Below are 72,089 nucleotides of genomic sequence, written 5' to 3' on the forward strand. Positions count from 1 at the left end.
CGAAAGTTAATACAATCGCTAAACAAAATACGAAAGAAAAAACAAATGGCTTCGAGGAAAAAGGAGAGAAGTTTTTAGGCCATTGTGCTTATTAATTGGGAAATTATTAATTAGCAAGTTGAAACAAATTATGTTTGATGCAATGTATCCATCTTTTAAACCCTGATATTATTATAATATTCAATGGCACAAAATCTTTTTATTAGCCTTTTTTTTATAAAATTGAATATAAATAATAATAATATAAATAATATTTTTTATTGGTATTATAATAAATTCACCCTCAAATGTTACATATTTTGTTAATTTAGTTCTGATTTAATAAATTTGGCCCACGATATTACGCTTTTTGTCAATGTTTTCACAGAATATATAAACATTAAGGAAAAAATCTGTTCTTATACCAATCAAATTATATATAATTTATGGAAAATATTAACGTCATGATTAATTATCTTGAATTGCTCATTTTTAAAATTAATGGCAATTAAATTGGTCTAATTTTTTTGACAAGGACTAATTTATTTAATATCGAAATTGAGAGGGGTTGAAGATGCATGTTTTTACCAAGATACCTTATTTTCATTAAAAAAACTAGATTATGTCAAGGTTAAAATATGCCATAAGTCTCTTTACTCTTTAGAATTTAGTTTTTATACTTTTATTTTCAGAAACTTTATTTTTCTACTTTTTAGATTCTAAATTTCATGTATAGCTGTTAACACTACTAGATTCTTTTTATTAAATCTAAATTTATTATAACGTCATTTTTTAGTTGCATGATTATCAAGTGAATATTTTTTTTTATTTTGAAATGTCACACCAACAAATTTAACAGTATTAATAGTTGGGCATGAATTTTAAAATTTGAAAAGTAGGAGGGCTAAATTCCTAGAATAAAAGTAGAAAGAGTAAATTTCAAGTTTTCTAAAAGTACAGGGACTTATGATAAATTTTAACCTTTTTAAATTATAAGCAAAAGTGATTTACTTGTTTTTCATTTCCAAATTCCAGATTTTGCAACTGAAGTTTGCCGCAAAAGATTTCGCTGTTCAGTTAAATTTAAAGATCTGGATCAATAATTTTACCCTTGAATTTCGGTATTTAACGAGATCCATTCATATCCGCTTCGAAAACTAAGAGTTTCCAAAAATATACCTCCAATTTCACCACCACCAACAAAAAGAAAATGGCGGAAACCGATAGTTCAGAGTTTCGTATACTCATGTTTCCGTGGTTTGCATTTGGTCACATGACTCCATATCTTCATCTAGCTAACAAGTTAGCTCAAAAGGGTTATCGAATCACTTTCGCAACACCCCAGAAGGCTATCAACCGATTACGGCATTTGAATCTATTCCCAGATTTCATATCGTTCCATGTCATTACCGTCCCCTCCGTTACCGGTCTCCCTCCCGGTGCCGAGACTGCTTCCGATGTCCCCATTTTTTTGACTCATTTCCTCGCCATAGCCTTGGACCTCACCAGGGACCAACTCGAGAGCCTCGTCACGTCGATTAAACCCAAGTTTATTATTTACGACGCTGCTTATTGGATTCCCGAGGTAGCCAAACCATTGGGGATCAAAACAATTAACTTCAACGTCGTTTCCGCCGCATCGATCGCTATTGTTTTGGTTCCGGCACGTAATGTGCCGAAGGACAGGCCTATAACTATGGAAGAGTTGGCTACGCCGCCACCTGGTTACCCTTCAACTTCCGTAGTGTTGCGTGGGACTGAACTAGAAACCCTGTTGTTTGTGACCAATCCTTTCGGGGAAGAGATGACGTTTTACGAGAGAATCACTTTGTCAATGAAGAACTGTGATGTTATATCCATAAGGACTTGTTACGAAGTTGAAGGGAAGCTGTGTGATTATATCAGCAGCCAGTACCAGAAACAAGTTCTTTTAACAGGTCCAGTTTTACCCGAAGATTCCAAGTCTTCACTGGATGAACGATGGAGTAACTGGTTAGCTGGGTTCGAACCAGGTTCAGTGGTGTTTTGTGCTTTCGGGAGCCAATTAATTCTTGAGATGGCTCAGTTTCGTGAACTTGTATTAGCGTTCGAGCTAACAGGGCTGCCGTTTTTTATCGCCCTGAAGCCACCATTGGGAGCCGAAAAGGTGGAAGAAGCATTGCCTGAAGGGTTCGAAGAGAGGGTTAAAGGGAGAGGAGTGGTTTATGGTGCATGGGTGCAGCAACCGTTGGTGTTAGCTCACCCATCAGTGGGGTGTTTCGTTAGCCATTGTGGGTTCGGTTCCATGTGGGAGTCTTTGCTTAGTGATTGCCAAATAGTGTTGGTTCCACACCTGGGTGACCAAATCTTGGAACACCAGGCTATTGGCCGATGAGATGAAGGTTGCAGTGGAGGTGAAGAAAGAAGAGAACGGTTGGATTTCAAAGGAGAATCTGAGTGAAGCTATCAAATCAGTGATGGATAAAGAGAGTGAAGTAGGTAAATTGGTGATGGAGAATCATAAGAAATGGAGAGAAGTAATAAACCCTAACTTGATGAATGGTTACATCGACAAGTTTCTGCAAGGTATGCGTCAACCTGTCAGTTGAAACATCGTAAGAAAGAGGATACCCCCCCAAATGTCATATGGCTGGAAAAAGCTTGGAATTAGTTGAGCATTGAAATGCCATGGATATATCTTTCTCGAAGCTCACTCATCTTGTGTTTTAGTTCATTATCTGCTATATTTATTTTCATGTAAGTTTAACATAGATCTTTTTAGTTGCAGCTATTTTATGTAAGTTTAACAATCGGTTCATCAATAAATGTCATTTTTATTTAATTAATTCTTTTATTCTCACAACTAATTATTATACAAATATATTTTAAATTAAAAATCGAAAATCAAATAACTTTTTAAACATGAAATTACAACTTTTCAAAAGACACTTTTTACTTAGAATCATGTCACATTACTTTTATAAACAACTTTTATGCCCACTTTTTGCCACATTGCTATCCACCATGCAAATTTTGATAAATTGGAAAAAAGAAGTTATCTGCAAAAGTTTTTTACTTTAAATCATCCTTTGCTTGTAAAAGATCCAAGCACCGAGCTTCCATAGTGTATGGAATTATTATAAAACAACATATTTTCATTTCATGTATAATGAGGCCTCAACTTCTGTAATTGTGTAGTCTTCATCTAATCCCCCCATGCTTTTGAAGCTTCAATGCAAACATCAAACTTTATCTCAGTGCCACAAATGAAATAACACCTGACTGTGCTTATTCCTCTTCTTTATTGCATACAGTGCAGAACAATAGCTGAAAATGTTTTTGAGTTATGAAATGAAAGAGCATGAACTGATTACAGGGTTAAGTTGCAGAGAGCACGGGCGTTTTCAATTTACTTTGAAGTGTCAAGCAGGAGCTTGTCAAGATTTCGTTTTCCTTCAGGGGCATTTGAGTACCATGAAGACAAGTAGTATCTGTAAAGAACCGAAGAATACAGAGGTGGGGAAGATTTACTCACAAGATCAGAGACGGGGGATATTCGGACTGTCTTGGCTGGGTCATGAAAAGTGGCGATTGAGAGACGGGCTTTGCTTGCATTTGTTACGGCTCGGTGCACACAGGTTTTGTATTGCCCATTAGTTATAATCTGCAGGTAAGGCATGATTCTCAACACTCATTTTTCATAGTATGATACATTGATAGAATATTAAAAAGATGAGTAACACACCTCAGTTTGGTCAGCCACAAGAACAAGGATGGCATTTGGAAGGGGATCGACCAAGAGCCACTCCCCATCCTTGAGCACTTGAAGGCCACCAACATTGTCCTGTATTAGAAGCGTGATGGCACCTATATCAGAATGAGATTGCAGGCCCAACGTCAAATCTGGCCGCGGACAAGGAGGATAATAACTGGCTGTTATGTTCTGATAGAACTCCCCAACTGCATCTTCAATGCAGGACGCCTTCAGTCCTAAACTCTCAGACATTAATGCCAATAGTCTCTGAACCAACGCTTTCATCTCATCACTATAATTGGCCATCAATTCCCTACATAAACATAAACCAAGTTGAGAACACCTTTAACAACATTAATCAATATAAAACAGACTACCTGTATTCCGGAGGAAAATGAGGCCAAGCTGAAGGATTGCGGCGTGAAAGAGGTAACGTATGGTGATCAAAATAGTCCCTCCAATCCAAAACAGTTTCATTTTCAGAGCTTACTAGCAAACGACTACCGTATCCCTCAGAGGCAGCAAAATTCGGATTGCAAGCATATTTAAGTTTATCCTCCATCGGGAAATCATTGAAAAAAGAAAAACAGGCTCTCCTCAAATCATCCAACAGTTTTGTAGGTACCCCATGGTTGATAACATGAAAAGCTCCCCAATCTCTACAAGCCTCTCGAATGGCTGGAAGGACGGACTCCTTTTCACTGGATAGATCAACGGCAGGAACATGTTTGCAGCTCAAATCAGCTATATTTTCAGTTACAGATCCAGGCCGGTTCTTGGGGGGTTGAATGTATTGTGACGGAACCTCTGAAATGCCCATTTGAGAAAGAATTTGAACCCTTACTGCCCCTTCCATTTCCCCCAATTTCTCAACTAGCTATTGAACTACAAAGCCAAAAACTGAATCAAGATGATAATCAAGCAAATCCCTAAATATCATGGAAACTGAGTTATGTTAACTATAATTGCAAAAAACTTAACAAAACCAGATTAATAGTTAAAACTTAAAACCCATATCGTATTTTCATCATACTTCCAAATTAGATGCCAAAACTACAGAATTCTGCCTTAAAATTCATTTGTTTTTATTGAAGTACGTAACTATGATTGAATAAAGCAAAAACAGATTACGACCCAAATCTTATTCTCAGAAAATTTCCAAATTGCAAAGATGACAACAGAATCAGACAAACTTGATTGGATTATAAATTATATAAATAATCTATGAGTTTGTATACCAATGAGAAAATATACTGAATGAAAATTGACTGACCTGCAGCAATTATTTAAACTTCGAACAAAAGATTGGTGAAGACAGACAGCTTTTCTTATCAGGAGGGACAACTTTTTCTCTTACCTTTTATTAAAAGAAAATTACTAAATTATTTTATTTTTTTAAATAGATTCTTTTAATTTTTATGATATCTAAATAAAATTTCATAATTTTTGTTTCTATTTAAGTTTTTATTTCAAACTAAAATTTATTTAAATACAGTAATACAATTCAAACAGCTTTTATTTATATATATTATATTATTTCTAAAATATTTTTTACATGATTAAAATATCATAAAATCCTTATATTTTTATTTTTAAAAATTGATCATTTTATTTTTCAAATTTTAAAATTCAGATCTATGCGATTTTAAAATAAAAAAAAATATAGATGTTTTTAATAATAACCAATATTTTCTAAACTGAATTAGTGATTGAACCAATAAGGCAATCAGTTCACCAATCCAAGCAACAATCCAATGACCTAAAAAATCATTAAAAATTAAGATAATAAATAGCTATCACTCTCTCCCAAAAACTCAAATCCAAGTGAATTCTTCGAGTAAACATCCATTCAAAAAAAGGCAATGTTTTAATGTAGACAGTAAAGGCTGAGTTGCTTGTTCAAACATGAATTGATTCGAAAATATTTAAACAAATTGTAACATTCAACCTGTAAGACATCTTTTATAAACAAAATCATAAAAATGTGACAAGTTATTATGAACTTTTAAGTCGGAATTTTCAAGCCTACCCTATTACCCCAGCTCTTGGCACGGCTTAGCCCGTACCGTATTGCAAGTTCTTGGCAGGGTCTTAGGCTTGTCCTCACCTTGCCTTCAAATGAATGGCAATTAGTCCAGGTCCGGATCGCCCCTTACTGCTTGCTTCTTCTTACTTTTACTTCTTTTTTTAGACGTTTGGAACCCATAGCCAATGATCACAGCTTCACAAGAGATTGCTACGAATCCTGAGGCAAAGCACAAAATACAATTCCTAAAGGAAACCCCATATAATTGTCACCATATGCATCACATCAATTTACAATGAGGGCAACATATTAAGCACGTTTGAAGATGTCAATGTAAACGACACTCAAAAAGAATACTTCAATTGATCATTTCAAAACTTGAGCCAGAAAATTGCAGTACCTGGGACTAAGTTGCAATCTTAGTAGAGATCAATGGATAACTTGCAGAAAGCAATAAGACCCAAACCTCCATAACATTATATCGTAATATTTACATAATGTAAATTTTTTATTACACACTTTTATATTATTTTCTTCAAGTGGAATTTCCACAAAATCTTCTTTTATTGATAACCAAATAGAATGTTTATCAATAATGAAAGGTAAATACTGACAAATAAAATTATTCCCTAATAATAAATCTGTTTTCATTTTTGGAAAGCATACTATTTTAGGAATCATAAATTTAACATTGTTTATGTAAATTGGTATGTTTTTAGCTTTGTATTTTATTGTATTTTTACTACCATCTATTCCCAATATTTTTATGGGTTTCTTCATTAATTCCCATTTTTCTACAGGAATCGCATTCTTTCTGTAACTACAAATTGTAGCTCCAGTATCAATCAAAGCATTTAGAGAATATTTTTTATATTTTCTAAATTGAAATGTAACTTTAATTGTTATTTCAACTTTTGACTTTTTATCAATTGTTGAAGTTTGAATTTCTTCTATTCTAGTTTTTCTAGAATTATTACTAGGTTCAATAGGAAATATAGGAATTTGTACAGTTTTTATTCCTATTGGTGTACTATTTGTACTAATATTATCCTCCTCTTCTTCTGGTTGAGAGTTAGAGGGTAAAACTAAATTTTCATTTGTATTTGTTATACAATTATTTTTAAAATATAATTTATTGCCTGATGACATATATTCTATAGTACTAACAGGTTTAGAAGTACTAGAACTATTAATTTTTTCCATCATCCAATCTCTTGGAATTGACAGATCTCTTATATCTAATAACCTTGGCTGAATTTCAGTAGTGAACCTGTTTGGTTCAAAGAGTTCAATAATTTTATTATTAATCTCTTTTATTTCTACTTCAGCAGTACTTGTATATTCATTAATGGAAGTCCAGCTGATTGCTAGATCTTCTGCCAAATCATTAATATCAGAATTTTTTGTCTGAATTCTAAGGCAAAGACACTCTTCTATTAGAGGATCTGTAATGGAAATAAAGTAATTTGGTTTAACTTTAAATCCTATTACGCCTGTATGTAAATTAGACTGAATACCTCCAATAAGTGCTTTTATTGGATTTTCAAATCTTTTATCTAAAAGGACAGCTATAATAGGAATATCATGACCTCTTCTAAATAAAGCTCTAATAGTAATCATGATTATACCTAAATGTATATATCTAACTTGAGGATATTTTTTTCTAATCCTCTTAATTTTTTCTTTAGTAAAGAGAGGGATTTCTGTTAATCCTCCTCTTGTATCTTTAGCAACTGTGTTACCGCTAATTTTTTCTATATGTCTCTAAGTCCATATTTTAAACTTAGAGATCTTATATATTTCTTCTTTAGAAATATGATTTTTATTTATCTTTTCTATCATTTCATCAGAAAAGTCTTTTTCTTCTCCGATTAAATTGCCTAATTTAATATCCTGTTTTTCAGGATTCAGAATTTCTTCTAATTGATTATTAGAACTGCTTTCTATATTAAACATAAATATATATTCATCGTTACTATCAAAATCTATTTCTGATATTAACTCATATAAAATTTCTTCAGGATTTGTTTCCTTTTGATAACATACTTCTAAATTTTGTTCTTGAAGACTTTTTATCATTTTTCTAGCATTTTTCCCTTTATTAGGACAACTACTAGCTATATGACCTTCTTCATCACATATAAAACATTTACAAATTTGTTTCTTTGGTTTGGAATTCTTTTTCCTAACCACTTTTTGATTTTTACCAGAAAATTTTTTATTACCTGGTTTCCATTTTCTTAATTTATATTTTTTACGTTTTTTATAAGTGTTGGGATATATTTGTTTACACCCAAATTCCCATTCATTTTCTAAAATTTTAGAACAATATTTATGACTTAACTTATTTTTGACCTGTTTAGCCGCTTTACTTTGCAAACAATGTAAAGTTATTCTTTCTTTTGCAAAGTTAATTCTATTACCTATAGTATCTATATTGTCTTTTGAAAGCCCTGAGTTTCTAAAATGCTTATCTAAATTAATTAGTATTTGCAAAATAATTACTAATATTTGCTGATTTCTTGAGCAGGCTTCATGGATAGAGGTAAACAACCTCTAATAGTTGGTGAATGGACAACTGTTCACAAAAAACCCAATAAAGGGAAAACAGAATCAAACTCCAAAAAAGGATTTGTATCTGCACAAATACCATTTTATCCTAATCAAGGATATTATGTGTCTTATCCGATAGTAAACCAACCACTTGGATCAAATGTTTTAAAGTACCCTATGGTAAACCAACCAATGGGAAATACTTTCTCATTGACCCCAAACAAGGTGAGTCAATTAGAATGGTCCCAAAATCCGAATTCAGTATCACAAACAAGTTATGCTGAAGTCATTAAGGGAGCTGAGAATTTGTTGAATCAACAACAAATTTAAGAATTAAAAGATCTTTCAAAAATTAAAGATTTTTATAACCCTGGTTTATCACCAGAAAATTATGATTTTATAAATGAGATATGGAAAACCCATATTTCAAACCAAAGAGCTAATTTCCGAAGAGCTCTTACCAGATTTTCATTATTTTTAGTTGAAAAAACAACTAAAGAAAATGAAGCTGAAAATTTATTATTAAAATCTATTTTATATAGAGGATGGGATGAATTCCAGTTAGAATTCATGGATATAAAGGAGATAAACAATCTTCTTGATATCATTCAATATTTTATTCATAAAGGGAAAAATAATTCTATTATGAATAAAGTATTTAGAATATGTATGTATAACAAAGCTAGGAAATTATTACCGATAGAAATATTCACAAAAATAAATAAAGAAATTTGCAGACAGCAAATTCAATTTCAAAAAGCTTTTTCAGAATATTTTCTACAAGCTTATGTTTTTACTAACTATTTAGATAATGAATTTCCTACTTTAAAATACAGACTTGATCACGAACCATTTGATATAACCAATATTGAATGGGGTTTTACTAAAGAAATAGTTGTGCAAAATCTCTCCTTTCATCTTTTAAAAGATTTTCCAGCCATTGTAAAGTCTGTCTTACAAAACATCATAAACAATGATGATTTTTATTACTATTTTCATATTGAAATTAGTAGCCTAATTGGTATAGCTGAATAAGAAAAATTTTATCAGCCGTATCAAATTTGGATTATTAAAAAGATGATTGGAACCCCCCAATTATCTGCTGTAAATGAAGATAAAAAACATTTGTCAAAAACAATTGATAAATGTTATAATAAATTTGAAGATTATCAAGTCCAAACAGGATTAGATTTATTATCACAAGCCTTCTCCATGATGAAGTCTACAAACTATGGACGGATGGTAGAAGAATATTGGCATTTCTAAATGGAAACATCCAGGAGGAAAGAAATGAAGAATTTGTGAAGCTGTTGAAAAAGATTGTTGAAATGGAGATAGAAGAATTTCCATCTCACATCACAGAAAAAATCAAATATACATGGGAGATGTGGAACTCACCACCAAGACTCTCATCAGATTCTGTACATTTAGATGAGATCGAAGAAATGAATCTCGATAATATGCAAGAAAGTTGATGTCAGCAAGACAGTAACATACAAGCAAAATGGAAGTAACCATTAATGCTTGATGAAGATATCTAGAAGAAAGACAAAAAGTCTTAATCAAGTCTTAATCATCATTAAAACAATGATGATGTACGAGATGACAAAAAAGCAGCTGTGACACAAGCAGTGACAACAGCGGTCATAAATGCAAGCATGACACATGGAAGCAACCATAGCCATGCAAAAAGATGGAAACGTGGAAGCAACCACATCTACAAAGAAGCCGAGTCCTTATCAGAAACACTGTACAGGATTCAAAATACAATTGTATAGAATTTTTAGAATTCCTCTATAAATAGGAGGAAAGCTCAATTGTATAGTATCTTGTAAATTACCAACTACTTTACTTTTTAGTTTTCTCTTGTAAACTTTTCCTTTTGTAATAAAAGAGTCTATATTCCCTTCCGCTCATACTCTCAAATAGCCTCTACTCTCCCCTCCCCCGCTTGGTATCAGAGGTGCCGGTGTAACGAGTTTCTGGAGAAATAATATCGTAATATTCATTGTAAGTTTTTATCTTTGATTTACATTTCTATTTGTTTCACAGTTGTTTGTTTCAAAACTTATATCTGTTTATCTGTCTTCTTGTTGCCGTTGAGTCCAGGGAGGACGTTAAGCGTTGTGTGAAGACGTTAGGATAACAGGCCGGTCTTAGGTACCCGAGACAAACATTATGGAACAAATTAAGTGTCAGTTTAAAGATAAAACTTGTGATCATATTACGCATATAGACTCTAGAAATGAAAACAACATTTCATCTCTGAGTAAGGGTATTAATAGTCTTGTTGATATGACTTCTTTTTATTTCAGTAAATTATATAGTAAGGTCAGTTCTGTAGAAGAAAAAGTAAGTAACTTAAGTAATATAAAAGTGTTAGACTTAAATCATAAGTCTAAAGAAATATTAACTAATGTTAATAATAAATTAGATCAGGTTTTTAATAATAATAATATTGAGTCCGATGTAGATTTAGGTCCTTTATATTATGGTAATGGTAAAGATCATATTTTAGTTTTATCTTAAGAAGAAAACACTTCTTCTGATGAGTCAGCTTCTATGTTAAAAAATTATAAAAAAACATAAAAAAACGCAAAAAAGATGATAAACAAAAACAATATGATTTTCAGTCCTATAAAACTCTTATAGAACATTGGAAAGAAAAATTTACTAATAGTAATGATCAACTAGAAAGAGTTGAATATTTAAAACTAATAGAACTTTATGAAAAACATAAAGATCTTTTTAGTATGTTTAATTATCATTATATGTTAAAATATGATGATAGCAGTAGTTCAAGTAATTCTGAACAAACAGAATTATTAAAGAAACAATCTGAAGAAGAAAAAACTTCAACAGATCAGGATGAAGACATAAAAGTCTCAACATATAACTCTGATGAAGAAACCACTTCATCTGAAGATGAAAATATTAATATTCCGGAACCTATGGATACTGAATCACCAGATCCATATAGAAAAAGAAAAATAGAATCAGATAGTCAAACAGATGATTATCTTAGATTTTCTAATAAAGATTTTGAATTTGATAATGAAAAATTTAAGGTTTTTGGTAATAAAATCGAAAACATAGCTACTAATGATGTAAAACCTGAATACCCGGGAGAAACATCAAATCAACCTGTTCAACCAAGAATAGATGATTTAAATAAAAGAAATGTTGCTCAAGGAGGAATATATTTAGATTTAACTAATACTCCTATATCAGACTATAAGAAAGTTATAGATGATTGGGCACAGTCAATGACTATTGTTGTAAACAACAACACTTGGTCAAAAGAAAAGTTTTTAAACTATTTTGTTGGAACTTTTCAAGGTGTTGTTCTTCAATTTCTTAGACGATGGGAAGAGTCTGAGAAAGGAAAAGAACAAAAGGAGCTTTTATTAAATCAAATAGGATCTCCTAAAGACCTTTTAAAAGGTTTAACCTCTATTCTAAAAACAGAATTTTGTGGTTATTGTGATAAAAAAGATCAAGATAGTGTAGCTAGTTACACACTCTCAAAAATAAAATTACGTGATATTAGATATTTAGAAGAATTTTCTAAAAAATTTCTTCATAAATATCAGAAATTAAAAAATGAAAATATAAAGTTTTGGAAAAACCAATACTTTCATAAGTTACCCCCACCTTGGGATGATATATGTATAAACAAATACGTATCCTATTTAGATAAGCACTGTAGAAACTCAGGGCTTTCAAAAGACAATATAAATACTAATTTACATTATGTGATGGCCATAAGGACAAATACTTGACAGTAGTCAAGAGGTGCAATAAACTCAGATGATGAAATTTACATGGTATATATAGGATAGCTTCAACCTAGCTGAACCGAAAAGTTTGGCAAAGCAGTTTCCAGTAGGAAAGAAAATAAAGACCATTCTAGCATACCTAGAGGAAGAAGATTCGATACGGACTTAAAGCAATGCCAACCAACAAAATTTGATTTTTAATAGCCAAAGAAACTCTCACCTCAATCCATGCTGTAAAAACCAGGATCAATCAAAAGGCTGCTTTGTCATTAGTATTGACTCTATAAGAGAACAAAGGCATAATGTATCGAATTTACAGTGAAAAGAAACTTCTTTGTTAGAATCTATAGGAACCAACACTCCATCTCTGTAAACAAATTTCGGATCAAACCCGAATTGGATGTTTGGAGAGGTGTTGCCTACAGTGTGACAGCTACATTCCTTAGGAATAACTAAACTATTTTCTGAGCTTTCGCATTGACATATGCTCCACTCTGGACGGTGAGATAACTTCCTGGGATTTTCCATTCTCAAGTTTTCATCAAATTTATTGCTGCTATATCTGGCAGCAAAAAGCTTCCTAACTGTCGAAAGAAGATCCACAGACAATAATGCAACTGTATCGTGAACATCATCTACTGTCAAATCGCTCCCATTTGATTTCCATTCTTTAAGCAGAACTTTTTGCATCAAACAAGGGAGGGAATGGAGGCAATCAGAGCAGCAATGATAAAAGCATGTAACCACTGATTCAGTTGGAAGAGCAGTTTCGCTTGAAGAGAAATTGGGAACTTCTTTACGTTCATGACCTGTAGGTTTGCCATCTTCAGATGTGATAGTTGTCTCCGTGTCGCAAGCTTTAGCAGAGGCAGGCAACTTCGCACCATCCAGTTCATCTGAACTACAGAATCCATTCTCAGAAAGAACAGGTCCATTTGGTGCAAATCCATTGGATTGTTTTGAGGACTCAGGATCTCCCTCAACCACAGGATTTCTAGGACTTTCTGACCCACTTGGTCCAGGGTTACTCCCATTCTGCTTGTCTACAAGAAAAACTGGATCATTGGCTGCAAAATAGTTATGATGCTCCACTGAAATAGTATTACCGCCAAGGCTTATATGGTCTACAGCCTTATCCACAGCAACAATTTTTCCCTTCTGACTAGGAGCTCCATTAGCATCCATCTTGTTCAAGTCTATCCAATCCATATTTCGCATGGTTAATTCTCCCTCAAACGTAGGGTTTCTAGTACTTTCTGATCCACATGGTCCAGGAGTAGCCCCATTCTGCTTGTCAACATGAACAATCAGTTGGTTGGCGACAGAAGAATTGTGATGCTCCTCTGAAGTAGTATTGCCGCTGATGCCTATTCCCTGTGCAGCATCTTCAAAAAGGTCAAGTTTTCCCTCATGGTCAGAAGCACAATGATCATCTTTTTTGTTCAAGTCAATGGAATTAGTATTTTGCATGGTGAATTCCTCATTGTTTGCTACTTCTGTTTCCGGGCAACTTCTGGGCCTGCATTCCTCCACTTGATCTGTATCATTCGCACATGTAAAATGATTATCTGGAGATCCCAAATCATATGGTTCGAGGCTTGCTGCTTTTATTTGAACATCCTGATCTAAGCTGCAAATGAATCAAGTCTCACGTTAGTTTTAGATCCACATATGAACCAAAAGTTTGTAAGTAATGAGAAAAAGGTTACCTCTGCAGTGAATATGCCCAGCTGTTAACCATATCTTCCAGATAAGCAACTTGAGACAAAATACGAACATACTGATATCTGTCTTTCCCAGTATTAACTTTTTCATTAATCCACCCAACTAGGAGCTCAAGAACCTTCCGTACCTCAGAGGAAACTTCTCTAAGTGATGTGTACACACCTCTGTATGCTGATAAACCAACAGCAACCAAACCTCTGACCAACCCAAATTTCCCTTTGCTTTTACTGCTGCTGGGACCACAAGCAACAGCAGCCTTGTCTAATAAGTTAGTGGGACGAATGATGCAAGAGTTGAATGGCCAGCCCTTCCAGGGACCAGCCACATCTGCAGAAGGACCTTCTTTAAGTTTTGATGTCACCCAGCAAAGCTCTGCAAAATGAGGATATCGCAAAATTTGAAAGCCAAATGAAGATATTGCCAGCATCAAGCTTGATTTCCCCTTCAAATTTCTACTGTTTGTTGGGGCTGCTGGAACAGTAACAGACAACTCACCACACATCTCTGATGCAACCCCCTTTTCACATGCCAAACCTTGAGATGCATTGTCATTTTCTGCAGTTCCAGAGGTCTGGACAGAATTTTTTGTTCTGGAATCTTTATGGACATGAGATCTTTGATGAATTAAATGAACAAATGGTTGAAGGATATCCCTTGATAACTGAGCAGCAGATAGTTTGATAACCATATCACGGTTAAAATTGTTGCCAACATGAACAGTGAATCTGGGTACTGTGTGCTCTCTTGTAGTTCTGTGACTGCAATTTGGTTGACCACTCTGAAAAAATTGCCTTATTCTTTCGGGGAGCTCCAGATAAGGAACTTCTGAAGTAGCCTGTTTAGAGATAAGAAGCATTTAGACTTAGACATCAAGCTTGCAAGAGATGTGAAAGGCAGTACAAGTCGAGCAAAAAACGGGGGAAGGGAGACCATGTCTTAAGAGAGAAAATTTCAGTTGTATAAGGATCAGACTGAAACATTAACACATTTACAACAATTGGTTCATAATTTCCTAAATTTATACATGGGCTTCAAATTTGTATTCTAGTTTGATCAGTCATACATGAGTGTGATGTTCACAGAAAAGAACCTCTAACCTAGAGCTTCTCAAAAGAAGGTCAGTCAAACTCTACCAGATCATTCAGTTCATAACAAACAGATAAGCAGCACTGTCAAAATAACCTTAATTGCTAAAGCAGCAGAAAATTTATTGCATTGTCATGAATGTACAAGCACTTAGATCTAAAAATTGTCAATCAAGCACTACTATGTTACCCTGACACTAGCCAAATCACATCTACCCAAGGAACTCTTGAATAGTAATAATAATAATAATAATAATAATAATAATAATAACCTTATAGATCAAGCACATGAATTTGCTTTTATCAAAGCGAAAACTACTTTTATTTCTATGCTCTACAAGTAGAACCTAGCTACTAAACTATCAGATCTTGAAATGCAAATAAGTAAATGAAATAATTCATACCACAATTATCAGGGACGTTGACACACAAATAGATTCCACTTGCTCAACAAATGAGCTCCATGCATGTGAGACACTTTGTACAGAGGCTGTAGCCTGTGCTGTCCCTGCCAACTCATATTGCAGAGAGGATCCATTTTCCTTCTCAACAAGTTGAGGATCTTCCTCCATGGGAGTTTGATGGAACGTTGACGGTGAACTGCTCTCCTCGGAAACTTGATTAGTGGTCTCCACAACCCACAAATCTATTCTTGGCATAAACAATACACTTGACCCCATGCTTGCACATTTCACTGCCATGCAATTTGAATAATTTGTAAGAATTTCCAGATGAATTAGATCTATCAACCTGGTCGTCTAACTTTTTGTAAGAATTTCCAGATGAATTAGATCTATCAACCTGGTCGTCTAACTTTCAGGCAAGATATTTCTTTTGAGCTTAAAACACACTGTGAATGGACACAATAGATTAAAAAACTTAGAACATGAACGAAAACAGTTAGTATGTCATACATGCTGACAGAACCCATTATCATTAAGCTACTAACCACAACAGGATAAAAAGGAAAATCAAAATAAATCCAATTACTTAAGTTGCAGAAAAGGGTCTATAGGAAACTCCATAGTCTGTCCTAATTTAGTAGAATAATATGTTAGCTATGTACTACCGAATACTGACTTCATAATGAAACTTTCCAGAAACAGATATATGAGGAAATTCCAATTTTGGACTTAGGTTGTAGCTAAGGTCCACTAGTTTCATTTTCAAGAGGTAAATAGTCAATGCCAAATAAGATGTTTTTTAAGTGAGGCCTTTAATTATCCTTTTAACTTATATTTCTAACTAACCAAGGAAGAAAAGACAAGAACTAATCCTAAATTGAAGAAGTACAAAGCAGTTAAAAACATAATCCAAGAAGCAAAAATCATAAATGAAAAAAAGGAGGTAGGGAAACACATGGTATGAAAGGACGAAAGTCTGCACTTATAATCAATCTCATGTTTCTCAAAATGTAAACAGGTATTAACAAAGAACTAATGCTACCACAACAAAAAGACATTGCATGAGGAGCATACTTAAAATTTGAGTTACTCCGTAGATTAAGTCACCATTTCCTTCTTGTGCAATTGTAGATATATCAAATTTCTGTATTTCTATGTTCCCAATGAAACAGTGAAGAAGACAAGCAGCAAGATGCTTTTGACCAGATCTGGGACTTCCAGCAATTAATATTCGAAACCCAGTTTTCCTTGTTGAAGTAAAATAGGTATTTCGTGACAAACTAGAGCATGTACCACTATTACGCACAATTGAAGGTTCAAATGTACCACCGTTGTCACTAACATCACCCATATCATAATCAGTAAAGCTAAACTCTCCAATTAACATTCCAGCATGAGATAATCTTCTCTCTATCTCCCCAGAAACCTCGCTGTCTTGAAGAAGGTCATGAACATGGAACCACCAATGATCCTTGGGCAATCTCTTGTCCTGCAATACTGAAACAACCACACTCTCAATCACTGCACCACCTTTAGAAAGAAGGGGCGGCAACCAGAGGCGTTCATCCAAATGAAGAGAAACAAGCAAGGTGGATAATGGTTCCAACAGACAAGGAATGAGATGAGTAGGGAGAGGAGAGGCAACTAAATCTTGAGTAGCCATTCCAGCTTCTCTACGTGAGCAAGGAGGTGGGGAACATGACAAAGCCTCCAACCAATCCCTTTCCTCAACTGTAACAGTAGGGAGAGGAACACGTTTAGCACTAGGAGTTTTCTCTTCAGCAGTTGACAAAATTTCCTGCAAAGGAAAATTCCTCTTCAAAGAAATAACAGCTGCTTGAGTACAAAGGGCCTGCAAATCTGCACCAGCAAAGCCTACTGTCTTTCTTGCAACCCATTTGAGCAAAGATCCAGTAACTGGTTTTGGCCATCGTTTAGTATGAAGTTCAAGGATTGCAGCTCTGTCTTCCATTGATGGCAGCGGAAAATAAATTTCTCGATCAAATCTCCCTGGTCTCCTCAATGCAGGATCAACGGCATCAGGGCGGTTTGTTGCCCCTATCACCACCACTGAACCTCGAGACTTTAAACCATCCAACAGTGCAAGTAATGTGGACACAACTGAACTATGTGTCTGATCTTGCTGCCTTGTTCGCCTAGGTGCTAAACCATCTATCTCATCAAAGAATATTATGGAAGGTTGACATCTCTCAGCAACCTGGAACAAGAGCCTCAGCTGACGTTCAGCGTCACCAACATATTTTCCTAAGCAGTCAGCACCTTTGCGGGCAAAATATGCAATCCGTTTATCCCCACGAGCACAAGAACCTATCAGTGCTCGCACTACAAGAGTTTTACCTGTTCCAGGATAACCATGCAAAAGAACACCTCTGGGAGGTGTAAGCCCCAGATTGTCAAAGAACTCAGGATACAACAATGGTAAGATGACAACTTCCTTCATGCATTGGATAACATCATGCAAGCCAGCAACAGATTCCCAGCCCTCAAAAGATTTTCCATTCTCAGACTCAGAGCCTCCAATGTAGACAGGTGCCAATCTTAACAAATCTCGATGAAGTCTCTTGCCCTCACGTTTCAAAAACTCTTCATCTTCACCACAATGCTCCAACCATTTTTCTTCAGCTTCAATATCCTTTCGCCATGCATCATTTGATAACTTCCTCATTTCCAACTTCATTTTCTTAGCTTTCATTTTCTTTATCTGGGCTAAATATTTAATTCCATGAGGTTGGAAGAGATACCGATGATCAGTGCAGGCTATGAGAAATTTGCGATGATCAAATATACAGCCATTAGCTCTTGCACAAGGCTGCAAAAAATGAATGTCATCAATTAAAATGTATAATGAACCTCTTCCTTTTCTCAAACAAAAACTGAAGCAGCAGGAACAGGAGGATGCTTTAAAGGAGATAATTTTTTTGGGCATAGATATCAAGAAACAAACCAAGTGATATGTTTTTGGACAACGATCAACACGGCATCCAATTGTTGCTCCTGGCCTCCCACATCTACTGCATTTTAATGCTCTTCCTCTACAAAGTGCCGCCCTAACTTTTTTTAAGCAACCCAAGCCGGCAAAATAAACCTGAAGACAGGAATATCAATGAAAGGGGGATATGCAGAAGAAAAAAAAAGAACTTCTGGAGAACTTAATGGGTGATATATACTGTAAACTTCTGGAGAATTCTTGAACTGCCTAAAATCATATAGGATAAAGACTAGGAGCATATTTGGCATAAAAGTGAATGTTGTAATGGCAAAAGTTCAAGATATACTAGGAATGAAGAAGAGTATAAATGGTTGAGAAGCTGTGGGAAAAGACCAGGGTGTGTCAAAAGCAGAAAACAAGTTTTCACAACAACAGTAGACATCCAAAAAATTGTTGATGAAAATCAATGGGTATATGTATAAATGGATGCTTAGACAAACATATCCACCAATACCAGGAAAATGCAATTAACAAGTTCGAAAGAGGAGAAGAAAACAGCACTGCACCTCAGGACTCCATACAGCACATTGTTGATGAACCCAGATTCCAGCAATACCATAACGATCATTTATAGGACCTAGGAGACGACCAAGCCACCCAGGTTCGTCACCAAACCCATCCCAAATGTCATAGTCTGGTTCCTCCGATGCTGAAGTGCTATATGCTTCATTTTCACTATCACCTGCATCATGTACCAGCTTCTTTGGTGGTTTTCCATCAGTCCCACCACCGCACAAACCACACCTTCTCCCTTGTTTGATACGTGACTTGCCAATCATATATGCAGCTGCTTGATTTGACTTCTCTACCTTCATATGGTTCTTAAATTCCGAATGTTTTTTATCACCATTTACCAAGCCATCCTCTTTTGCATCATGAAGACCAACATCTTCAACTTCCTCTGGACCATTATCCACTTCTACAGCATCCTCTTCATTTGCTCCTTCACTCAGACATTCTAACTGTTGTACTTGTTCTTCTGTCAGCTCCACTCTTTCAATTGCTCCAGTTACCTCGAGAATTTCATGGCCAATGCACTCCTCTGATTGCATACAGTTTGATACTTCTCTATCATCTTTATCCACCTCATCCGCATTGCCATCAATTATCTTCCCATTTCCATGACTCATTTCACTCTCTAAAACTACTGGACCCTCCACAACCTCATCGCCCCTATTATTTCCAGGATTCGTTTTGCTTTCTAAAACAGGTGCAGCCTCCACTACCCCATCTCCTTTAATTTCTTCTTTTTCCAACTCCGTTTCTTCTTCCATGCCACAAATCTCAACCTTCTCTTCACTCTGTGAACCACTTGAAGCCTCAATACTCCCCAGCCTCCTGGATTTCAAAGCTACCATTTCCCCTCCATCTGATTCGCCCAACTCCTCCTCCTCCTCCTCCTCCTCATCTTCATCCTCATTGCCACCTATATCCTCAAAAAGCTTCCTCCTCGATAAAACTCTCTCCTCCACCTTCACTTTGGCATTCACATTCTTTCTCCTTGTCCTCAATCTTGATCTCCAACTCCCCAAAGTCAGCGCCTCCGTGATCGTCTCCTCCTCTTCTTCCTGCTTCACACTCCCTAAATTCCTACCCCCCCTAACAAACCTCTCATTCTTCCTAATCTTCTGCCTTCTCCTCGGAGGCGGAGGTGATACATCCAGAATAAGCGGTGCCTTCCTGACTCGTGAGCTCCTACGGAGCTCGAAATCCGCACTTCCCGACCCGTCAACATCATCCCTCTTATTCCCTTCACCATGGTTCCTATTATACTCTTCCTCACATATTGCATCTAATCTCTTATGTTTCTGTCGAAGCCTACTGCCCGATTTTCGCCTAAAATCACTCCGCTTTGATGAAGAAACCGAGGTAGGTGATAATTGCATGACCAAAACCTCCGCAAAATATATAAATACCTCTGATTTATATTTATAAAACTTTCTCCCAAAGTTATAAACTATTGCATACGATATCCTTTCAAAAGATTCAGGCAAATGGTATTCAACTAACGATCCATCTTTCAGTTTTTTTTTTTTAAATGGGTGATTGAATACAATTTTGAACAAATATAAAAACGATCAAACTCAGGACTTGACTCACCACGGAGACGCTGAGTCGGATCGTTAAGGCTTGGGAATCGAAAATGGAGAGAAACCCATCAAGTTAAAATCGCTTAAAAGTCAATTTAGACAAAAAAAAAAGTCTGGATTTCGAGTGGCTTCAAGTTTTGGATTTCTTTTTTCAGGTTAAAAACTAGGGCATAAGATTTTAGAGAAGAAAACACTCTTGTGTGATATAAATTTCATGTTCATTTCACGCGCGTATAAAACACGTGAATTAGAATGAAATTTTAATTTAAAAAATTGGGAGTCCAAGGGATATTAAAGGTTTATTTAGGGTTTTTAATGAGTTATAACCCTTTCAAACCTAACTCAAATCTACATTTTATTATAATAATAACTAATTAAATTAAAACTTAATCCATATTATTTTTTAAATTTGTTCAACAAATGTCTTTTAATGTATATAAAAAAAATCGCATTTTATAAAATAAATTAATTTCTTAGGTACAATTATATTTTTAATTATATATGCAACTTTAATTAAAATTAAAAATATATTTATTAGGCCAGTTATTCTTAGCTGGATTAACATGAGCATCATCATCAATGCAAAAACGCGTAGGTTCGATTATAGGTTGGAAAGGACTATAATAATTCTAAGCATTATATAAAAGACAAATATTTTCAAAATCTCTATATATGAATTATCTAAATTAATAATACAAAATATACTTAAAAATGGTTAAACTAAATAATATTAAATCATTGATTTATTTTCTTAAAAATATATAAAAAATAATATTACATTGTCTTTTTTAAAAAACATTGTTCAAACACATTGTAATTGGAGTTATTAACATGAGATTGTTGCCCAAACTTGGCAAATGAATGCACGCGCTGAATTGAAGAGTGGGGATATTTAGTTAAATTGCTTCATTTTTGCTACCAAAAATGCAAAAGTTGCCGCCAAATATGATGGATTTATATGTTTTTGATGAAAAAAATATTAAAAAATAAAAGGTTGGGAAAATATGTTGATGTCATTTGTTAAGCGTAATGGGAATAAGGTTTGAAAGTTCAACGGCTCCTTTGAAAGGCTTCCATAAGTATCTTCAACATTAAAAACACAATTACATGATACGAATAGAATATGAATCAATACGCAACATTGACATATGAATCGCCAGGCTTATGATTTTGTGTATCTTACAGGAAAGTGACAAACAAGTTCAAAAAGGAAAAAAGGGTCAATCTAAATGTTCTACTGAAAGCTTGTTCGATGAAGAATTCGACCAGGCATCAACTGGATTAAAACTCGAAAACATCAAAACAGAGGATTCCAGATAACTATTTCTCAAAATGATCATACTTTATGTGTAATGAAGTACCTAAAGGCTTATATTTAGCTTAACGCTGGTTATCGCCTTTGTCTTGATGGATGTTGGATACGGTTCTCAAAGAGAAATTCAACTTTTTGAGATCCAGGATTTCTCTTTGCAGTAACTTGCATAAGTGCTCCATCGACAAGCATGCGTTGCAGTACCCTTGCTATATTTTTCGAGTCATCAATACCTAGATGGTGACATCCCAACAATGGGATTTCGAGTTGTTTCATCATTGACATCATTCCTCTGGCCTGTCATCCATAATCAAACAATTCATAACACAGATGATAAGAAAAAAGAAGAATAACATCCTTAAGTAATCAGTGAAATAAAACCAAATGTAACCTTGATCACTCTCTATATATCTATCTATCTCCTTCTTCTTGTTGTTTAGGGCTATGTTACCAAGACTCGAGATAAGTGTTGAATACAGATATTGTCCAACAAGCGCATACTCAATTTGCTTTAGGTTTTTTCATGTATTTGAAGGATCTTACTCTCATATGCATGTTTGAAAATGTGCCAGATATGGATATTTTAAGAACATGAAGAGTCTGGATAACATAGATTGAAAGAAAGGAGTGATAATGCAAGGTTAGTTATAATAAATAAGTACAAACATGATTATGATTTCAGGTTCTGATCTTGCATTTCAGTACCCTTTCAAACTTCGGAACTTTTATTATTTGTTCAAGGCTTAGAAAAAACATGGCTATACAACCAGTTATGGAAGCAACAGACCTTTATCTTATTGGGACAGAAGCAGGTTCAGCCAGGATTATATTGAGCATGTAACATTTAAGCTCGAAAATAAAATTTATCATTTCAAAAAATGAGTATTGGCCATGGATTATCCATTTAAAGCTTCAAGATACATGAAACGCAAGAAAGATGAAAGCAATGGATCAGTTTAATTAAAGCTCGCAGTTACCTCACGGCCATAAAAGTTTAGATATACATCCTTTAGATTGATCCATTCCATAAAATATGGAGGTAGCTTGATCCCAGAAACTTCACATTGCTGAGGGATCTTTGTCTTCAAATCCCAGTTTCCACTAATATCAAAGAGGCGAACACTCTTCAGCAGACGAAAACAAAAAATATATATAACTTTTTGAGGAGTTTCAAGACTCACCAAGTTACAAATGCTGCACGAGTAAGGCGGCTGCCCTTTTCCTTTTCCCATAGGTTATGTTGACTCAGCCAAGCTTCAAACTGCTGCATAACTTCCTTAAATGGCTGAGCCGTATCATGCCAGACTCTGCAATCAAGTCCAACTTTAGCAACGGAACTACACTTTGATTAGCCATAGATATCCTACTTAATTATTGTAGTACGTAATCAGCCCGCAGATTGAAAATGACCAATACTGATACAGTAGAATAGAATTAGATTCGGTATCACCTATCAACCCCAATTTCACCATATTTTCCTTCAATGTATTTGTTAACTGCTTGCTCACTCATTTTAGTGGGCCTCACAAACCTGTAACAGTGTTTTAACTTTCTTATGAGTGGCTCAGTTGCATCTAAGTTAAACCACTATAAAAAATAGCATCCGGATATGATAGCAAGAAAAAGCCAAAATTGAATAGCACTGGTGTCAAACATACTTAAAAGAAAAGAAAATGGAAACCTGTGAAAGAAATCCACTAAACTCAAGGATTTTGCATCTATAAGCAGCACGGGAAACTCAAGTATCTCGACTTTCCCTTCCAGATCAATCACCAAAAGAAAATCCACATTTTGAGAGCATTTTTTCTCAATGTCAGTGCCATTAACTTGAAGATCTTTGGAACAATCATGATTAAATTTCTCTAGATGGGAAGGATCATCCATCTGAATCGAAAAAGTAACTAAATTAGACATCAGAACTAACAATACATAATCTTATTTTTTTTCATATATATTTCAAAACAAGAGCCCTGCATTTGCCACATTCAACTTCAAGAACAATAATCAACCAAAGTTACATGTTCAATTTGATTTCAAGGTTAATGAGAAACAAAACAAAACCCTATACTGGAAATGGCAACATTGCCTTGAGACTCAAATAATGCAGCTGAGGACCTGCAAGTCTCTGCAACCTAACCTTTCTTTAAACCGGTATTCAACTTGACTATAAAGGATGCTATTTCTGACTTTTTAGTACTTTATGAAACCAATAAACACCAAGCAAATCAACATTATCCTAATAAAATAAGGCTTCACTCCCAAATCATTATTTTACTTGTTCCCTGCAATTTGTATATACATTTGGGGGTTGTTAAAAGGAAAAACAAAGAGAGTTTATGAAAAATGCAATATGCTTCCTAATAATAATAATTGCATGCAAAACTAAAGTCGTCTAATTAGTTATTCAAAAAGTTAAATTTTCACCCACATAACAAAACCATCAGGCATTTAAAATTAATTCAAACAGATGGTAGGCAAGAGATGAATTGTGAAATCAAATGCATGAAAATCAATAAATAGTAGCATCGTCTTAGTGATTGTAATGAAGGGTAGGTGTGTCAAAAAGCTAGCAGGCAAACCTGGGTACACTTGCCTTGAGTGAAGTACAAACACATGGGCCTCCAACGACTACTGCTGCTAAAGACTTGGGTATTCATTGCAGCAGACAAAGGAGGAGGAGGTGAAGGCGAAGGAGATGAGTAATGGGCTGTTGTAGAAATTTTGTATGAAGGAACATGAGATAGAGTGGAACTGAAGAATGGGTTTTTGATTGGAGAAGAAAATGACCGGCTCCAGAAGCCAAAGATTCGACCGACAGGAATCCTAGTAAGGTAAGCCATTTTCGGAAACGGCTAAGGTTCGGTTCCAAGAGCAAGATTTTTATAGTAGTACTTTTAGCACTACTGTTAAGACTATGAATGGATATTTTATTATTTTACTTTTGTAAAATATTTGATGTAATTTTCCTCCTTTTTGTCATTTTTCTTGGAATGGTGAACTATAAAATATTGGAAATAATTGAAATTTTGTTATTTTACTTAAATTTTATTGGATTTTAAATTTATGTTTATATTTTATATTTTCAATTTAGTTTATTTTTAGTAAGAACTAAAAAATAAAAACATTTCACCTAATATCTTATTAAAACTAAAATAGTTTGACATATCTAACTAATATTAAAATAACCTTTGAGTTAAATCATATTATAATCGACAAAAAAAATCTACTTTATTAACATCATTTTCCTCTCTTTCTTTTGGTCATCCTAACCTTAATCATAAAAACACATTTTATGAACATGTCTGAGAAACAACTGAAAATAGACCATTGAGAAGATGCCTCACTTTTCTACCATCACAACCAAACCATATAGATGATGTCAAAGCACTTCAGGAATAAACATAGATCCAAATCAACTCCTTCAATCACCCCCAATATACACATTCCTTCCTGTATATATCTCACTGGTTTCCTTAGTTTGCATACTTGCACTTCTAATTATATGCATTAAAGCTATATAAACCAGGGATTCTAATTAGCTAGGAGAGGCTACAATGACTCAAAACTGAGATGTCAAATGGGGCATGAGCAACTGCTTCCATCACGTACTATCTTCATCATGAGGCTCCATTTCTGTGAAATCTTCTACCACATCAGTTCTAGCAGTCTGTCTACTCAATGTGCATTGCTCCTCTATCTCAACGAGTAACAATGGATCGCAAATAACTCTTTTTGCATGCACCATCTTAGGGCAAGCTGATAGAAGAAGAAACAGTCAGGAATGAGAGTGAAATTTAGATTCAATAACCCCATAATGAAACCATTATTGAGTACCTGATTCGGGGCATTTGGCATTGTTATGATGAGATTTTATGTAGATCAGGATAGCATTCTTTTCGTAAATGTGCTTGCAGTCCATGCTGCATCATAGGAATAAACAAATTGAGTATAGGTTGAAACGAAAGTGTGGAAAAAGACAGATGCATCCCAATGCATGCTCAAGTTGCTAAACAATTCAATCATATTGGCAACTCTAAAAGGCCACCTTGCTATGAGGTAGATTTTCAGGATTTTCTAAACTGAACCGAGGAAGCCATTGGAACTACCATCCTTACTATCATTCACATTGCAGTGTAAGAACTGTGATAGATTTGTATCAAAAAAGGGCCACGTATGTTGCTTTTCTCGAAAGTTTGAATGGCAACAGAATTAATAAAATTTTCCACTAAGAGCAAATACATCTCTCAAAATATAAAGAAAATATTATTTTCACCGGAAAGATCTGTTTAAAATTAACTTCGCAATACCTGCGAACTGGTTCTGTTAGTTCAGTAATATGCTTTCCAGTCAATGGACATTTAAGATTCTTAATACTGCTCTCTGTACTGGTCATAATAATATCCTCCTGCTCTTCACCTGGCATTGGTTGTCCAGCATGATGAACGTTCTGTGGAAGATTCAACAACAACGGATATGTAAGAAGCCCCACTTGAATGATGATATACAATAGTTATAAATCATGTTACCAGTAAAACTAAAAAAGCTTAAAGATGGCCGTTGGTAAATAGAGGGATACGTAATATCCATTAGCATCAAGTATTCACTAATTCTAGCATAAGAGAGAAAGACAAAATGAGAATATATTTTTCTCAGTTCACAAGTATAGCAGCAGTGAGCCAGGGCCTCATGCATTTAGTGACCAACAGAGTTCCCACCAACTGCATGCCAATACCAATCACTCCTATTTCAATATAAATGCACTGAACAGCAGCCCTTACCATAATCTCCCATAGCATGTGTTTATTCAGCTCAGGCAGACCTTCACAATGGTCCCCCAACTGTCTCTTTCATTAAAGAATATAGCCTCTTATTGGAACCACATCTAATAATTCCAGATTTTTAGTTTAGTGGTTCTTGACACGGTATTAGCACCTCCTTGGCATAGTGATTTAGATTCTAACCTAGCTACCACTATTCTAATTGATGCTAAGTTCCAGTAGAATGTATATGATAGGATAATACTTTGTTCACTCTTCCATTCAAGTAAACTCACACAGGAGAGGTAGTGAACAAACCAGGCAATACAATATCATCACAACATTTTTGAAGACCAGTCATCCCATATTACCTAGGAATCAAAACTATAACACATGACCATACTTACAGCTTTGCTTGGGTAGGACATCTGGTGTTTTCATACTGAAGAAGCATGAAACTCCAACAACAAAAAAAAAAACATATCCAGTACTAACATTAGATCAAACCAAAGGTCCATGTTATATCAATAGAACTCTATGTTATTCAACATGCTTCCTTTGGCCATCATGCATTTATGAATTCTATAATCTAACTCTTTAAGTACATAACCAATGCCACAATGAACTTAACCTTTCAGAACAAGAGACAATCCTCAACGAGGAGAAAACATTTGTAAGCAAATTCTTGACACGCTCAGCATCATTCATTTTTTCCATCATTCATTTTGATAGATGTTAGGTTCTTACTCCTTTTCTTCCACCTCTCTCTCTCCCCCCTTGTCAGTATTCTAGGATAAACCAAACATCAACTTTTTTTTTGTCGCCATCAACCAAACACCAACTTGAAACATGCAGATATATGCAGAAGTAACTAATTCTCAGAAAACTGAATTATCCTTACTAGTTTGTATTTCTGTACAAACAAACATGAATATTTTTGTCTACATATGTGCATACATATGCATATAAATGCATGTGTAATATAAAACCTATGATGTTTCAGACTAAAATCCAAGAACACTGGTCCTATTTAAAGTCCAAAAGATAACATATGACTTGAAGCTTCCGTCTTAATAATTTTAGAAGTGATTTGATGAATTTAAAAAACCTACCCAGACAGCTTGCTGGAACTGATGCATCAGTGGATGATTTTGTGGATGTGAAGATGAACCAGCTTTGACTTTTTCAAACTCGGTGTCAAGCAACTTCTTAAAATCAGTTAACTATAGTTAAAACATGCAAGAAACAGATGATATTAGTTAGATACATATTGGCACATCTGTTTAAAACAGTATTAAACCAAAAAATTATGCATAGAAGAAATATCATTAAACTTGCACCTCAGGCCCTGGTCGGTATGCGTCTGCAACAGAATGAATTGCTGATGAATAATGTAGACAGTTTTCATGAGCTTCTACCAGCTCAGCAACAGCATTTTCTAGCTGCTTCACCTACAAAATGAATTCCCAATATCGTACTGCATCAAAAAGTACTTTGAATTCTGATTATCTGTAAACTTTTGGTTTTCAAGTCTGCATATCTCTAAAGCATTAGATGTTTGGTTTAGCTTATTTCATTTTATTCTTCAATATTACTTTTACCCTCTTTCTAGAACACGATGATCCACAATCCAGAAGCTGTAGTAACAAGAGAAATTAAAACACACAAAACAGTTCGAGAGCTAAAGTCAAGCAAAGCAATTGGTCCAAAAACACGGAATCCATAACAATGCTATAACTAAAACCCCAACCAAAAACTGGATAGCTGTTATATAATTGACCACCTCGCTCATCATCCTCATTAATCAATCAAAATGGGAATTTTGAGAAAAAGAATGCTTGCAAAATAATTCTAATAATCTAAATCATCTTTCAGGCTTCACTAGAGCAAAAGTTCAATACTTTTTAAAAAATAATAATAATAATTTCTTATTGCCTAACAAGTACAATGGTTTTAAATTTATGGGTGTAAAATTTAAACCCATTTGAATCCCAAATTTCCCCATTTCTTTTAACACATTAGATGAGGCTAATCAAGCACCAAGCAAAAGAAGAAGAAGCAGAAACAAGCTAAAAGTTATAACTTGATTTATATTTTACATACTTCCAGTAACTAAAAAGGGGGGAAAAGATAAATTTATGTTTTAAAGGGTAAATGTTGTCATAGAAAATAAAATCATTATAACAATACCATGTCAGATTGATTATCTCTCTCCAAGTCTACAGCGATGTCCTTCATCAAATTCATAGCTTTCCTTATATCCTGAAAAGAAAAAACAAGCTTTCAAATTTACTTTGTAAAACAGAAAACAATTTTCAACTTTAATGAAAAAAAAAAAACTTACGGATACAAGCAATTGATTGTCAGAGTTAACAGTGGAAGCCGCGCGTCTGATTCTGGAAGAAACGCCATCAGACCGAGATGCCGACGTCGACGCCATCTAGGGTTATGGATCGGACCGGAGTGTTCTGCGGGTTCCCGGCACTGAGGTTTTTGGAGTACTGATTTGGAGGGAGAGGGAAAAAGAGAGGGAAGTCGAAGATATAATTCTAGACAGAAAAACGCTGCGTTTCGATGCCAATAAATGCTGCGTTTGTTCGTCTCTATTTTTATTTGGTGAAAACTAAACCTAGTCCCTGTACTTTTGTATATTTAGAATTGAGTCCCTTTATTTTTATTTTTAAGAATTTAATCTTCCAGCTTTTCAAATTTCAAAACTTAAGTTTAATTGTTAACACCATTAAAATCATTTTATTAAATTTATTGGTGTGACATTTTGAAATAAAAAAAAAACTAAGTTATCATGTAATGAAAAAAATAATATTGTAATGAATTTGAATTTAATGGAAAAAAAATTCAACTGTTTTAACAATTGAAGCAAATAATCAAATTTAAAGTTTAGCTTATTTTTTAAATAAATGAGTTTAATTAAGTGAATTCGAGTAATTTGATTTTTATTTAAACTTGAGCTTCAAATATGAAGCTCAATCAAACTTAACCTAGCTTTGAATCTCAAATGTAAGGGTCTGTTTGATTGACGAAATTGATTTTCTGGAAAATCATTTCCAACTTTTCCAGCGTTTGATTGGCGGAAAACATTTTCCATTTGGAAAATGAACTCCAAAACAAGGGAAAATGGGTTACATTTTAAGGAAAATGTCTTACCCTTTCAATTTCCGTAAGACATTTTCCGTGCTCTCCTCTCTATCGCCTCCTTCATTCTTTCCTTCATTTCCGGTAGAAAACTGCTTCTGTTTATCGATTTTCCAGTTAATTATTCAATACTTTTTTTAACACAGTTACAAATAATTTATTTGATATTAGTTTTTTTCAATTTATAACGATTAATATTGTAGCTTAATAATTGAGTATTATTATAAATAAATCATTGCAATATATGTAAAAACAATTTAAAATATAAAAATTTATTAATATATATTAATATATGTAAAAACAACTTTTCCGGAAAATATTTTCAGGAAATCTGCCAAACAGCAGAAAATGATTTTCTAGTAAATCATTTTACAGAAAAGTAAAACATTTTCCAGAAATCAATTTACGGAAAATATTTTACTGGCAATCAAACAGACCCTAAGTTATTTTGAATCTAACTTAAGATCAGCTCTACTACATATTACATATTTGTTTATACAGGTTACAGGTGGTACTAAAAGTAATCGAGTAGAGCTTTGGTGTATTGGGCAAATTTCTATCTTGTGATAATAATGGGAATATCCTATATATAAGACTGAAGAGGATCTTGGAGGTTAGTGTGGATCTCACAAGCTGAATGCTTTATCATAGTAATGTGATGAATGTAATCAGAATTAAAATTATGATATGCGGCGAGATGTAACTTGGGACATATTTTTAGTAGATCTCCTCAAGATTTGGTGGTGGTCTAAACGACTTTTTATAAGAACAAGATCTCCTTAAGTGAATTATTCTTTTGCTGAGATACTTGTGTATAACAATTGGCCCTAAGTGATACAGTAAAGTTTTGGAAACGGTGAAACTTTGGTGCAATGGATGGGTGGCGATGTTGTATTGCTGTTAGTGAAGTTGAGAATGTAAATGTGTGATTTCTTCTTTTGAACCCATCCTACCTTTATTGGAGTATGCAAGTGATAGTTGTCTTCCACATGTTATTTGTTGATTGTGAGGCAATAATTATGTATTTTTTTTTTGTCAACTTTGTTGAAGACACCACCAAAGGTGACCCTAATCTATTTGAATTAAGTTTGAACTTTAGAATTATTATTATATCGATTTTGATAGAATAATATTAAATATTATATGAAAAATTTTATCTCAAATCCCCATTTGAATAGATGAATTTGTTAAAACTGACATTACCAGGTTCAGAACTTACCTAATATTCTATTTATTACAAAGTTAGGGTCAAATTAAGCTTAAGCTTAAAACATTTGGGTCAAGAAAATTAATTTTTTATGATTCTCTATATTCAAAAATAATAAGTGTTTCGATTAAAATTAGAGTGGAACTCAAAAGAAAAAAGATTTCATTTATAAAATTCAAATCCCAAATCAGAGTTTTAATTATTAGAGTGTATTTATTTAATATTCGCAGCTAATGAATGTGTAAGGCTGTAATGCAAGTACCATTTAATGTGGAGTATTTTCTTTATTCAATAACCTCATATAGAAACAATTAATATAAACTTGAAAATTACATTACACTTCATCTATTGAATTGATTAAATTAAATTATTTAATAATTAAACAAATTCAAAACTTTAGAATCATAACTCTCTTAAAAAAGAAGCAGTCAAGAATTTAAACAATATTAAATTTACATTATGTTACCTAACATGATGAATTAAAATGCTTGGGTCATTGGTTTTTCAATTTTTTTTTTTAATTTTGATGTTGAATTTGAAGAGGTACATAATCACTTATGGGCTGATATTTAATGTTCTACTAATAAATAAATTTTAAAGTAGCTTTTAGTTATTGAAAAAGAAATTGAATTTAGTTATTTAATTCCATACATGATACATATACTACCTATGTGAAATCATAAATTAAGACAGCTTTCAAAAACCACCAACTTGGTTACCTTCAATTAATACCTATCAATTGTTCACTTTTAAATATTATTTTCTTAGGGTGAGTTTAGATGGGCAGTATGTTTATCATGGTTAGTGTAAAAACAGCGGTGACAATGAGATTAAATACTGTAACGTGAGATAAAAAATAAACTAAACGCACCGCACCCCATCGTCCATCCAAATCCACTATTAATCAACTAATTATAGCATTTTACAGTTTACACAGTTTATATATATATATAAATCAAACACTTTTTAAGCAAGAGCAAATTATTCCCACTCACATATTACAAACTCAATTCATGATGTCTGGATTCTATTTAGATTTATTTTAGTTTTTTTTTCCAATAGATTTATTCTAATTTAGGTTCAGATATTTTTCTAATTATTAGCCTAATTGTGTATTGTAAAGATTGATTATTGTTGAGTGGAGGTCAGACTTTCTTGAAAAAAGTCTTCGAAGGGTCGTCAACTTGGGAGATGACAAACCCCTTAATGGAAAGTATTGTCCTCGTGTCATGGTTTTGTCCCCGGTCTCCATGAAAAGTTGTTGTATGGTTCACAAAGAGGGTTGCCTCGATTGGTGGAGATACAATCTGCAAGAGCTTAGGGGAGAAACGCTAGTATTGTGCACAATATTAATCATGGAGAAGACAGGTACAGGGATTCGAACCACCTACCGAGGTATATGTAGCCTTTACATTGCAACCATGGTACATATGCGTTGGTCGGTGGTTTGAATCTTTGCACTCGCACTCTCCATAATTTATATTTTACACAATAGTAACACCTCTCTCGAGTCTTGCAAATATCACTAGTCAAGGAACCCCCCTTCATGAACTGTACGATGACTTTCCGCAAAGGCTGAGGACAAAATCCCAACATAGGGATAATACTTTTGATTATTGAGAGCAATGTCAATTACCTAATAGACAACACTTCAAAGACTTCTGTCGAAGGAATTGGTCCTACTCAACAATTATGATTACAACTATTTGAATGTATTGATTCTAACTACAATTATCTTTTTACTTGTACTTATATAAATATATTTGCAAAAGTATAAAATAGAAAAGGAGATAATTTAGAGAAAGATTCTACTGTGTTAGAACGGAGAAAAGACAGAAAATGATTGATTTTTATTTTTATTTTGCTATAAGGTGAAAATGATTGACTACCAAAGAATGATGCATGCATGACTGTCGAAGGGATTTAATTTGTCTAAGATGCCACTTGCATTGAACATTAAGTTGGATGAAAACAAGCAATTATGAAGGTCAAAAATCATTTTGCCAATATGTAGGACAAATTTATCATCATTCCCAAAAAATCCAAATCTTGTTTCATGATTTTTTTTTTAAATTGAAAATTTATGTGAAACATTTTATAATTTTTAGTTTCACTTGTGGGGAATTAAAAATTCAATTGTCAATTATATCGATGACATTTTGATGATCTATATAGCATGGTTTCTACAAAATTAACACTAAAAATAAATCCTAAAAAAGATTCTTGAACCCCACAGCTTCGATTCACTGCATAATTTAGCCATTGAATAATATATATAATTGCCTTATACTTTTTTTTTTCCTTCTAACCAAACACACCCTAAAAACTCTTTCTACTATTTTCTTATAAATTTAAGACACCCAACAAGGAACATGTTATTGCACCATCAATACAATAAACAAAAAAAAGATCAAATTTCCCATAAACCAAGCTTAACTCCAAGTTGACCTATCACCACCAATCAAACAAGCATAGAGTTCATCAATTTGCAGCACTTCATGATCTTCATGAAAGCTCGAGCTTCCCCCTTCTTCACTAGACCCTGTCGAATTGCAAGAAACAAAGTAGTTAAGAGGCTGGTCTTGTTGTTGTTGATGGTGATGATGATTAGCTCTTTGATTATTATTCATGGCAAACATAGTCTCTTGAGCTTTCCTCAACTCTTCTTGAAGATACTTGACATCTTTCTCGAGCCTTCTTTTTTCAGACAATGCATTCTCGAGTTTCACTTGAAGTGTGTTGCAATCGAGTTCCATGCTCTGTGTCTTCCATCGGGCTCGCTTGTTTTGGTACCAAATAGCCACTTGTCTCGGTGGAACACCCAGCTGGTTAGCGAGTTGAAGCTTGAGCTCTGGTTCAAGCTTCTTGTTGGCACTGAAACTTCTCTCTAGCAACCTTACTTGCTCTTGGTTTAGCCTCTTTTTATTGTATTTTGGGGAATATAGTCTTTGGCTTTGGAAATCCATAATTTTGAGAGACCTAAAGAAAGTAAATTTGGGTTGGGAATTTTCTAGTGGCTTGATAACCCTATATATATACATAAATATATATATGTATCAAGTTTTGATTAAGCCATTGAAGAAGGGGGGTCCTACCAAAATATGAAAAGGATATGTGAAGAAGAAATAGAAGAAGAGAGAGTAAGTAGGCTAGGCGGCTTACATATAGCATTCAATTCATGCATAGGTATGGTCTTCACGTGGATTGGTCCTACTCATGCAAATATATATAATATGTTATCTTATAGTATTAAAGATTAGATATATGATTTGGTGAAAATTAAAATTAATTATTTGTTTTTCTTTTTTTTTTAAATTCATTGCATCGATCCAAAACATATCTAAAATAAATCTCTCCAACATACCACTGATATTTTTTTAAAAAAATTGTGAAAAAAGTGGGGAATAAATAAAAATACATATATATAGCTACTTAATCGATTCTTGATAAGATGATTGATTAAATCAATCCCTTGAATATATATATATAAAGCTCTATTTTAATAAATATTTTAATGCACGACTTGTAAGAAAATTTACGTGAGTGAATGGGAACATATATAGGCTCATCATATCATTACAACGAAAGCTATACATAAGCAATTGTTTCAAGCTCAAGTGTCCATATATGGACATCCTTTTACTTTCTCAAAGAAGAAAGAAAAATAAAATAAATAGAACAAAGTAAAAGTCATACAAACCAACTTGCTTCATTTGGAAATAGATAATATATATATACACACCTGCATTTTGGAGTTGTTAATATTTGACCGTAAGGTTGAACCAAAAAATATGTATATATTTTGACTATCAGAGTCACATTTTGATCAGAACTGGCGGCCGACATTGCAACATAAAAAAAATAGGTAATAATATTGCAAAGGACTTGAAGGTACGAAAACCATTAGATGCATGCTCTCTCAATTGAAGATGAAATGTATGATAGCGTTTCCTTTTAAGAATATATTTTGGATGCTGTACACTGCTCTTTGAGTTCAATTTTTATAAGAATAAAAAGTTTTAACATAAGCACTTAATTGAGATAAAAAAAAAAAGAGTCAGGTGCCAGATTGAATATTGAAGCTTAATTCAGATACTTAATTGAGATTAAAAGGAAACTTAAGTATCAAGTTAAAAAAATTCTGGTACTAAATACCAAATTAAACATTAAAGCAAAATTTAAGTACTAAATAGTATATTAATAACTTGGTTTTAAAATGTGTTTTCTGGTTTAATTGGTGGGAATCATATTCTCATTGCTAAAAAATCATTAATTTTTTTAGAGATAATTGCACCAGACATCCCCAAATAATTAGCCTTATTCTAAGCTGGTCCTCAAACTTTAAAATATTCTAATTGCATCCTCAAACTATCGATGTTATATCAATAAAGTTATTCCATTACTAAAATCGTTAATTTAACCGTAAGACATCAAATCTTACGTGACAATAAAAATTTTTCATTTTAAATTATTTCACATAAAATTTCATGTGTCATTTAATTGTTAAATTAATGATTTCAATAATAGGATAACCTTATTGCTATCACATTGATAGTTTGAGAATGTAATTAGAATATTTTAAAGTTTAAGGACCAATTTAGAATAAAAATCATAGTTTGGGGATGTTTAGTGCAATTATCTCATATTCTTAAGAATGTAACTTTATTTTAAGAGATTTTTTGTTCATATCTTTTCTTCGAATTACTTTTCCGGAATGTGATTATTCGACAAATTAGATATAGTACAAAATTATCATTTTTTAATTATTTTTACAAAATAATTTTTTAACGGTAAATTCATAAAAAAATAATTTATTTTAAATTTATTTTAAGTACTATCAAATTAAATCAGTTTACATTCTAATTCAAATATATTTTCAATACTCTAAATATATTTTCTATTTAATCATATACTAATAATATAAATGTATATTAAAGAGTTAATTACATCAAACATCCCCAAATTATGACACTCATTCTAAATTGATCCTAAGCTTCAAAATATTCTAATTACATCCCTAAACTATCGATATAATACCAATTAGGTCCTTTCATTATTGAAACCATTAAATGACACATAAAAGCTTATGAGACTTAATTTAAAATATTTTTTTTAAATAAAAGTAAAATGTTGCCGCATAATTTTTAAACTAAAAACTAAAAATATAAGTAAATTCGAAAAAATAGAGTAAAATATAGTTTTCATAAAAACTTCAAAAACCTCAAATTTAAGATTTTTAAAGCACTTATTTTTACAATATTCATTGTTCTTTAAAATTTTTATTTTTTAAATTGTGTTACATAGGATATGGCGTCTCATTTAATTGTTAAATTGACAATTTTAGTAATGGAATGACCTTATTGACATAACATCAATGGTTTGAGGATGTAATTGTAGAATGTTTAAAGTTTAAGGAGCAATTTAAAACGAGGACCATAGTTTGAGATGTTTGGTGGAATTAACTCATATAAAAATGTTGAGATAAATATATTAATTTATTTTAAATAAAAATAAATATTATTTAAAAATAAGTAGATTAAGAAAATAAATATGATTTATTTTTATAATATATCAAATATTATAATATTACTTATTCGATTATTACATTCTTAAAAACCACATTCCATTAAAATAATGAAATAAGAAAGCAGCGGCATTATTTTTATTTAAAATAAATAAATAGTATTTAGAAAAATAAATAGATTAAGCAACACATGTTATTATTTATAAACTATAATTTGTTAATAATAAAAATTATCGAAACACATTAAAATTAATCATTTGTATTTTATTTGAAGTTGGTAATTTTGAAAATTATACCCACATTTTATATAAGTATTTAATGAAACCATTGTAATTTTCCTAAAATTTTAATTAACAATTTTTTTATATATATCTCAAATATTATAATATTACTTTTCTGATAATTACATCCTTAAAATTCGCATTCCATTAAAATATTGACATAAGGAAAGCACCAACATCACTTTATAGTTATATTATCAAAGCTTATTCAATTGGTAAAGATTATTCCAAAATGTTCACATTTGCTAAAATTATATATTTTTATTAATAATAAATATGATCTTATAGGAATATATATACACTTCAAAGTTATATGGATTCCACTTTAAAAATATTAATTCAGCTTTATTATAAACCAACATTTGATGTATAAGTTTCAAGAAAAGGATTGTATGAAACAAAGATGTCATGTCATCTATATCCATTTTCGATAGTTTAATGTCACATCAACAATTTTATCTTGAAAAAAAATCAAATCCAAATGAAAATCTTAAAATTCAGGATGAAATTGCTGATGTAGTATTAAACTATTGAAAAATAGATAATATCCCTATTTCGTACAATCATTTCTCTAAACTCCATACATCATTAGTGAATAATAACATGACACAAAAACCTTAAATGAAATAAAAAACAATGGAGGACTTATAAATAAATTTTAATAACTTTATTAATATTTACTATTAATAATTATTTATAAGCCTCCACTATTTTTTGTTGTTTTTAATAACGAAATGTCATATTATTATTCATTGGTGATGCATGAAATTTATGTACTAACGGTACACATCAAATATTATTCCCTTTAATTATCTAATTGAATTCGAGCAAATTGATTTCAAGTATTTTAATGTTAGACTCTAATAATTCATAAGCTTGATAGGTTTTATATTTTTAGTTAGCGAAAACAAGTTTTATATTTTTAATTAATAATAAACATTTTAAATAAAAATTCGAGTTTGAACTTGAACTTGATTATAAATAATTGAATTTGAAGTTCTATACTATTATTTAAAGAGTTGATTGTGTTGATATTTCCCATTAATCGGATCCCAACTCAATTAAAGATTTACCATAAGCTCATTCTTTTTTATAAAATAACAAACATTACTATAAAGATATTTATATCATTTTATATTTTGTGTAAAATCTAGAAGAAAAAAAACTCATTATACTATTATTTAACAGGTAAACTGAGTTGGTATTGTCCATCAATCGAGTTCCAACTCAGTTAAGAAATTACCAAAAACTCATTCTTTTTATAAATTACCAAACATTATTATGATCGTGTATTTCTATAATTTTGTACTTTGTGTGAAATCTAAAAAAAAACATATGATAGATTTTAACTTAAAACACCATTGTCTTCAATATTAACAAAAAAATTCAAAATTCAATCAAACATAAAACAATTTATAGTTTGAACTTCACCATGACTATACCCTAATCATGTCCCTTTCAAGAAGAAAACAATATATAGTCAACATTTGAATCCTCGTTATTATTTTATTTAAATAAAAATTGTTGAGAATAATTCAAAATAATATTGGTGGGATGTTTAGAAAATCTTGGTAGTATCTTGGTAGTTTCAGATTTTCTAGTTTGACTAAATAATTTGTTAGCTATTTTTATCTTAAGTTAGTTTTCATGTAAGCCTATAAATATAGGCATTTATTCTTTGTTTTTTACTCATTCAGAATTCATTAATAAGAGAGCAACTTTCCTACATATTATTCTATCTTTCTCACGTTTTATTCTCCAACAATTTTGGCATCGGAGCCAGGTTGGATCCTTTAGGCAATTGAGTGAAAGTGAGGTTTGGGTCCATTAGGGTCTTTGGGAAACACGAGAGAAAAGAGTGAGTGTTTTTGGAATGGCATCAGCTGGTTTTTCTTCCTCTCAACCACTCATACCCATTTTCAATGGTGAGAAATATGAGTGGTGGAGCATCAAGGTGAGGACATTGCTCAAATCGCAAGAGCTATGGGACTTGGTGGAGTACGGGTTCGTTGACATACTTGAACCTGATGAAGAAGAAGATAGGAGGTTGAAAGAAGTCAGGAAAAATGATGCTAAGGCATTGTTCATTATCCAGCAAGTAGTTCATGACTCTATTTTCTCTCGAATTGCAGCAGCAACCACATCGAATGAAGCATGGTCAATCTTGCAGAAAGAATATCAAGGTGATTCAAGAGTCATAGTAGTGAAATTACAATCACTACGACGTGATTTTGAGACCTTAATGATGAAGAATGGTGAATCAATTGCTGATTTTTTGTCTCGAACAAGGACAATAGTCGGTCAATTGCGCTCCTATGGTGAGAAAATTTCAGACGAGACAATTGTAGCAAAAGTCTTGCGAAGCTTAACGACAAAATTTGATCATGTTGTGGCTGCTATAGAAGAGTCCAAAGATCTGTCAGTTCTTTCCGTTGATGAACTGATGGGATCTCTTCAATCTCATGAGGCGAGAATCAATAGATCAGCAGAAAGGAGTGAAGAGAAGAGTGAAGAGAAGGCATTTCAAGTGAAAGGTGACAATAACCGTTCAACAAATAGAGGACGAGGAAGAGGAGGATTTCGTAGAGGTCGTAGCGGTGGCTATGGCAGAAGCAGAGGCAAAGGAAGGTATGATGGACAAAGGCAATCGAATGAGCAAGGTAACACAAAAAATGGCATTCAATGTTACCATTGCAATAGATATGGGCATGTAAAAGCTGATTGTTGGTATAAAGATCAAAAAATGAATTTTGCATCAGAAAGTGAGGAAGAAAACAAGCTTTTTATGGCTTGTATTGATACTAACCATAAGTCAAGTGATTGGTGGTTTGTGGACAGCGGTTGTTCGAATCACATGACGGGTACCAAATCCTTATTCAAGGAGCTCGACGAGTCACAAAAGCTAAAGGTGCAACTTGGAAACAAAAGGGAGATGCAAGTTGAAGGAAAAGGCACTGTGGAAATCGTTAATAGCCATGGAGAAGGAAAAATGTTGGACAATGTTCAGTTTGTTCCTGATTTAGGATACAATTTATTGAGTGTTGGACAACTAATGGCTGGTGGATATGCTGTCGTATTTGATGATGATGCATGTATCATCAAAAACAAAAAATCAGGCAAACGAGTCCATGTCAACATGACACCAAACAAGATGTTTCCGTTGGATGTTTCAAACATGGAGAACTTTGTTCTTGCTGCAAATACAAAGGATGACTCGAAGCTATGGCATTTGAGGTATGGTCATCTCAATATTAAAGGCCTGAAATTACTGAGTGATAAAGGTATGGTTCTTGGACTACCGAAAATTGTCTCTCTTGATTTATGTGAGGGGTGCATTTATGGAAAGCAAACTAGGAAGCCATTTCCTGTTGGAAAAGCATGGAGAGCTACTGAATGTTTAGAATTAATTCATGCTGATCTATGTGGTCCTATGCAAACCGAGTCCTTGGGTGGGAGCCGTTACTTCTTGCTGTTTACTGATGATTATAGTCGCATGAGCTGGGTGTATTTTTTGGAAAACAAGTCAGAAACTTTTGAAAAGTTCCAGAAATTCAAGGTTATGGTGGAGAATCAAAGTGGCTGCCATATCAAAGTTCTTCGCACAGATCGAGGTGGAGAGTTCATGTCCAAAGAGTTTAATATGTTTTGTGAGGACAGTGGCATCCATAGGGAGTTAACAATTCCTTACACTCCTGAGCAGAACGGTGTCGCTGAGCGGAAGAACTGAACTGTTGTGGAGATGGCAAGAAGCATGTTACAAGCGAAGGGACTCTCAAATCAGTTTTGGGCGGAAGCTGTGGCAACATCTGTCTATCTACTAAATCTCTCACCAACAAGGGCTGTCATGAACAAAACTCCATATGAAGCTTGGTGTGGTAGGAAACCTAATGTAAGTCATTTAAGAATTTTTGGGTGTGTTGCATACGCTTTATTAAATTCTCATGCTCGTAAAAAGCTTGATGAAAAGTCTGAAAAATGCATTTTCATTGGTTATTGTACTCAATCCAAAGCATATAGATTGTATAACCCTCATAGTGGAAAATTTACAAGTAGAAGAGATGTAGTGTTTGATGAAAATGCAAGCTGGGATATGAGTGTAGAACAGGTACAACAGGAGATTTCTTTTCCCATCAAAGATTCTATAGATAAAAAGGAGGAGCCTGCACCAGCAATATCTACAACACTTGAAGAATCTTCTGACGAGCCAATTCCACTAAGGAGATCAACAAGGGTCAAAAAGCCAAATCCGAAATATGCTGATGACACTTATGCATCCTGCCAATTTGCCCTAGCTGTTTCAGATCCTCAGTATTATGAAGAAGCTGCTGATAAGGAAGAATGGAAAAAGGCAATGATGGAGGAGATACAATCCATCGAAAAGAATAGAACTTGGGAGATGGTCGACTTGCCGGAAGATAAAAATGCAATTGGTTTGAAGTGGGTGTTCAAGACAAAATTCGGTGCAGATGGAAGCATCCAAAAGCACAAAGCTCGTCTTGTAGCGAAAGGTTATGCACAACAATATGGTATTGATTTCGAAGAAACTTTCTCTCCAGTAGCTCGGTTCGAAACGGTGAGGCTTATTCTAGCAATAGCTGCACAATTGCAATGGCCTGTTTACCAGTTTGATGTCAAATCAGCGTTCCTCAATGGAGATCTACAAGAGGAAGTTTACGTAACACAACCAGAAGGTTTCATAGAGAAGGGAAATGAAACAAAAGTTTACAAGCTGAAAAAGGCGTTGTACGGATTGAAGCAGGCCCCTCGAGCATGGTACAACAAGATCGATGGGTATTTTCAGAAGAAAGGGTACATGAGAAGTGAGAACGAGCCCACCTTGTACGTGAAAAAGGAAGGTAAAAATGATTTCATCATTGTTTGTCTTTACGTTGATGATATCATTTATACTAGTTCCTCTAACTTACTTGTTGATGAATTTAAGTCTCAAATGATGAATGAATTTGAGATGTCCGATATGGGTTTATTACATTATTTTCTCGGTCTTGAAATTCATCAAGCTGATGATGGAATTTTTATCTCACAAAGGAAATATGCCAAGGATCTTCTCAGTAAATTTAGTATGCTTAATTGCAAGCCTGCAGCTACACCCATGAATATCAATGAAAAATTGCAGCAAGAGGATGGAGAAGAAATGGTAGATGCAAGGAGGTTTAGAAGCTTGGTTGGAGGTTTAATCTATTTGACTCACACTAGACCCGATATTGCATTTCCTGTTGGTGTTATTTCCAGGTTTATGCAGCAACCTTCAAAGGTTCATTATGGAGCAGCAAAACGAGTCTTGCGATACATTGCTGGAACTTCGGAGTATGGCATATGGTACTCAAAAACTTTAGATTTCAGATTGTGTGGGTTCACAGACAGTGATTGGGCAAGTTCTCTAGATGATAGAAGAAGTGTATCAGCATTTGTTTTTACTCTAGGTTCTGGGGTGATCACATGGAGTTCTAAGAAGCAAGCTACAACAGCATTGTCAACCTCAGAGGCTGAATATGTAGCAGCAACTGCAACAGCTTGTCAAGCCATTTGGCTAAGGAGAATGTTAAACGATCTCCAACAAGAGCAGAAATGTGCAACTACTATATTTTGTGACAACAAATCCACTATCTCTATGACAAAGAATCCAACATTTCATAGTAGAACAAAGCACATAGATATTCGTTATCATTTCATTCGAGATTTGGTAGCAAAAGAGGAGATATCTTTGGAATATTGCAACACTGAAGAGCAGCTGGCAGATATGTTAACAAAAGCATTATCAAAAGAGAAGTTTTGCTATTTTAGAAGTTTACTTGGTGTCTGCAACTTTGAATTAAGGGGGAGTGTTGAGAATAATTCAAAATAATATTGGTGGGATGTTTAGAAAATCTTGGTAGTATCTTGGTAGTTTCAGATTTTCTAGTTTGACTAAATAATTTGTTAGCTATTTTTATCTTAAGTTAGTTTTCATGTAAGCCTATAAATATAGGCATTTATTCTTTATTTTTTACTCATTCAGAATTCATTAATAAGAGAGCAACTTTCCTACATATTATTCTATCTTTCTCACGTTTTATTCTCCAACAAAAATAAGTAATAACCATAAAGCCTCAGCAATTTTAACTGTGGGTTCCATAGACCCCTACAAAAATATTATAAGTTCAATAACAGCCGACATAACATGTGCATGGGATTTTCAGAGAGTTTTTTCAAACCCCAAAAAACTCTGTTCTTTCCAACAATTTTTGTCACCTTTTATTGTTTTTTTGGATGAGGATCGAGAGAGAGATATTATAAGACTAAATGCATGAATATGGCAAACTTTAATTTCATGAAATTGTTAAATCTTTTCAATCAGACAGTGCAATACTTTTGTATCCCTAAAGCTCAACTTTTTTTGTTCTGTTATGGGACCAGACCATTGTAGCAGTTTAAGTGCATGAATTTGGTCTTTTGGTCGCCTTAAAAAGACAACATCAAGCGTTTTTTTTTCCCTTCCAAACAACACACAACAAGACAACTGCCTTATAATTATAATAATTTGATCGAATTTTTTTCACTAAACAAGGTTGTGTGAAAATTTTATGATAATTTCCACGAAATTAGAGGGTTGTGAAAATATTGATAAAATTTTTAAAAAAAAAACCATGACAGAATCCCCATTGTTTGGGGTTAAATCATTTTGAAAAAAGGTGTTGTTTTGTGGGGCGACAGGGTTCCCCACAGTTGCATTTGGATGATTTGGTGGTTGAACACTCTGTACATGCACCTCTAATTAGTGATGTTAGCCCGCGGGGCCTCCTCCTTTCTTGAAGCATCTAAGACCCTTTCTTCAGGTTAATTTTATTAGGCATCCCTAAACTATGATATTGATTTCATATTGGTCCCCAGATTTTAAAACATTTAATTTAGATTTTAAACTATTAATATTATATCAATCAAGTTCTTTTGTCGATTGTATCAATCAAGTTGTTTTGTCAATTTAGCCATTAGTTTGGACATTAAATGCTAACTTAAATAAGATACGGAAATTAGATAATAGTAAATTAGATAATATATTTGTCACAATTTAAAAAAAGAACGACAATAATATGATTTGAATTCAAAATCTTTAATTACTAATATCAGAGTTTCAATCGTAACTAAAAAAATATTTGGATATAAAATGAAAATAAAATATTTGGGAAAAAATTACAAACAAGAGTTATAAAATAAGATCTCGACGTCGTGCAGATGACTCTAAAAAAAGCCTGGACTGAAGTGGATATTCATTGTCGTAGAAATTGTTATCATAAATTTCTTTCCTAATTGCATTAATGGTGGGTTCAAATTGGACAAGGTTTTGAAAAGGATAGATTGAGAGAGATAGCAGCTGTGTCTGAGGCCAAGTTGATTTCACTGTCCAAAAATGTGTCGCTTGTTGATGACAAAGACTTGTCCAAATTAATCACTACCCTCACTCTTCTGAATGAAAAGACATTTTAAATAGGTGTTGGGTTTTTAATTTCTAGTCCATGGCAATGTGCTTTGTAACACTTAGGCCCACCTTTCTTTTACTGACAGTGAAATAATGGAATTTTTTTAAATTATATCTTTTATTGTAATTGAGTTATCAAAGTATCAATAACTCCTTCTTAACTCATAAATGAGAGGATAATATGTTTTAACGCACTCAAACTCACATCCTCCTGCATCGGTAACAATGCACATGCCAATCGAGCTAAGACTCAATCAGCAACCAAATGATAATTTTAATATGATGTGGATATGTTTAAAATAATGGATCAAATTATAAACCCTTGTAAATTTTATTAACATAATTTTTATTTTAATAAACTATATCTAAATTGTTCATGCAATATGCATAGAGACGCATATATTCACAATTTTTAAAATATATTATACATTTAATATTTAAATTGATAGATGTGTAAATAAAGGGCATGATTGATATAATACTAAAACTTTGAAGAATTAATTAAAAATGTTTTTAAATTTAGAAACCAAATTGTAGATGATAGTTGGGAGATATTTGATTGAATTAACCCATTACAATAATTTGGGGAAGATTGATTGAATTAACCCATTTCTATTAAATGGGTTTAAATTATTTGGTGATTGAACTAAATTAGTATAGTTTTCTATTCATGTTTTGTGTTGGGTTAATTATATTGGACTAATAGTTAAACTATAAGCTTATAAAATGCTCCTAGTTTTTGTACGATTTATATATTTAGAATTTAATCTCCGATTTTTTATTTTTAAGAATTTAGTCCTTCTATTTTTCGAATTAAAAAATTTAAGTTTAATTGTTAACACTATTAAAATTTTTCTGTTAAATTTGTTAGTGTGAAATTCTAAAATTAAAAAAAAAGTACTCACTCGATAATCATATCATAAAAAATGGCATTATAATGGACTTGAATTTAACAACAAAATTTAATGATCATAACAAATTCTTTAAATTTATGTCAGCATTTTAATTAGAATAAAATATTTAAACTACATTATAAAAGTTAAAGTACCAAAATTTTTAAAAAAATTCAAGTATAAAGATTAAATCTCAAATTTTAACATGGTATAGAGACCAAAATTGAAATTTAACTATTTTTATATAATTAAAAAGTAAAGGGACTAAAATTGAAATTTAACTATTATTTTCAAGAATGCAAAAAACAAAAAAGCCAACCGGATGTCAAGTTAGGCTCTCTATTACACTTAAAAGAGCTTATTCTCAAACAATTTAAATGTCTTTTTTTGTAGTTTTTGCTTTATTTTAGTTCTTTCGTTTTAATAAGTGTTTATTGCATGTTATGCTCATTTTGAGACCCAAATTGGCTAAATGCGCCATTTGGAACCTAATGATTGATTAAGTGTTGTAGGAATTCGATGGTGGCCCAAAATTGGGCGAGAACATGACCAAGAAGGACTACATCGTGATACCGAAGATTGGGTATCGCGATACCCTCACCAGTCCTAAATGAAGAGAAGAATGAAGACCATATACAATGGTATCGCAATACCTAGCCTCCAAAGGAACTCCCCATCTTGAAATTGCCGACGATACCGCGATATCCAGACCATGGGTATCGCGATATCACTGTTGTGAGGAGACAAAAATTGACATCAAGGGCAGCCCTTATCCAACCGAAGCACCAATAAAAAAGACATGTTGAGAGGCATTTTGGTCAAGAAAAAGGGGTCAAAATAGATGCTAAAGAGAGCCAAATTTTGGCTGAAGAGGGAGAAGATGCATTAGGCATAATTTTTAGTCATCTTCTTAGTTTATTTCATTTTCTAGAGTTTTAGTTCTTCTTCTCCATAATTTTAGATTTAAATTTCTACTTGTTTCTTTGTTTTCCTTTACATTCTTAGTGTTAGTTAAGTAAGTTAACATTGTAGCTTAGGTTTATTTACATGTTTAGGACCTCTAACTTACTTGTAATGACATTTTCATCTCTAGTTTAATGTTATTTCAGTTGGTTTTCTTTTCATCTATTAAAAATCTCATCTTTATTGTTCTTGTTCATTTATTTTGTTGTTAGTTGCTTTTCTTTTAACTCTTGTAAAGTAAAAACTAAAGCTTTCATCTTTTTTGTTCAAGTTTTATATTAATGGCTTTCATGAGTGTTTATTTAATGTTAGTTAGCTTAGATATGTTAATGGGTAATTAAACCCTAGGAGGTTGGTTGATGGAGATGTGAGTAAACTAATTTTTGGGTCAAGGACTAAATTGCAATAAATTGGACTAAATTGAACAAACTTCAAAACTTAAGATTGACGCTCCTAAGGGTAAATCAAGATAATTGAGACCAAGAAGTAATCTTATTGAGACTAATATAATTGCGTGTTCTTAGCTAAAATTCTCACAATCGCTGACTCCTGTAGGTTCGGTCCTCGGAGTACTCTTGTACACCGTTGTACAAATTATATTACAATTGACCTGTCACACTTGCAAACACCGCACGTAGTTATTCTGATTTAATTGCCGTATTAGTGTTGCTTCTAGTCCCAGTGCACACACACCAGGGCTGGTGGTCAGTGGTACTGTTACGACTTGGTCAACTCCTCTTGTAAGGTGGGTCAAATGTAATTTTGATGCAACACGAGATTAGGTATGCAATGGTTATTTGAGATTCCAACGGGCATATGGTTCAACACTATACCAGTCAGAGAGACGGGATGGTTCATCCTTTACTAGTTGAAGCGATCGACATTAGAGAATCCTTTTCTTGGCTTAAGTCTCTTCAGTTGGATCAGGTTATTGTGAAATCGGATTGCTTATTGGTTGTTGAAGCGCTATTGTCTCCTCATACTCTGGACACTGAGTTAGGTATGATTCTTCACGATTGTTTTATGTTGTAATCATTTGTTGGATTGCTATCCTTCCAATGGACTTGCCGGGATGCTAATAAGGTAGCTCATGCACTTGCTAAGGTAGCCTTATTCCATGCAAACCACACTGAATGAAATATTCTCCCCACAAATGTTCACACTTTGATTATTATTGATTCTAATTCTTTGATGCATCATGGGGATGAGGGACTTAGGATTGGGTGTATGGGGTAAACCTAATGACTTGGATTAGTTTATCCTCACCAAAGTCTCTTGTGTAAGTGACTTTTAATTAATGAATCTTGTTTACTTTAAGAAAAAAAACATTTTAAATTATTTAATTTTAATTTAGACTAGATTTACCCGACATACAAATCTTTTTGTTTACTTTAAGAAAAAAAACATTTTAAATTATTTAATTTTAATTTAGACTAGATTTACCCGAAATACAAATCTTTTTCTCTAAGTTCAGATCAAGTCAGGCTAGCATACAGAACTAAACACAAGAGAAGAGATTGAATTTACTTTCTTTTTCTGGATTAGATTGAGAGAAAGGTGAAAATTGTGGGGCAAATTTCTTATTCTCCATATATGTTTTGTGTCCAAATTAGTAAAGTAAGATTAAATAATTATATGTTTTGTGTCCATTTCACCATATTTATATGGATGATCTTTGCTGAGTTTGAAAAGTCATTTTTTGAATATGGTATGAATTAAATAAATATATATATATTTAAAATATAAATGAAGTTTGCTACTCCATTCAATTTTATTTTTTTTAAAAATCAATGAAATAAAATATTAAAAATTAACTGAGCTAATTATCATATTTATTTTAATTTTTTTAATTATCATCGGACAGAAAAAAGACATAAATTTAAATGTGTTGAAATATATTTATCTTTTATTTAAAAATTATAAATAATTATAAATATGGTATAAAAAATCATTCAACATGAACGCAACATATTCACATAAAGTTATCTTGTTTAAAAAAATCCAAGCACCAAAAAATCAAGTCATCTTCATTTCAATCCATTCTTTGTTCTGTGTCTCTTACAAGTTACAACCCATTCCGACATAACTGCACATGAAACAAAACAAAAACAAGTTACATCACCATTTTGATGTTCCCTAAACTGTTAAACCTTTGTCCTCCACATTCCCCCATATTTCTCATTACCCCTCCATTTTTCTCACCAAACAAACAAGACCCATTTCATAAGAAAAATAAAAGCATTCTTTTTTATATTAACTAATATATGAAGATATCAAAACAATCACATAAAATGCATTTATTGAAAAACCCAAAAAACAAACACAAAAAAAAAACCCAGAAATGATAAATACAATGGAGGTCTTTTAATTACCATAAAAAAAAAGATACAAGAATAACACATTTATTATATTCACACACACGTATAGAAGCTATTAGGTGGAAATCTTCCCCTGCTGAGGCGCCCACGGTGGCCTGTAATGAGAAGTATCAATATTCAAGCTTCAGGGTTTCACAATATTCAATTTTCAAGTGATGTAGAGCAGGCATAGCTCCTTCTTCTACCTTCCACTCTTCCAAATTCACAAGCTCTTTAAGGGTTAGAGAGTCCTTAAGTTAGGCAGCTTTAGTATTGGCACGGGATCTCTTCCCCAAGCTTGAACCTTCTCAAACATACGTAAGCTGTACTTGAAGGGAAACGGTGATACTCTGGTAACATCCTCATCTTCCCATCTAAAATCAACTCACACAAATAAACGCAGCTTGAAAGGAGGAACACTAATAGTTTTGGATCTATTCCTCCTCCATCAATAGACAAGGACTGAAGATATTTGCTTGTGATGATCGACAGATTCTTGTCTAAACCCTCCTTACAATCTTCAATATGTAAGGACCCAAATATCTCCAACTTTCTAAGTTTTGTGAACTTGGAACGATCTGCAAGAAAGCAGTTGTATGTGTTGAACTTTCTAAGTTTTCAATGTGTGCAGCTTCAACTTGGTCTTATAGCTCATCTTCTCTGGGAGATATAGATGTCCCAGCTGTTCCAATTTCCATATCACATCAGGTACACAACAAAAACCAGAATAAGCTGGATATTTTAAATCCAAGGTTTGCAGACACCTTAAATTGCCTAGAGATGATGGAATCTTTGGAATAATGAAATCAAAAGCTCTTAGATTCAAGAATCTCTAGTGGATGAGATTACCTATAGCATTGGGCAACTTACATCCTGCAACATTTTCACAAGCTTCACATTCCAGGACTCTAAGCAATTTAAAATTGTTGAACAAGTATGTCCAACATCCCTGCCTTTTCCAAAGTAGAAAAACACCCAAGACCACCATAAGTAAACTGCAATCGTCATTATCCTGATGTTCTTCATGTATTTTATCATCTTTGAGTTTAGAAATGCTTTAACTACTGCATCTTTAGTGAAGGGGTTATCAAATAACAATATTGATCTCAGACGGGAACTTTTAATGCTTTGAAAAAGAATGCATTGATGTGCAACAATTCTGCGAACTGCGCGACCAATGGATGGAGATCATCTATGATGCAGACAAAATTTTCTTTCTTTGCTACTGACAAACAAAGACCTCTCATGAGATCATGCATGCGGTAAGTTTTGATCTTTAAGGTTGGCCCTCTTTCTCCAACTTGAACCATGCACCTTTCCACAAGCTCAACTAAGCAACCTTCTGCAACATCCTCCATCATTTCCCCTCCATTTCCTTCACCCCTCTGCTGATGAAACAAGGCCTTCTGCAACCCACAATTGAATCCATTTCCTTCACCCCTCTGCTGATGAAACAAGGCCTTCTGCAACCCACAATTGAATCAATCTTTCTACAGGTATTTCATAATCTTCAGGAAAAATACTTAAATAAAGGAAACATGATCTCAAATAGGGGTGGCAAATCATCATAACTTAAGGCTAACACATCCTCGATGCATAGGCCTTTGCCTCTCTTCAAGTATGTTTTAACATTTTCGAACACCATTTGCCATTCTAAAATGCCTCCCAACTGCGCAACGATGAACCGTTACCTTCCCTAACTCTTCCATTTTTGCATCAACTTTGTTTTCTTTAAAATAAGCAGTACTGTAAGAACACCAAATTACTATTCATCACTAGCCACAATGTACATCTTTTCCATTGCTTTGAATGGATAAATAAAAAGATCATTGTATATGATTTCTTACAAAGTAAGGTGTGCTCAACTATTATCCTAATTAGACTCAACAAGTTAATCATTACGTCTATTCTTATTTGGTTTCCAGAGTCAGGCACATTTAACTGTGTATTATTTTTTGTACTTCAAATCTTACCCCAACTGTTGATTCTCCATTAAAACCGATGATACGACAATAAACAATCAATGTTTATTTATTAATCTCTTAAACCAAATAGCATCAAAGAAATATTACAGAAGCAATATAAATTATAAGGTCATACTCTATAATTACTTCATATAGTTAGCTTGCGGAATTAACCCTAAAACCTAAAAGATTAAATTCTTATAATTCAAAAAAAAATTCAAGTTTTTTTTTAAGTTCAAAAAATAATTCTAAATTTGTAAAAGCTTTTTAAGAACCTTATATAATACTCCTGTACTTAACCTTTGACAATGACAATGACGTGATGTGACATCTTAAGATGAGACATGTTAAGATGACTAGCAATCAATTATTTTGGACCTCCACGGAGTCTTCATATAACTTAGTAGAGGTGTATAGTTTTGAAGTTCGTCAAGTTGTGGTTCACGAACTAGCTGTGGGTTCGTAATATCTTTGATGCCATTGAGAGAGATGCATCAAGTTCTCTGTGAGTGTTTTATGAGGTTCGCTATACATGATATAACAAAAGAACCAATAATCTGGCTATGGCCGTATAATTTTTTAGCAAAAGTGATCTTGCCTAGACCTCTCATTCCGCAGAGACAACCCTGCAATCACTTTCCCCATCAACAAGAATTGACACCAATTTCTTAACATCATCATCCAACCCGACAACATTATCATTGATAAATGAGGATAAGACCACCTTGCCTCTCACCTTTCGGTTGAAGAACTTGAGTCTCCTCTTTCACCTAATCGTCTTAGGTTGTAAGTCCGTAATTCTCGAGTCAATTCTTTGATTCTGGCTGTGATTTTCTCAATCTTGGACTTGGTTTCATGGAGCACCCTTCCCTCCTTCAGGAAGCAAGCAGATCTTTTGATGGCATTGGAAATACCACCTTTCTTTTTCAACGTAACTTTGGGTGCAAATGTCTCGATCACATCTTCAGCATCATAAGCCAGCTCTCTCTGATTTCAGCAACACATTCACGAAGAACATCGTTATAAACTTTCCTTGAATCTGCTTCTTTTAAGAAGCTTCTCATCAATTTGAGCTCCCCCAGTGAACTCTCAACTTGATCCTTCCCGCCCAATAGTCTTGCTTCTTCGGTAATTAGATTGCCAATTGTTTTGACAACAGATAACACGGCAGACAAATCCATGAGTCTGCAAATTTTGTTGTGTGTGAACAAAGACAAATAATCTTGCGAAAACTTTGTTTTCTAATAACTTTAATTCTTAGAAATATAGACTTCTTGTTTGGAACATGTTTAAGTGATTCCCATGGTGGAACAAAGTATTAGGCAAGAAAATTGGATTCTTGCCCCCATTGTTGAGGCTATAAGAAAAAGGCAAAAGAATAACAAATAAATTAAACTAATCAAGTGTTTTCCTTGCAGAGAATTTAAGCAAAGGATCAAAAGAGAGACAATGAAACATATTATCCAATTTCCACGACAACACACTTTTTATTAGATGTGCTGTTGGAATTGGGCCATCGGCTTACAGTGTGTAAGTATGAATTAGACCAACACACTTGACTTGTAATCTTTGACAGCACAACACACAGATCAAAGTATTGGATGTTGTCCTAATTAACCTAAAGGCTTGAGTAATTATTAATTCGTAACTATTAACTATCCCCATCTCTCCAATAATCTGGAAATGAATAAAAGTATAACTTACAATGAAAAGGAGAGACAGAAGAAACATAAATATAAATTGTTTTTAAGGTATAACTATACTACAGCAAACATTAATATAAATTTTATTATTATATTATAAAAAATATTTTGATAATTATCTTAAGGTGAAGTGGGTTGGGTGGATTTTTCTTCCGATTAATTGAAAAATTAAATTTGTCTTGTTTCAAAACATAACCCTATGAAATGAGAGAGATCCTAGTTAAAAATTATACATTTTTTTAAATTTTTTATTTTCTTTCTTTTCGTTTTTCAATTTTACCAAGTAACCGATGGAAAAGAAATTACCTTTTCTTTCAATTTTTTCATCTTTTCTACTAAACACAAATTTAGAAAGAAAAATTATATTTTCTGCTATTTCTATTTTTATCTTTTCACTCTATCAAGCAAAGCCTTAATTGGACATAAAGTAGATGATGACACCGGTGAATAGAAAAGTTGGCTTGAAACCATAAGGTATGATCTTCTTTTCATTATTTTAACTAAATGTCTCTACATTATTAGTTAGATTATAAATGGTCCTTTAACTCTTAAATATTCTAGCTCAATCCTGTATCAATCATGGGAATATGTCAACTTAGTCATTAATTTAAATGTTAATGGCAATTTGAATATTACATGAAGCATATTTAAAACATGCATATCAATTTATAATATAAAAACGTGTACACTTATCACATGAACATATTGGATATGAAAAACAAACTATGTCAATAACTTTTAGAAAGGCCATTTCTTTTCTCTTTTTTTTTAAATTTTAAAAACATCAAATTCAAGTAGTTACACACATATTTACAGTTTAATCCATGTATTTAAATATGCTGTGTATCAAATTTGAATTGCATTTTAACAACTGAGATAATGGCTATGTTAAAACAAAACTTGATTGATTTGATCCCGAACAACAAACGCGACTAGCACGGCTCAAACCAAGCCACACCTGAAGCAGTGAACATCTGTGACCATCAGACCACGGGGTTCTTGATTAATTTGTTATTAATACTTTTAACATTTAATTAGAATATTTTTAAAGTTACATATTTATAATCATCGAAAACCCAAAACATAAATCTTCGGAAGAATGCCCAATACCCAATCAAACTATTGGATCTCGGCCTAACCTAAAGGGCTTCCATAATACCAATTCAACTTTTTGTCCAACCCAAAACTCCTAATCCTTACTTGGTAAAAGAACTTGTAAATCTAATGATTAAATTATAAAATAGAAACGTGTTTCTAAATTTTAGGGATAAATCTCAAATTACATATGAATTTTGATTTAGCGTAATTGTACATATAAAATTTTGATTGTGATTCAAATTTATATATGAAACCTTAATTATCGTATATATTTAAAGAACTAAATATATGATTTTATTTTTATATTGAATAAATATAATTATTAGTATATGCAATATGTAACAGGTCAATTTTGACCTAGGCCTAAAGACCCAAAACAAATGAAAATAACCCAAAAATTACAGCCCAAAGCCCAGTAAATTAAAATTTGTTTCAGCAAAAAACCTAGCTGGCCGTCTGCCCCCCTCACGCATGCACGCCTCTGACCGGTCGCCACTCGCACACCTCAGCCTTGGCCACCACGACGCCCATACCGTCTGACACCCCCATCACCAACACCGGCCATACCCTGCAAACACAAACAACAAAAAAGGCAGCCACAACAGAGAAACGGAGCATTTTTTATTGTTATTGTAATCCATTATAAAACGGAAGAAAAAATTTTAGAAAAAGGGACGATTTTTGATATTTCAAAGGAGGGGAAAACAGATTGTATTTTGGACGAGGGATTTGAGGGGAAACAGATTGTATTTTGAAATAGGGGGATCGATTGTATTTTAGGGAAACCGGTTGTAAATAGAGGGGATTAGAGAGTAAAAACCGATTGTAAAACGGGAGAGGTTACATAGAGAGAATACAAAAAAGGACTTGAAGGTGATTTTCAGATCGATTTTTTCTTTTTTGATTTTTTGGGTTCTCGTTTTCTTTCTTCTTGATCTTTACTTGCTACACATTTATAACAAAAAGGGAGAGCATTACAAAGCAACAAAAAATAGAAAAAGCAGTGATTTCAAGGTTTTCGCACTCTTTTTTTTCTGTTCTTATTCTTTTTTTACCGTATTTTGAATCTACTTGACAAATCTAAAAGAGGAGTTTATTTACCTTTTTTGTTGTCGATTTAGTCGACGTTGGCTCCTCCGGCCTGATGGTTGACAGATCCTTATGGTCTGGCTAAAACCGCGACGGCGGTGGAGGCGTATTATACGCCGGTGAAGCCTAAGAGTCGGCCAAGGTAAAGAATAGGAGAAAAATGGGGGCGGTTAGATATAAGTTTTAGTAAAAATGACAGAGCTCAGTGGTTCTTTTTTGTGTTTTTTTAATATTGAAACGGTGGTGTTTAAGGGTGGGGGCCGCGTGTTGATCCATGCCCAGACCCAATTTGTGCATTTATATGTCAAATGGGAAATTTCCACAATTAATCCCTCATTTTTGCATCACATTCCAGCAGACCCCATTAGCATCCATGTGTTTTATTTTAATTTTTCCCCAAAAATTTGTACACCATTCCATTTTAGTCCACTCCAAGGTGCAGCGTTTTGGGACCTGGATTATTTCTAGTCCTAGTCCCTATACATTTATATACTTTGCATTTTTTAAAAAAAAACTATCTTATTTGTAAATTATTCCTTTTATTTTAGGTTTAATTTTAATCTAGCCTTTTATTTGTATAATCTGCTATCTTAAAATACTTTTAATATTTTTGTATATGTTAGTTTTCATTTGTTCAATTATTTTGAGATTTCTTTTATCCTATTATTTTTACATTTTTCACAATATTTTTATATACATATTATTCTCATTGAGTGTTCAATTTATAATACATATTATCGTGAAGACTCACAATATTTTTGTACATGAGTGGAACCATCTTAATAACTTTAGCTTGTTTTATAAAATCATCATTTTAAAATTCTTTTTGAGCTATTTTAGTACTTTCATATAACATCTTGTTTAAATATTTATATATATATATTACTTGTTTCAAATTTATTTTTCATCTGTTATTATTTTAAACCTTTTACTATTTATTTTAAATTGCTTTATAAATCATTTATTTTACTTGGTTCTATGTATCATTTTTGTTGTTTTGTACATTGATGATTTTAAATCGTTTCATGCTATTTATTTTAAATTGCTTCTTGTAATATTTATCTCAAACGTGTTTTTACATATATTACTCATCTAAAATTAGCTTGTTATTCATTTTTTATTTATTTTAATTTGCTTTGTATATTATTTGTTTTAAATCGTTTTTTACCTCATTCATTTTAATTTGTTTCATACTAGTTACTTCAAGTTGTTTCATATATTATTTTGTTTCATTTCTTTATCATTAATATTGATGCCAATATAATATGTGTTGTATGGTTATTATCATTAGGTACTTTGTAGTTCGTTTACTCATATTGTCATGTTATTGTGATTTATTGTGGTAGTATTTTATTTGCCAATTATTATGCCACGTTTATATCATCATTTTTCCTCGTTTCATTCAAATCACATCGTGCATTAAAGCTCGAATGCATACATTTAATGTAGATTGTTTTACCTTATTCCGAACAAATCAAATACACATCGTTTTGAATTTCATACTTGTTATTCTTTCATAAAAAGAAAATTCTCTAATAAATGCAATATTCTGCGTTCGGGAAATTTGAGAGATCGTGCCCTAACTTACTGGGTTTCGATTTTTCTCGTTTAACCTAAATAACGGCATATTCTTTTAAATCATAATACAAGTGTTAAATAAAATGCTTACTCTCTGAGATTTGAGGTGTTGTGTCCTAACTCACCGGATATGACATCTTATTACCTCGAGATAAGATTTTTTGCAAATAAGGCAATATTTCGCGTTTGGAAACTCGAGAAAACGTGCCCTAACGTGCTGGGTTTCGATTTCTCGTTTGACTAAATAGCCAAATATCCTCTTAAAGCTTCAAAGTATGGTTTCATTAAACTATAAGGTGATCTTGGTTTCGATGGTTTAGAGTATCGTGTCCTAACGTGCTGGATGTGATATTCCTTCGGAACAAGAGAATCTTATGTTTTAATTCACGATATCAGATTTTCTTTTAAGGATCGTATTTTTTAAAACTCTTCAAATTTTTAATTTTCGACACTAAGACACTAATTAATCAACTAGGTACCAATTTTGGGCGTATCGAGGGTGCTAATCCTTCCTCGTGCGTAACCGGCTCCCGAACTCATTTTTCTGAATTTCGTAGACCAAAATCGTTGTTTTAATAAAATTAAATCATTTATTAAAAACAACCACTTTTTGAGGTGACCCGATCACACCTCGTCAAAAAAGGATTGGTGGCGACTCCCGTTTTCATTCTTTTTTTAAATCCAAGTTGACCCCGTTTTCCATCAAAAAAATGGTGTCAACAGCTTGGCGACTCCGCTGGGGACTTTAAATAAGAGAGTCAAGCCACGTGTTGATTATTTCTTGTCTTTTTGTTGAAAGTGGAAAATTCGATTTAAATTTACGATCCTCTCATTGCATCTCTTTTGTTTTGAGTTATATTTTTTTTATCGTGTTCTGTATTTTATTTTATACCTCTGCACATTGCATTGCATGACCGCTGGTCATACCCTTTTAAGTGGGAGTGAGAAACTACGCCTTCGTGAGGTTTTCACCTCCGCATGGGATAGTGAATCGCTTCCGGGATACATCCGTACCTATGTCTTCGTGAGATTTTCATCTCCGCATGGCCATAGAGAAATGTATCCCCCTGAACCGAACTCGGTCCGCATGAGCCTACAATGGGTGAGGATCGATGAATCTGCTGGTTCAGGTACCCTTACTTTAGAACCAAACCTCATGTAGTGAACCTTAGGAGCTCACCCTAGGTAGAACCACTTCGAACCCCTAGTATTCACCCAAATAGGTGTTCTATTTATTCTTGCTTGCTTTTGCTTTGTACTAACATGTTTTCTTTTTGTCATGATTGCATTGCATTTTCATCATAAAAAGAGGTGTTGATTCACGTTCAATTGCTAAATAGAGAGCTTGTCATAAGAAAATGGGTTTCTTGATAAAGTGGATGACGATACGGTTGTCCTAATACGGTCCGAGAAGATAGAACAAAAGAAGGATGATAGTTCAGTAGAGGACTATACGACTTTGCCTCGTTGTTTGAAGACTCAAGATGACAAAGATTATTCGAGAACCGCTAGACTTTTTAAAGAGAAGCCAACGAGCATCACAAGGATGAGTGAGTAACGAGTCGCGGCCCAGATGAAGAAAAAGAGATAGAAGGGATGTCCCTTTTGAAGAGTTCGGGAGATTTATCTTAACGCTCGAATGAAGAAGAGGATCGAATGTCCCCGCCTATGACGGCAAAGCCGTATATATATCTGCTTTATGTAAATGGATTTGTTTTCTATACCAGTTGTTCTAATAGAATTGAACCAAGAATCAACGTTTCTTTTGGCATTCATTTCATGCATTTGCATTACATTGCATCATATGCATTAGACTTTCACGAAGTGACCCTAACTAGGTAAAATTATTTCAGTTACCCTGGAAACCACCAAAAATATAATCAAATATCACTACGGTACTCGTCGCCAAACGAAAGCAATGGATCAAAGGTTCGAAAGATTGGAACAGTTGCAACGAAAGATGCAAGATCAGATGCACGAACGACTGAAAAAAATCCAGCAAGACATGTTAGAATCCCAGAACACTGTGATGAACCAAGTAAAGCAATTATTGACTGGAAGGAATGACAAAGGAAAAGGCCCTTTAGTTGATGCTGGGGATGATCACGATGACCTTGCCTATCCTCCAGGTTTCACCCCAACTAACATCCAAGCGCAACCAGAGGTGTACCCGCAGAGGGCACCTGTTACCATTAGATCCCAATACCAGGTCGGTGCCCCAGCATCGATGAACTTTCCAACAGGCTCGGGTTCTAATCCCGGTGATAATCCTACCAACCCCGTGTTTCCTGATCTCGATAACATGGCAGAGATGGAGAAAGCGAAAACGGACTTGTCAAAACAACTTGAGGACCGATGTAGATGGCTAGAGGAGAAATTTAGAGCCATGGAGAACACCGACTACCATTGTGGAGTCGACGCCAAGGACTTGAGTTTGGTACCTGATCTAGTACTCCCTCCTAAATTCAAAATGCCGGAGTTTGAAAAGTACAACGGGACTAGTTGTCCTGAAGCTCATATAACTATGTTCTGTCGAAGAATGACGGGATACATCAATAATGATCAACTGTTGATCCACTGCTTCCAGGACAGTCTGATCGGGTCTGCAGCTAAGTGGTACAACCAGTTAAGCCACGTCAACATCCATTCATGGAAGGACTTAGCACAGGCTTTCATAAAGCAGTACAACCATGTGACAGATATGACACCCGATAGAATCACATTGCAGAACATGGAAAAGAAGCATAGTGAGAGCTTTAGGCAATATGCCCAAAGATGGAGAGAGGTCGCGACACAGGTTCAGCCACCTCTTTTAGAGAAAGAAACCACGATGCTTTTCATCAACACTCTGAAAGCACCGTTCATTAACCACATGTTAGGAAGTGCTACCATGAGTTTCTCAGATGTAGTGATGTCTGGTGAAATGATTGAAAATGCAATAAGAAGTGGGAAGATAGATGCGGAAGAAGGCATCAAGAGATCAACCCCAAAGTACAAAGACAATGAGGTGAACAACACGAGTACATATAGCAAGGGTTATTCAAAACCAATTACGGTGAATCAGCCAAGAAAAATGGTCGCTAACCAACAAGGCTCATTGAGACAAGAACCTGGAGTGAAACCAGGTACTGAGAACCTCCAGTTCACAACAATTCCAATGTCATATGAAGAGTTGTATCAAAATTTATTCGATGCGCATGTTGTTTCCCCTTCCTACTCAAAACCCCCACAACCTCCATATCCAAAGTGGTATAATGCGAACACACACTGTGACTACCACGCAGGAATTACGGGGCACTCAATAGAGAATTGCATCACCTTCAAGAAACTAGTTGAAAAACTCATCAACATGGGTATTGTCAAGTTGGGTGACTCATCTACTGCAGAAAATCTGCTACCCAGTCATGATTGACAATAAGGTGAATACGATGTATGAAGAGATATTGGGAAGTGTTCACATCAATGACATGCAACTGAAGAGGGAACTTTGTTAGATGTCTGCCCTCATAAACTTGGAAGTGTTCTAAATAAATCAGACTCTGTAGTATTTAGAGCCTACTTAGAGTAATATTCAGAACAAACTTGTTGCTTTTAGCCTGAAGCAATATGAATTTTTTGTGAAATAGGCTCATGTCTGAACGTCGTTATTTTAATGAAATGCATCTTTGCGATCATTTTTGAGCTAATATTCTTTCATTCTTTATGAATAATTATTTTTAATCTTTCATTCTTTCTCCAAAATCATTCATTCATTCATAATTATACTGTACAGATAATTATTCTTAAATTCATACATTCTTTGTATATTCTTTTGCACCAACAACAGGTCCCTGAATATCAACGACATGAATGACACTGCTACAGACTCAGAATCTCCTTTTAAGCGAGACATGTGTTTAGAGAAATCTCATGACTTCGAAGATGACATAGATTGTGGCCTATCTCCGTACTTATTGAGGAGGGTAGAACAAGGTGAAAACAGATTCCACCTTACGAAAAATCAATGGAGTCCATGTGAGGCATGAAGGTTACTAGGTCGATCTCGCCAAAAAAAGGTCTGGTGGTCATCAGTTTATCTTCACGGGAAGAAGCTGCTTCATGTGCCAATGTCACGAAGTCGACAGCAATTTTTTTTGAAAAGTCATGAAAAGTCAAAAAGAATCATATTTGACAATGCACTAAATTTGAACAAGAGCAAAATATAAGAAGTTTGCAGTCTGTTCAAGATTAACACCATATCGCCAAAAAAAACTCTCTCAGGGCAACGCCCTCTTTTTGGGCTTATTGCGGTTTCACCTATTGAGGTCGAGATTTCCTTCTCTTTGAGTTTTTGGACCCAATCCTGGTTGGAGAGGAATGTTCAAAATATCTATCATGGTCAAATGTACCAAAAGCAAATGGTATGAGTTCACCAAAACAAGGTTTGCTCCAGAGAATTCCACAAGGGGGACCCGATATCAAAGAAGATCCTTCCCATACAAAGGGGACTTCAGAAGAAAGTGGATGTCAAGCCAGAAGGACCTTATGTGGAAGGCTTTATCTGGGAGAGTGTAGGTATTGACCAAGATAGATGGCAAGAACTTGCCTAATCTTGAGAATTTTGATTCAAGGAACAAATACTTCACTTAAAAAAAAAGAGAATTAATGAAAAAGAAGAAAAGAAAAATGAGTGAAAAAAGGAGAGGCCAAGGTGAAAACCCGCAAAGGGCGCCTTGAGACCAAAGGGGCTTGAGTTGAAAACCCTAAAAAAGGGGCGACTCAAATTTTGGATCAAATTGGGGCATGAGGCGATCAGAGCATCTCAAATTTTGATCAAATCGGGGCATGTAATGATCTTGCTATACCTGATTCAACAGGAAAGGGTAGGTAGCATCTTGGGGCATCGACAAAGTCTTGTAGATCTTCTAAACACATGTCAAACACAGAATGGTCTTTCAAAGAGTTGGTACAGAGAAGTTCAAGCTACGATATCTGGGGCATCTTGTCCTCATACTTTTTTTCTCTTGGAATACTTCATTCTTTTTCAAGATACGTGTTCCCAATTAATTCCCCTTTTATTCTTGCTATCCTTGATAGTTTATCCATTTTGAGCTATGCTCTCAAATCAATTCTATTTTATCTATCGTTATGATCTTTTGCAAGCATGTTGCATTGGAATAATGATTAATGGACTAATAAAACTTTCACGAAGGAAGTTTTGCATATTACTCTGAAAAGTTTCTAAATAATATAGGAGCCTGAAGCAGGACAATTGTTTAGAACACTTCAAATTTAAAGGTTGGAAATTTGGGAAGGAATAGTCTAAGTTTAGACTTTCTCTTTGGATTTTTGTTGTCAAATGCGTTGATTGACAAGATGCCATGTTGGTGACAAAGCTTGAATAAACAAGAAAGTGATGATCTTCAGGCAATAGGAAGAGGTTACCTCGGGAAGGAGAGCCCTTGTTTGCGCATGAGTCTTTGGTACGACACCTTGGGAACGATGTAAGGGACCAGAAGGATTTAAATCTTATACCCTTGAATTACGATAGGAGAAGATTGAAAAAAGCCATATCTTTCTACCCTTGGGTTACAGTAGGAGATTGATGGTACAAATTTTATGTCACAATGGATTGAACTACAATGTTCACAGTGGGGGCAATCAGATTACGTGTTTCTTTGGAAATGCCGGCTGGTCAAGAAGGCATTGCGACACGTTAGTGATAAAGCCTCAATAAGCTTTTGAGCGATGATAACCTAAGCATTAAGGAATTATTTTCATGACATTCTGCATTCATTCAAATACCATTCACACATGTCTAGTTAGGAGCATTTGATTCATTTTGATCATGCCATCCTAAGCATTAGGCATAATTAGGTTCATTATACAGGTCATGTTCCCTAGAGAACAGATCAGTAAAAATTAAAGATAAACCTTGCCTCTCTCGGTCGTAGCAGAGCTGGTTGAAGTTATCAGATCTTGCCTTCCTGCATTGACAGCGAAGCAGATCGAAGACAAACCTTGCCACTCTCGTTTGTAGTAGAGCTGGTTGAAGATAGTAGATCTTGCCTTCCTGCATTGACAGCGAAGCAGATCGAAGACAAACCTTGCCACTCTCGTTTGTAGTAGAGCTGGTTGAAGATAGTAGATCTTGCCTTCCTGCACTGACAGCGAAGCAGATCGAAGACAAACCTTGCCTCTCTCGTTTGTAGCAGAGCTGGTTGAAGATATCAGATCTTGCTTTTCTGTATTTGGCAGCGAAGCAGATCGAAGATGGCAGATTTTACCTCCCTGACAACAGTGGAGTACATTGAAGCCGATAATTCTATCTCCCTGTATTTGGCAGTGGAATAGATTGAAGATTGCAGATCTTGCCTTCCTGTATTTGGCAGCGAAGCAGATCAAAGATGGCAGATTTTACCTCCCTGACCACAGTGGAGTACATTGAAGCCGATAACTCTATCTCCATGTATTTGGCAGTGGAATAGATTGAAGATCAAAGATGGCAGATTTTACCTCCCTGACCACAGTGGAGTACATTGAAGCCGATAACTCTATCTCCCTGTATTTGGCAGTGGAATAGATTGAAGATCAAAGATGGCAGATTTTACCTCCCTGACTACAGTGGAGTACATTGAAGCCGATAACTCTATCTCCCTGTATTTGGCAGTGGAATAGATTGAAGATTGCAGATCTTGCCTTCCTGTATTTGGCAGCAAAGCAGATCGAAGATGGCAGATTTTACCTCCCTGACCACAGTGGAGTACATTGAAGCCGATAACTCTATCTCCCTGTATTTGGCAGTGGAATAGATTGAAGATCAAAGATGGCAGATTTTACCTCCCTGACTACAGTGGAGTACATTGAAGCCGATAACTCTATCTCCTTGTATTTGGCAGTGGAATAGATTGAAGATTGCAGATCTTGCCTTCCTGTATTTGGCAGCAAAGCAGATCGAAGATGGCAGATTTTACCTCCCTGACCACAGTGGAGTACATTGAAGCCGATAACTCTATCTCCCTGTATTTGGCAGTGGAATAGATTGAAGATCAAAGATGGCAGATTTTACCTCCCTGACTACAGTGGAATACATTGAAGTCGATAACTCTATCTCCCTGTATTTGGCAGTGGAATAGATTGAAGATTGCAGATCTTGCCTTCCTGTATTTGGCAGCAAAGCAGATCGAAGATGGCAGGTTTTACCTCCCTGATTACAGTGGAGTACATTGAAGCTGATAGTTCTATCTCCCGTGGCGAAGTAGATCGAAGAAAGCAGATCTTATCTTCATGTATTGGCGTGAAATAGATCGAAGATGCAAATTCTGTCTTCCTATATTGGTAGGAAGTAGATCGAAGAAAGCAGATCTTGTCTTCATGTATTGGCATGAAGTAGATCAAAGATAACAGGTCCGGTCTTCCTATATTGGTAGGAAGTGGATCGAAGATGCAGATCTTGTCTTCCCACATTGGTGGCGAAGTAGATCGAAGAAAGCATGTCTTGTCTTCATGTATTGGCGTGAAGTAGATCGAAGATAGCAGATCCTGCCTTCCTATATTTGTAGGAAGTGGATTGAAAAACAGATCCTATCTCCCTAAGCAGTTGTAGAGCAGATCGCATCCAGTCTTATCTCCCTAAGTAGTGGTGGAGTAGACTAAAACCACAAACCTCATCCTCATGGAGTTGCAGTAGAGTAGATTAAAAACATATCTCTCTGAAGTGTAATAAAGTGGACTGAAGCAACAAGACACAGTAGACTTGAATGAGGCTACTTGAAGAAGAAAGGCACCAAGAAGTCAAGATTCGACGAGACCAGACAAAATTGACCTGTCAAAAGTCTTTGCTTCATTCTCGTTACACGACAATGAGCAAAGAGGGGCAGCTGTAACAGGTCAATTTTGACCTAGGCCTAAAGACCCAAAACAAATGAAAATAACCCAAAAATTACAGCCCAAAGCCCAGTAAATTAAAATTTGTTTCAGCAAAAAACCTAGCTGGCCGTCTGCCCCCCTCACGCATGCACGCCTCTGACCGGTCGCCACTCGCACACCTCAGCCTTGGCCACCACGACGCCCATACCGTCTGACACCCCCATCACCAACACCGGCCATACCCTGCAAACACAAACAACAAAAAAGGCAGCCACAACAGAGAAACGGAGCATTTTTTATTGTTATTGTAATCCATTATAAAACGGAAGAAAAAATTTTAGAAAAAGGGACGATTTTTGATATTTCAAAGGAGGGGAAAACAGATTGTATTTTGGACGAGGGATTTGAGGGGAAACGGATTGTATTTTGAAATGGGGGGATCGATTGTATTTTAGGGAAACCGGTTGTAAATAGAGGGGATTAGAGAGTAAAAACCGATTGTAAAACGGGAGAGGTTACATAGAGAGAATACAAAAAAGGACTTGAAGGTGATTTTCAGATCGATTTTTTCTTTTTTGATTTTTTGGGTTCTCGTTTTCTTTCTTCTTGATCTTTACTTGCTACACATTTATAACAAAAAGGGAGAGCATTACAAAGCAACAAAAAATAGAAAAAGCAGTGATTTCAAGGTTTTCGCACTCTTTTTTTTCTGTTCTTATTCTTTTTTTACCGTATTTTGAATCTACTTGACAAATCTAAAAGAGGAGTTTATTTACCTTTTTTGTTGTCGATTTAGTCGACGTTGGCTCCTTCGGCCTGATGGTTGACAGATCCTTGTGGTCTGGCTAAAACCGCGACGGTGGTAGAGGCGTATTATACGCCGGTGAAGCCTAAGAGTCGGCCAAGGTAAAGAATAGGAGAAAAATGGGGGCGGTTAGATATAAGTTTTAGTAAAAATGACAGAGCTCAGTGGTTCTTTTTTGTGTTTTTTTAATATTGAAACGGTGGTGTTTAAGGGTGGGGGCCGCGTGTTGATCCATGCCCAGACCCAATTTGTGCATTTATATGTCAAATGGGAAATTTCCACAATTAATCCCTCATTTTTGCATCACATTCCAGCAGACCCCATTAGCATCCATGTGTTTTATTTTAATTTTTCCCCAAAAATTTGTACACCATTCCATTTTAGTCCACTCCAAGGTGCAGCGTTTTGGGACCTGGATTATTTCTAGTCCTAGTCCCTATACATTTATATACTTTGCATTTTTTTAAAAAAAACTATCTTATTTGTAAATTATTCCTTTTATTTTAGGTTTAATTTTAATCTAGCCTTTTATTTGTATAATCTGCTATCTTAAAATACTTTTAATATTTTTGTATATGTTAGTTTTCATTTGTTCAATTATTTTGAGATTTCTTTTATCCTATTATTTTTACATTTTTCACAATATTTTTATATACATATTATTCTCATTGAGTGTTCAATTTATAATACATATTATCGTGAAGACTCACAATATTTTTGTACATGAGTGGAACCATCTTAATAACTTTAGCTTGTTTTATAAAATCATCATTTTAAAATTCTTTTTGAGCTATTTTAGTACTTTCATATAACATCTTGTTTAAATATTTATATATATATTACTTGTTTCAAATTTATTTTTCATCTGTTATTATTTTAAACCTTTTACTATTTATTTTAAATTGCTTTATAAATCATTTATTTTACTTGGTTCTATGTATCATTTTTGTTGTTTTGTACATTGATGATTTTAAATCGTTTCATGCTATTTATTTTAAATTGCTTCTTGTAATATTTATCTCAAACGTGTTTTTACATATATTACTCATCTAAAATTAGCTTGTTATTCATTTTTATTTATTTTAATTTGCTTTGTATATTATTTGTTTTAAATCGTTTTTTACCTCATTCATTTTAATTTGTTTCATACTAGTTACTTCAAGTTGTTTCATATATTATTTTGTTTCATTTCTTTATCATTAATATTGATGCCAATATAATATGTGTTGTATGGTTATTATCATTAGGTACTTTGTAGTTCGTTTACTCATATTGTCATGTTATTGTGATTTATTGTGGTAGTATTTTATTTGCCAATTATTATGCCACGTTTATATCATCATTTTTCCTCGTTTCATTCAAATCACATCGTGCATTAAAGCTCGAATGCATACATTTAATGTAGATTGTTTTACCTTATTCCGAACAAATCAAATACACATCGTTTTGAATTTCATACTTGTTATTCTTTCATAAAAAGAAAATTCTCTAATAAATGCAATATTCTGCGTTCGGGAAATTTGAGAGATCGTGCCCTAACTTACTGGGTTTCGATTTTTCTCGTTTAACCTAAATAACGGCATATTCTTTTAAATCATAATACAAGTGTTAAATAAAATGCTTACTCTCTGAGATTTGAGGTGTTGTGTCCTAACTCACCGGATATGACATCTTATTACCTCGAGATAAGATTTTTTGCAAATAAGGCAATATTTCGCGTTTGGAAACTCGAGAAAACGTGCCCTAACGTGCTGGGTTTCGATTTCTCGTTTGACTAAATAGCCAAATATCCTCTTAAAGCTTCAAAGTATGGTTTCATTAAACTATAAGGTGATCTTGGTTTCGATGGTTTAGAGTATCGTGTCCTAACGTGCTGGATGTGATATTCCTTCGGAACAAGAGAATCTTATGTTTCAATTCACGATATCAGATTTTCTTTTAAGGATCGTATTTTTTAAAACTCTTCAAATTTTCAATTTTCGACACTAAGACACTAATTAATCAACTAGGTACCAATTTTGGGCGTATCGAGGGTGCTAATCCTTCCTCGTGCGTAACCGGCTCCCGAACTCATTTTTCTGAATTTCGTAGACCAAAATCGTTGTTTTAATAAAATTAAATCATTTATTAAAAACAACCACTTTTTGAGGTGACCCGATCACACCTCGTCAAAAAAGGATTGGTGGCGACTCCCGTTTTCATTCTTTTTTTTAAATCCAAGTTGACCCCGTTTTCCATCAAGAAAATGGTGTCAACACAATATATAACCATAAAGTGATGATATATCAATAATTGTGTTAATAATTTGTAATAATTGGATCAAATCAAAATTTCACGTATAAAAGTGTACAAATCAAAGTTGATGTATAAAGTTACACATTAGACTAAAGTTCATGTATAGTTTTGAGATTTATCCCTAAATTTTAATTATTAATTTAAGGGCAAACTATATTGGTAGTCACCCAACAATGAAAAGTTACAAAAAAGCCATCCAACTATTTGACTCTTTTCTGGGTCACACGCCGTTAAATTACTAACGAGAAGATAACTTGGAAACTTCCAAATTGACATAATAGCAGCTTTAACTGTTAATATTTATACATTGTATCAATTTAGTATTGATTCTAAAAAATTAACTCTCAACATTTATACATTGTGCAGATTGAATTTTTTTTTTACAATTTTAATTTTCTTTGTGACACTGAGAGTAAAATCTAAAAGAGTGAAAAAAAAATGAAAATTATTATCTTAGTTTTTTGGGTGTTCCTATTTTTGGTATATTTTTAATCAAATTTAGGTAATAAATTTGATTTTTAGCTTTTTAAGTGAAAAGAGAACAAAGAAAAGTAAAATTGCAAAACAAACCCAAATTACACAATATGTAAATGTTTAGTGTTAATTTTTTAGAATCAAGACTAAATTGACACAATATATAAATGTTGAGAGTTAAAATTGCTATTATGCCAATTTTAAAAAGCTTTCGCTTCACTTTTTCGTTAACCATTTAATAATTGGTAACCCAAAAAGATAAAATTAAATAATTGAGTGACCCAAAAAAAACTTATCAATAGTTTAATGACTAATTACATAATTTACCTGAAGCTTAATAAATTTTACATTCATTCCTATTTCCATCCTTCTTAATAAGGAAACCCTTAATTTAACAATCACATTAGTTGGGATGGGACCATTAGGACAAGGTTTTATGAACTTTCATATAAATATATATTATAACAAGTTACATAGGCTATATATGTAATAAGTGGCGTATTTGTGTTTTTCATTTAATTTTTATAGTTTTTTAGCGATAATTTTGATAGTTAAATTTAATATTTTTTAAAATTTTAAAATTAATCTTAATTTTTATAAATTAAAATTTTAATTTAAAAATAAAAAGTCGTTTTTTACTTACTTAAAAAATACACTATAAAAATAAAAAAAATAAAAACATTTTTTATAACATCAAACCCACTTTAATTAAAAAAAAATTAACTTCTTAAAAAATATAGTTTTAAAAATATAAATATTAAAAAACAAAAATTTAAATAGTTAACTAAAATTCTTTAAGTAATAATTTAAAAATAAAAAGAAAGTGTTAAAATATTTTTAACAATTTAAAAACATATTTAAAAGTTTAAGATATTGTTAATAAATTAAAAATGTTTAACTTTTACTTGGTTTTTTTTTCCAATTTTTTTATACTAATATAATTTAAAAATTAAAATATGCTATAAATTTCTAGGGCATAAATTTTGAAATTAATATTAAGAAATTTAAATATTGCAAGTAATAACAAATACAAGTTATTTAAATAATGGATGACAAAATTAAATAATTATTTAAATATGCTAAAAATTGGTTTCTTTAAATAAAATTTTAAATGTTTTTATTTGAAATTTAATTGCAAAATATATAAATATTACTATAAATTAATAAAGTTTTAATATTTATTATTTTAAAATGAGATAAATCTCAAATTTTAATTTTTTAAATAATTTTTTGAGTAATAAATAAAGTTATTATAATTCATGCTAAATGATTTTTTTAATGGTGATTCATTATATATATTATATTAATATTTATAGGATTGAGTTTTTTCAAGAAAAATTAAAATAAATTTAAAACATGTAATATAAATAGATTTCATACATAAAAATTTAATAGATTTCCTAAACACATTTTCTTCTATGCTTAATCTAGGAAATTAAATATAGCATATAATAATAATTTAAGACAATATCTTTATCAAATAAAATATTAAAGTAAAATGTAGATAAACAATATAATTTTTTATAATTAATAATTTTAATATATTTTAATTGATACATACAATCAAACTCATTCACCGTCGGGTAAGAAAACTAATATAAGTGTCGAAACCATTTTTATTTTTGGAAATAAACAAAAATTAGTTGTCGATGAAAACGGGAGTCGCCACCAATCTTTTATTGAGGTGTGATTGGATCACCTAAAATAACTTTGGTCTACGAGTTTTAGAAGAATAGGTTCGGGAGTCAGTTACGTACGAGGAAGGTTTAGCACCCTCATAACGCCCAAAATTTGGTACCAAGTTGATTAATTTGTGTCTTAATGTCGAGAGTTAATAAATACTATCCTTAGTTAAATTAAATTATTTATTACGACTTTCTCATTTTGAAAAAAAATATCACACCCAATGCGTTAGGGCACAACATTTTATTCTCTTCAAGATGAGTTAGTCCAAAAAAACTCATGCAATAAAATTTAAGAAAATATTTAATTGTTCAAAATTTATGAAGAAATCATAGCCCAATACGTTAGGGCACGATTTCTTAAAATCTCAAACATTCAATATTTCCTTTATTTTTTTTAAAAAAATCTTTATCTCTAGAAATCAACGTGTCACATCCAATACATTAGGACAAAATATATTAAATTCCCGATGACAAGTTTTATTTTGTTTGATTAAAGAGCAATTCTCGATTATTAGATTTAACAAAGAAAATTGGAACCCAATACGTTAGGGCTCAATTTTCTTGAAAATCCTAAAAACGAGCATTATCTCTATTTTGAAAATTTTTCATTTTTAAATTCGAGTAAAAAGATGACGTAATGTTATATTGAAAGTATGTATAAATGTCACGATAACAAATACAACAATGGCATAGAAATAATATAAAAAAATGAATAAACGAAATTAATATACAAAAAAACAATAATCCATGACATGCAAAATATCAAATAAATGAACAAAATATAAATGAAAACATAAATCAATAAACAAATGAAGGAAATAAAAAATAAAAAATATATACATTGAAATTATGAAGAATAAAAGACATACATATGATTTACATATAAAATTTTGGATTATAAATTTATACAAACAAAATACATAATACAATAAAGAAAAATATATAAATATATACATATAAATTATAAAATATGCATTAAAAATATAAGTATGTATTTAAGCATTTTCGAAAATAAAAAAAAACATAGATATATATGTATATATATATAAATATAAAAAATATTCATTAGAAAAAAAATATAAATATATACATGTACATATATAAAAAAATTATCTACATATATATATAGATTATAAAAAAGATAATTACATATATATAAAAAAAATAATAATTACATATATTGAAATTAATTAATTTAGAAAAATACATATATATATAAATTATGAAGAATAATATAAGAAAACATACGCATATACATATTTATCAAAGTAAAAAAATATAAAAGTGTATATATATGCATATAAAAGTTAGGAAATAAAAAATGTATATGTATATAAAATGTAAATATATATATGTATATAAAAGTTATGCAAATAGAATAATAATATATATAATATGTGCATGTGTTTATGAAAGTTTTTTTTAAACAAATGTATGTATATATATTATTGTAAAACAATATGCGTATGTATATATATAGTAATAATAATATTAATAACTTAATAACAAGAAAATCAAATTTAATAAAAATAAATAAATAATAAATAAAGACTAAATTGAGCTTTGACGTAAATATTGGGCTTAAATCCGCAAATAAATAAAGTCGAAAGGACCCTATTGAACACACCAAAGAAAATAAAAACGCAAGAAAAAGAGAAATTTGAGAGAATACTCTTAAGAATTATTATTACTCCCAACTTCCGTCCCTTTTTACAATGAAGGGAGAGACATCTATTTATAGTTGAGCCTCCCCAAATCTAACGGTACAGATTAATTACATCAACGGCTAAGATTAAAAGGTATTTACAAATTAAATCTCTAAGATTATATAATCATATATTCTAAGATTACATATCATATCTAAGATTGTATATCCTTGAAGATTATGTTTCCATATGCATCAAGCTTGTAGATAGACCTTCAACCTTTTCAAGTAATGGGCCATCCCGATCAGGCCAAATGATATAATTTTGGACTTTGTTTTATTATTTTGGGTTTATTATTTTTTTATAAGCCCGGATTAAATTGGCCTATTACAATAAGTTTATAACATTGGTAAAAGACCAATGATAATAAATAGGTCAAACTTTATATTTTTATTAAAATTGAGATTTAATCTTCATACTTAAAAATTTTTAAAAATATTTATTTTCTAATTTAAAAATTCTAACACAATCATTAATATCATTAATATTTTCTATCAAAAAATTCAGATTTATAACATTTATTTCCCGTCGATTATATATCACGCTAATCGATAAATGATGTTAGTAAATTTTGACAAAAAATATTAATGATTAAATTTAAAAAAGAGTTAAAAAAAACCTAATATTAATCTAATAAAAATGAACGAAAAATATATAAAGAAAGGTAGACCATTATATTGAGTCCAAAAAAAGTAAAGAAGAAAGGAAAATGATGTAATGAAATTTAATGTAGAATGTTGATGCTTCAATCAATTCCTACATTTATGAATCAAATATGAGACTTCAATCAAAGGTCCCACCTTTTATCAATCACCAATTCACCATTTTTTTTTTTAGAAAAAGTAATTATACAGCGACCTAAGAAAACAATTTATTTACATTTAAGCTGCACTGTATCAATTAAAATATATTTAATCATTATGTCAATTATTTTAGATAAATTTTAGTTTTTAAAATTCTTATTTAAAGTATAAAACTGTAAACTTTTGACATAAAATATAATTATTTTTATAATATTTTTATTGAAAACACATTTATAAGTATAAATAATTTCAAAAATTTTGAAAATGTCGTAATTTTATCATAATTGTTAATAGTCTTAAATTTTTATACATTTTTAATTAAAAAATTGTAATACGTTTTTAAATCATTTTTTAATATTTATGCAAAATTTTCAATAATTTCAAACAAACAAACAAAAAAAGGTTGAAGTTGTTTTAAACAATTTGCTTTAAAACACGTTCGTTAATAGGGGTAGGAAGGGTCCTTGGCTCAATGGGATAATTCCATTTATAGTGCCTCCCCAAAATTAAAAGATTCAGTTTAGTTTTTCTAATTTTTTATTAAATGAAAAAAATATAACTTCAGTATTTTGAAAAATTAATAATTTAATTTAAGCATTTTTAATCCAAAATTTTTAGCTTTGGCCCCCAAATTTTATATTTTTAACTTATTATTGTAAAAAAATTTTATTTTTTAACTTTATGTAAATAAAATTTAACTTAACTTAACTTAACTTAACTTAACTTAAAATTTTTA

The 72,089-nt window shown here is 32.9% G+C and overlaps 6 protein-coding genes and 1 long non-coding RNA gene across 10 annotated transcripts; 2 read left to right on the forward strand and 5 right to left on the reverse strand.

Annotated features, from left to right (window-relative positions):
- The first annotated feature begins 1,029 nt into the window (after positions 1-1,029).
- Positions 1,030-2,800, forward strand: LOC107939198 (UDP-glycosyltransferase 79B6-like). Its single transcript, XM_016872486.2, is given in 2 exon segments — positions 1,030-2,329; positions 2,331-2,800. Coding segments are annotated over 2 exon segments (1,377 nt in total). The 5' UTR covers positions 1,030-1,189; the 3' UTR covers positions 2,568-2,800.
- A 213-nt stretch (positions 2,801-3,013) lies between these two features.
- LOC107939199 (probable 2-oxoglutarate-dependent dioxygenase ANS) lies at positions 3,014-5,105 on the reverse strand. 3 transcript variants are annotated; one of them, XM_016872489.2, is made up of 5 exons: positions 4,986-5,105; positions 4,090-4,597; positions 3,704-4,025; positions 3,494-3,622; positions 3,014-3,285 (listed from the first exon to the last, which is right to left on the reverse strand). In XM_016872489.2, exons 2-5 carry the CDS (start codon positions 4,566-4,568, stop codon positions 3,247-3,249), a joined length of 969 nt encoding a protein of 322 aa, XP_016727978.1. In that variant the 5' UTR covers positions 4,569-4,597; positions 4,986-5,105; the 3' UTR covers positions 3,014-3,246. The 3 variants fall into 3 exon arrangements, with proteins under 3 accessions (XP_016727978.1, XP_016727979.1, XP_016727977.1); XM_016872490.2 differs by having other exon boundaries at positions 3,014-3,186; positions 4,986-5,072; XM_016872488.2 differs by having other exon boundaries at positions 3,014-3,622.
- A 7,139-nt stretch (positions 5,106-12,244) lies between these two features.
- Positions 12,245-20,586, reverse strand: LOC107939188 (uncharacterized). Its single transcript, XM_016872476.2, has 6 exons — positions 18,801-20,586; positions 18,250-18,390; positions 16,359-18,114; positions 15,285-15,574; positions 13,780-14,630; positions 12,245-13,700 (listed from the first exon to the last, which is right to left on the reverse strand). Exons 1-6 carry the CDS (start codon positions 20,178-20,180, stop codon positions 12,317-12,319), a joined length of 5,802 nt encoding a protein of 1,933 aa, XP_016727965.2. The 5' UTR covers positions 20,181-20,586; the 3' UTR covers positions 12,245-12,316.
- A 922-nt stretch (positions 20,587-21,508) lies between these two features.
- LOC107939189 (uncharacterized exonuclease domain-containing protein At3g15140) lies at positions 21,509-24,611 on the reverse strand. 2 transcript variants are annotated; one of them, XM_016872477.2, is made up of 6 exons: positions 24,276-24,611; positions 23,378-23,580; positions 23,147-23,227; positions 22,878-23,003; positions 22,674-22,797; positions 21,509-21,993 (listed from the first exon to the last, which is right to left on the reverse strand). In XM_016872477.2, exons 1-6 carry the CDS (start codon positions 24,534-24,536, stop codon positions 21,775-21,777), a joined length of 1,014 nt encoding a protein of 337 aa, XP_016727966.1. In that variant the 5' UTR covers positions 24,537-24,611; the 3' UTR covers positions 21,509-21,774. The 2 variants fall into 2 exon arrangements, with proteins under 2 accessions (XP_016727966.1, XP_016727968.1); XM_016872479.2 differs by lacking the exon at positions 23,147-23,227 and having other exon boundaries at positions 24,276-24,594.
- A 429-nt stretch (positions 24,612-25,040) lies between these two features.
- LOC107939190 (E3 SUMO-protein ligase MMS21) lies at positions 25,041-29,008 on the reverse strand. Its single transcript, XM_016872480.2, has 7 exons — positions 28,798-29,008; positions 28,644-28,715; positions 27,794-27,904; positions 27,566-27,676; positions 26,004-26,143; positions 25,531-25,616; positions 25,041-25,452 (listed from the first exon to the last, which is right to left on the reverse strand). Exons 1-7 carry the CDS (start codon positions 28,891-28,893, stop codon positions 25,298-25,300), a joined length of 771 nt encoding a protein of 256 aa, XP_016727969.2. The 5' UTR covers positions 28,894-29,008; the 3' UTR covers positions 25,041-25,297.
- A 4,047-nt stretch (positions 29,009-33,055) lies between these two features.
- LOC107939183 (homeobox-leucine zipper protein ATHB-52) lies at positions 33,056-33,883 on the reverse strand. Its single transcript, XM_016872472.2, has one exon. It carries the CDS (start codon positions 33,852-33,854, stop codon positions 33,246-33,248), a length of 609 nt encoding a protein of 202 aa, XP_016727961.1. The 5' UTR covers positions 33,855-33,883; the 3' UTR covers positions 33,056-33,245.
- Positions 33,884-48,272: 14,389 nt separating this feature from the next.
- On the forward strand, positions 48,273-50,159 carry LOC121213788 (uncharacterized). Its single transcript, XR_005909227.1, has 2 exons — positions 48,273-48,832; positions 48,937-50,159. It is a non-coding gene; the product is annotated as an uncharacterized lncRNA (long non-coding RNA).
- Positions 50,160-72,089: the final 21,930 nt, after the last annotated feature.

Source organism: Gossypium hirsutum, chromosome D01, assembly GCF_007990345.1.
Source record: "Gossypium hirsutum isolate 1008001.06 chromosome D01, Gossypium_hirsutum_v2.1, whole genome shotgun sequence".
Lineage (NCBI taxonomy): Eukaryota > Viridiplantae > Streptophyta > Magnoliopsida > Malvales > Malvaceae > Gossypium > Gossypium hirsutum.

Bases quoted from the DNA above. Each gene is read 5' to 3' on its own strand.
- LOC107939183 (XM_016872472.2), bottom strand. From the start codon at position 33,854: ATGTATATATATAGGGTTATCAAGCCACTAGAAAATTCCCAACCCAAA.
- LOC107939190 (XM_016872480.2), bottom strand. From the start codon at position 28,893: ATGGCGTCGACGTCGGCATCTCGGTCTGATGGCGTTTCTTCCAGAATC. The intron at 28,716-28,797 runs GTAAGTTTTTTT...TTTTCTTTTCAG, and splicing joins ACAATCAATTGCTTGTATCC to GATATAAGGAAAGCTATGAA. The intron at 25,453-25,530 runs GTACTCAATAAT...TTCTTCTATCAG, and splicing joins TGCCAAATGCCCCGAATCAG to CTTGCCCTAAGATGGTGCAT.
- LOC107939199 (XM_016872488.2), bottom strand. From the start codon at position 4,568: ATGGAAGGGGCAGTAAGGGTTCAAATTCTTTCTCAAATGGGCATTTCA. The intron at 4,026-4,089 runs GTAGTCTGTTTT...ATGTTTATGTAG, and splicing joins CATTTTCCTCCGGAATACAG to GGAATTGATGGCCAATTATA. The intron at 3,623-3,703 runs GTGTGTTACTCA...CCTTACCTGCAG, and splicing joins TTGTGGCTGACCAAACTGAG to ATTATAACTAATGGGCAATA.
- LOC107939188 (XM_016872476.2), bottom strand. From the start codon at position 20,180: ATGCAATTATCACCTACCTCGGTTTCTTCATCAAAGCGGAGTGATTTT. The intron at 18,115-18,249 runs GTTTGTTTCTTG...CATTTTTTGCAG, and splicing joins GTCCAAAAACATATCACTTG to CCTTGTGCAAGAGCTAATGG. The intron at 15,575-16,358 runs GTATGCTCCTCA...ATTGCATGGCAG, and splicing joins CGGAGTAACTCAAATTTTAA to TGAAATGTGCAAGCATGGGG.
- LOC107939189 (XM_016872477.2), bottom strand. From the start codon at position 24,536: ATGGCTTACCTTACTAGGATTCCTGTCGGTCGAATCTTTGGCTTCTGG. The intron at 23,581-24,275 runs GTTTGCCTGCTA...TTTTCGATTCAG, and splicing joins CTCAAGGCAAGTGTACCCAG to ATGGATGATCCTTCCCATCT. The intron at 21,994-22,673 runs GTAACTGCGAGC...TATGGATGACAG, and splicing joins TAAACTTTTATGGCCGTGAG to GCCAGAGGAATGATGTCAAT.